Source organism: Eublepharis macularius, chromosome 3, assembly GCF_028583425.1.
Source record: "Eublepharis macularius isolate TG4126 chromosome 3, MPM_Emac_v1.0, whole genome shotgun sequence".
Lineage (NCBI taxonomy): Eukaryota > Metazoa > Chordata > Lepidosauria > Squamata > Eublepharidae > Eublepharis > Eublepharis macularius.
Genome location: NC_072792.1, coordinates 168,497,854 through 168,569,942, shown reverse-complemented (window position 1 = coordinate 168,569,942; position 72,089 = coordinate 168,497,854). Strand labels below are relative to the sequence as shown.

At 44.2% G+C, this 72,089-nt stretch overlaps 1 protein-coding gene and 1 pseudogene across 1 annotated transcript; one reads left to right on the top strand and one right to left on the bottom strand.

Annotated features, from left to right (window-relative positions):
• Window positions 1–33,093: 33,093 nt before the first annotated feature.
• Window positions 33,094–33,956, bottom strand: LOC129326546 (galectin-3-like; annotated as a pseudogene).
• Window positions 33,957–39,274: 5,318 nt separating this feature from the next.
• MTNR1B (melatonin receptor 1B) lies at window positions 39,275–63,683 on the top strand. Its single transcript, XM_054974174.1, has 2 exons — window positions 39,275–39,521; window positions 62,812–63,683. The coding sequence occupies exons 1-2, from the start codon at window positions 39,275–39,277 to the stop codon at window positions 63,681–63,683; spliced, it is 1,119 nt and encodes a 372-aa protein (XP_054830149.1).
• Window positions 63,684–72,089: the final 8,406 nt, after the last annotated feature.

Here is a 72,089-nt window from a genome sequence, read left to right as displayed (position 1 = left end):
AGCACGGGCCATTTCTCGTTTGGAGGCTAGATTTCCTTTCTCCAAAACTAAATCACTTTTCTCTAACTTAAACTATCATCCTTTTTACTCAATATCCACAACACATTTATCCTATCTCAGGTGTCATTTTAACATTCCAAATCAGAGTTTTACCAGAAAAATCAGTCCTAGACAACACAACAAATAAGCCTTTTGCCTGCATCCACTAGGTCTGAGTTCCCTTGCTGGGGGACCTAGCGAAAGAGGGGGCCAGGATGAATTCTTAGCAGAAGGACTGTTTCACCTATCCGCAATCAAATTCAACCTACAAATTCAACCACTAACACACCGAGCAACTTCCCCGGCCCCTGAACTAGTCAGAAGTTGAGAGTGGAGGGAGTAAATTGGACCATAACTCAAGTATGGTGTATGTCTCGCACACAGAACCCAGCCACATCTGCTCCTGCTGTTTCCCGGTACCAAGGGTTAACACCAGGTTACAGACTGTCCTGCGCTGTCTGCCAGACCACCACCCAGCCTGGAAATGCCCACAAAATACAATCCTCCTGAAGATGCTCAGAGTCCCTTGAGAAGCAAGGGGCCCTTCTTACACACAATTTGCACACCCACACATAAACAGGGGGAACAGATTGCAGCTGCTATCCCTGCCGGATGGCAAGAAGTCACTTCCTACCATTCCTCATGCACACAAATACAAGCTTCCTTACACAAAATTCTTTCTTTCTTTCTTTTACCTTTTGCACTAGATATTATAAAATCTAGGGTGTCTGAGTTTCTTCAAGGAATTCTACAATCCATTAGATGTTCAGCTCTAGAGGGGAAACTGTTTTCTTTCCAAGCTCAGCAGCGGAGTGGGGGGGGGTGTCTGCTGGCTGGCCAGGGATGCTTACTTTGAGGGCTGATCTGGGGAGGTTAGCATTTCTCCCGGCTTGGAAGAGCCTGTCTTCCTCATCCGAATTGGGTTTCTCCTTTCCACAAAAATCCTGGAAAGCATCTCTAGCTATTTGGACAGGATTCCCAAGGGTGTTTTCCTTTCTTTACCACCCACTTCTCCAAGTGGGGTACTCTGGTGTTAGTACGGTACATTTTTATTATTATTATTTTATTTTTATTTTTATTTTGCACACTGATGCAATGCCCATGGGGGGGGGGTCCTTTAAGCCAGTCCTCTCCAGGGGCTTTTACAAGTCCTCAAGGATTCTTAAAGGGGCATACACAGGATTACACCGTCCTCTCCAGGGACTTATTTTTTTCCAGAGCTCCTCTCCTCTTAGTCCTCAAGGACATTTAAAAGGGTTTCCAAAGGGGGTGAGGGTTTCCTTACTTTCAACTCCTATTCTCGTGTGGGCTCAGTTACAAGCCACGAGACCAGGAAAAAGGCGCTCCCAGGTTCTCTAAACCCAAGAACTCAAAAGATCCCCAGGCCTCCTGCCCAGAGACAGACTGTTAAAGCTGTCTCCAAGCCAAGACCAAAAGACCAAAGCGCGCACGGGGCGGCTGCTTGCCGCAAACAAAAGGGCTCTAGCTTATATACTTTCAAAGCACCCAGGGGCTGGCGCCCCTGTCAGTGGTTCTCACGACTTAAATCAAAGAAATTGAGCCCATCGGGACTGCCTTGATTGGACCATGTTTGAAGTCTGATTAATTTATAAATGACACCTTTGGGGAGAGGGGCTGGAAAGGAAGAAGGGGATCCGGGCCGTTTGCTCGTTCCCAGCGCACATCCTGGTGCCTTCAAGCCCGGAGTTCAAAGGTTGCTTTGATGTGCGCTTGTTGATTGCCCTGGCTGACTGATGATCAATCTCCATTCTGGCTAGGTGTTAAGAAATGCGGAGGAGAGTGGGATTCTCTTGCAGCGTACGTGATCTGCTCGTTTCTTCGCAATGGCTTCCCAAAGCAGGCTGTTCCCCTCGGCTTCTTGGCTGTTGGCTAGGGCTTACCAGCAGATTGTCTGGCAGTGAGGGCAGTCAGCCCAAGGGAGGCTCCCGGCAGGAGCTGGCCAGGGAGCGCCTGGCCACCCTCGCAGAAGGTTTCCCCTGGCTGGCATCTGGCTGCTGGCAGCGTAGCTGGAGCCCAGAGTGAGGCAAGCTCTCATGGCAGGCAAGGGAGCAGCGTTTAAGACACAGTCCATGGTTGGCAACAGGGCAGCATCACACAGGAGAGTCCAGATATAAGCTTGAGCAGGGCAGTGCCACGTAAGAGTTTTGAGAGCAATTGTCCAGGAACTGTCAGTCTGTTGCAGCATCAGATATGAAACTGACACGTGTATTAGAGGAACACAGGCACTGCAGTCTTTTAGTGTAGAACTCAGACCCAGTTCGTGGCTGGCCTCTGGAGGGAGGGGGGCTGCTTGGTAACAAAATTGGCCCACTGTGAGGCACACAGGCACTCTTGCACCTGTGTGATGACATTGTTCGGAAGTGACATCACAGGAAGTGATGTCATTGCATGGGCATGGGAGCACGCATGCATGAGGAACATCAAGAAGGTGAGTGCTGGATACTTGCCCTCCTGTTGGGAGGGTAAGGAGACCTGGTAAGTGGTAACCCTAAACAGAACTAGTGCCTGTGAAAAGCTCCAATACGGATCAGGACTTGGGTTTCTTACTCTGGGTTGGGAAATTCCTTGAGATTTGGGGGGCAGAACTGGGGATAATGGAGTTTGTGGGAAAGGAAGGAGCTTAGTAAGATTGTGATGCGAAAGTATCCACCCTCTGAACATGCCCGTGATGGACAACATGTTTTAAAGAAGCCTGGAAGGGCTGGTTACACACACATTTGCAGGGTTGTTAACTCCTCTTCAGAGTCTGAGAGATTTGAATGGCAGGTTACGCCAAAGCCATCTGATTGGTGGCCTGCGCTGAGAGGAGGGTTTTTTTCCCAGTCCTGGCAGACAGATTCTGTGAGGGGAATTGGAGTCCTCAGGGAGAGTAGGAGCCAAGCTACAAGTGAGGAATGACACTTGCCTGGCAAGTGAACAGACTCACATGTATTCCTCCCTGTTCACTTGCCATTCACTTGCACTTCATCAAGTGGAGAGCAAGTGAATGGCAAGTGAACAGGGAGGAATACACGTGAGTCTGTTCACTTGCCAGGCAAGTGTCATTCGTCATTTGTAGCTTGGCTCTAGTTTTCGGCATGGGCAGGAGAACTGAGAAACTTGGTAGGAGGTTTAGGTAGTAAGAGCAGACTCCCAAACAGTTCAAAAAGAAAGGGGTGGATCTTCTAAAGGAGAGGTGATTGTTCCTTCCCTGTTGAAACAGGGAGACAGCTCGAAAGAGAGGAGAAATCCTTGGTTGGGTGTAGTGGAGAACTGCCCAATGAGACTTACAGATTCAATTGAGGACTGAAAGAAAGCCCTGGTGTGTGCAGAGAGGGGGCCTGGGGTACTAAAAAGAAGGTACCGGCCTTCCTAACCACAGAAGAATACTAAAAAGAAAGTATACTCAAGTGTTTGGAGGAAGAAACAAGAGAAACAACAGAACCCTTAAGTAACAGTGAAGAGCCTAAAAACTGAATGGGCATGTTCTGACTGTTACCTCAGTGGTTTAGATGGATATATGTTGAATTTTACCTCAAAAAGCTTCACACGTCACCTAACTTTCCCCCTTTAAAGTAGATAAACTCCTTATTTATTTTTGAATTTAAAAACACGTCCGGTGCCGTTTCTGTGGTTTAAGGGTGAGGGAACGTCATCATGCCATTTCCTTCAGGGGATTTGATCTCTGTAGTCTGGAGATTATAATTCCAGGGGAACTCCAGGCCCAACCTGGAGGATGGCAACTCTAGGGCTTCCCCTCTTCTTCAGTTCCCCAAAGGAAACTGGGAGCAATCAGGGAAATCTCATGTGAGATAGTGCAAGGGATAAAACCTTCCCTTCCCTTGCACTACAACCTCTGATCCATCCATCATCTGTGGCCATTTTGAGAGCCAAATAACACATTTTATTCTCCAAAAATGTTGGTCTGCATTCTGAGCTGTCTACTTCCATGAATGTGCCCCAGAATCCTCGGCAACACACAGAGATTCCGTGGCAGATGTGCAGGAATTTTATGGCAGACCTTTTGGTGACAAAAGTAAAAAAGAAGAAAAATTTGAAACATTAATAAGCAAAAATATTAAATGTAGTTCTAACCAAGAGCAGTGGTATTTTCTCCATCAGATGCAAGTTTTCAGGCATCTTTACCTCAACAAGACACAGATTGAGCTTTTGATCCTATCACATGCAAGTCAGTGTGTCGTATATGTCTGTCTACATATCTGCCATGAGTATTTTTCTGTATTCTGTGCTCTGCACTGATCCTCTGAGAGTATATGAAGTTGCATATCAATGTCCTGTTTGACTGGGAGTTGCTTATCTTACAGGTGCCTAATGTGGTTTCTGCTTTCATTTTCGCAGCCACTTGAGAATGTGTCCTTAAGTGCCGGCTTGAGTCTGGGAACTAAAAATGACTTCATTTTTGCTTCTCTTCTCCAGTTCTTCCTTCCTCCTATCTCAAAACCCCTTCCCCCCTTTCCTGGCTCTTTCGCGCCAGAATCCTAACCGTCCATATCCTACAGGCAGGAACTTGCCCTATAACTAACCCCTCCAACCTTATACACATCACTTCTGCCAATACCCTTGTCTGTGTATGCTGATACTGATGGATCTCTAATAAAGTAACTTGAACTCATACACTGGCGTGTGTGTAGTGGAGTACTATGGGGATCTAACTGCCAGAACCTGACACAGTGGACTGAACAATCACTGCAAAATAGGTTTTTAGTGCAATCCGAAGCCCCAGCCTCAATTCGCTGCATCTCCAGTTAAAAGAATATGGCAGTAGGTGATGTGAAAGCCCTCTGCTTGATACCCTGGAGAGCCACTGCTGCTCTGAGTAGACAATATGGACCTTGAAATACCAATAGTCTGATTCAGTATAAGGCAGTTTCATGTGACCCCCTGTGAGCGATGGATACACGGCAACATCCTCCTGCTGAGTTTCAGAAGAAATTGTTTGCCTTTTAATTTTGCAGCACACGTCTTCCAGGAATCCGGTGGGAAAGCTTTTTGCTTTGATGTTCTTTGTGTTCAGAGTTCTATTGGAGGAGGATGCGGGAAAAGCACACCATGGGTGCCTCAAAGACTCCTGCTGGAGTTTCTTTTCAGCAATGCCTCCCACCATCATCGCAACCTTTCTCTTTGCATCCATAGACCAGTAATCCACATTTGGCTCTTTTCTGCCTTTCCTCGTGACCGTGTTTCACAGTTTCAAGGTTCTTTGTCAAACCGGCTTCCAACTGTTCTTGAGCACCTAAAAAAAGAGAGATTTTTTTAAGAAAAACTTATGACCAATTTTTTTTTTTAAAGGATTTTTTAAGGTTCTACAATGATTCTGGTTCTCTAAACTGGAAATTTCTTACTTGCTGTTGCAGAAGAATTTCATTGCTGGAAAGACACATGGCAAAAGGGATTGTTGGTATGTTTTGTTGAGACTAACATGCACAGAGAGTGAGGCAGCTAGCAGTGACTGATCAAAGTCATCAAGAGTTGCAAAGTGATGACAGGTAGCTATCACATGATAACAGCCAGGTGATGTGTTTCTCTCTATATGTCAAGGACATTTGGGCTGGCACAGTGAGTCAGCACTATGGCTGTGATAGGCTAGTAATCAATATATAAGAGAACAGAGTCCTTTACTTTTGGGGCTCCAGCTCTGCAAGTTGTCTGGTGAAGCACTTTGTCAGCCAGCATAATAAGTCTTGTATATGTATCCACCTGTAAATATTGTTTAGTACACTATTTGTACTAAAGCTTGGTGTGTCATGTCTTCTCTTGAACCTGCCACTGAGGCCAGTGCAACATAAGCAACCGTGACATGTTTTGCCTTGAGTCTGTTCCAAGCTATTGGCCTGACCACATGTGCTTTTCAGGAACAGTCCAGCTACTGCATACCAGCCTTAATTAGATAAGAGGCAGCAGGGTGTTCTATGCCGCTGTTGTTTGAAGCAAGATGTATGCCTAGTGCATGATCAACAAGCACTTTTAGGCTGTAACCAATCATAAGCTGCATGACACAATGTTTTAACCAATGAGAACCAGTTTGGTGTAGTGATTAAGAGCGCGGGACTCTAATCTGGAGAGCCGGGTTTGATTCCTCACTCCTCCACTTAAGCCAGCTGGGTGACTTTGGGTCAGTCACAGTTCTCTGGAGCTCTCTCAGAGCCCCGCCCACCACACAGGGTGTTTTGTTGTGGGGATAAAATGACATACTTTGTAAACCGCTCTGAGTGGGCATTAAGTTGTCTTGAAGAGCGGTATATAAATCAAATGTTATTATTATGTTATTACTAATTATAATAAAGTGTTCATCTATATAGTCTAATCATACCTGCAACTGTTTAGAATTTGCCAGCCACGCTTGCATACTTGTAGTTCTCCTGCAACTGTAGTTTAATAAACCAGTCTTTTCAGCCTACTTATCAGAGAGTGGAGTCATTTTTGCCACAACATCATCAAAGCTAGGGAAGCATATTATGATGTGGCATGTAGACGCAAATTCTACAGCAAATGAAACAAACCAAAAAAGAAATCCCCTCATCAAAAGCAGCATTCCATATTCTGTGAACAAGACTTTAATTCTGTGATTAAATGTACTTTATCCAGGGCTTTTTTTCTGGGAAAAGGGGTGGTGGAACTCAGTGGGTTGCCCTCGGAGAAAATGGTCACATGGCTGGTGGCCCCGCCCCCTGATCTCCAGACAGAGGGGAGTTGAGATTGCCCTCTGCACTGCAGGTGGAGGGCAATCTAAACTCCCTTCTGTCTGGAGATCAGGGGGTGGGGCCACCAGCCATGTGACCATTTTCAAGAGGTTCCGGAACTCCGTTCCACCGCAATCTAGCTGAAAAAAAGCCCTGACTTTAACAATCATTTATTATATAATTTAAGTCAGCCTGGCTATGGCAGTTCCTTTTTTATGAAGTGCAGAATGAAATGATGGTGCAGATAGCAGAAATGGCCACCTTGCATTTTTCCTCCTTAATTCCTGCAGTTGCTAGGGTTAGGCAATGAATTTGATGTTGTGATGCTATCACATTGAACATACCTAGTGGAGGTGGAGCAGGGCAAAATGTGTTGACATCATGACCAGAGGTGGCACAAACGTCATTGCACCAAACAGACCCCTTCTGACAGTCATGATTACTTCTGAGCCAAGCCTCGGATCTGCCACCTCACCTCCATCTGACACACTTGAAGCTGCCTTATATTGAATCAGACCTCTGGTCCCTCAAGGTCAGTCTACTCAGACTGACCGCTGCTCTACAGGGTCTGAGGTAAAAGATTTTCACATCACCTCTTACTTGGTTCTTTTTATCTGGAGATGCAGGGGATTGAACCTGGGTCCTTCTGCATGCCAAGCAGAGGCTCTTCCACTGAACCACAGCCCCTCTCCTGAGACAAGCATCTTTGCAGGCACTGAAATGGATTCTCCTCCCAGTGACATGGCTGGCCAAGTGAGGTCATCAAATAATGCTGGATGAATTAGGATCCCTATAAGGTTATACAAACGTGCACATGTGTTAATAACCTTGATAATGCAGAGTTAAACACCACTTTAAAAAAACTCACAGTGTTTATTTATACATGATTGATTTTAAGAAGATAGTTTCAGACGGGTAGCTGCGTAGGTAGAAGAGCAAGATTGGGGTCCAGCAGCACTTTAGAGACCAACTAGATTTGCAGGGTATGAACTTTCAAGTTCGATGTATTGTCGAAGGCTTTCACGGCCGGAGAACGATGGTTGTTGGGGGTTTTCCGGGCTGTATTGCCGTGGTCTTGGCATTGTAGTTCCTGACGTTTCGCCAGCAGCTGTGGCTGGCATCTTCAGAGGTGTAGCACCAAAAGACAGAGATCTCTGTCTTTTGGTGCTACACCTCTGAAGATGCCAGCCACAGCTGCTGGCGAAACGTCAGGAACTACAATGCCAAGACCACGGCAATACAGCCCGGAAAACCCCCAACAACCAACTTTCAAGTTCATTCCACTTAACCTGTGTCTGTGGTCTTTACCTTCTCCAGGTTGAGGATTTGTGTCAAACTGAATGCCTACAGGGGAGAGTCTGCCCGTTTGTTTGGTTTGTTCTCGATAAATGGCTCAAATATGCCCTGTTTTGGAAAGACAGGAAGCTTGAGTTTCCCAACCTTGAGCTCCTTTCTAAACTTTGGTCAGTGTCTTTGGGCTCGGTTGTAGATCTGAAACCATTCAGAATTGCTCCTGAAGTTCGAAGTCATAATTTATGTCTGAAACTCTGGGTTCATTAGAGTGCCTCACTGACTCTCTTTGCCTCCATCTGTATTCTGTCTCTGTGATACTTTCATAATCCCTTTGGGATGGTCTTTGAAGCAAATGTGGTTTGATTCTGCTCCCCAACACCTTCTTTTGTTTCAAAGGTCTTTATGGAGTCTGCTTGGGTGGTGTGAAGGGGGCAGTCCAGGGTGTTCTCATTCATTCCAATGGAGATTGTTTGTTCTGATGGATTTGACAGCCAAGAGCAGAATTGTAGCAGCAAACTTACCGCCGTTCCACATTAAAAGAAGCCTGCTGGGTGGATCTTCCCACAGAGGAAAGTCTAGTGGCTGTCACAGGTAGCTAAGATTTCTTAAGGAGACAAGATGCTGATGTTCCCAGAATTTTCCCTTTGAAATGAGTAGCCATTTGGGTCCCTGATCCAGCTCGGGAGAGAAAGTTTTAATCTTTCCATCCTTGTCATAGGGCTGGACCAGAACCACCTTGTGGAGCTTCTGTTTGTCCATTGAGGGAAATGTGCAGGTGCTTGTAAGTTTCCTCCAGTAGCGCTAGTAGCCGCTCTATGTGGCCCCCTTCTGGGCATGGCAAGAGAATGAGGAGGAAGGATCAAACCTGTTCTCCCTAGGTGTTATAGTCCTGTGCTGGACTAGAAACCCATACCACTGCTATTATTTTTTTAAAATAAAAGCCTGGTGTTTTGAACATGGACCTCTCAGCATCCACAATGTTATTTGTTGCATTGGGCAAGGACATTTTCCTGGTGCATCACTGAAGACCCACAGCATAGAGGAAACGTCAGCAGGGAAAAGTAAGAGCAGCCGATTTTTGTTTTAAAAAATCAGCCTGGCAGAGCCTGTATTTTTGGCTGTGTTAAGGTACAGAAAAAAGTAACCTTGTAAAAAGCCTTGGTGTCCTGCCCAGCTATTGAGATGACTCGCCGATATTATCATTTTCTTGGCTCCATCCCAACTACCAGGAATTCCCAATGCCCTTCAGTGTGCAAGAGAGCTGACGGTGATTTGAGTGCAAGGTAGGAAATCCTTATAATAGGATTAGCTTTCTGAGGAAGGGCCTGTCATTTAAAAAAATACATTTCATTTCGTTTTACTCTTGGAGATCTGGGCTGCAAAGACAGAGCGTTTTGTTCTGCAACCTTCTGACGATCCTCAGCAGATTTCTGAAAACGTCATTTGTGTGGATGCTCGCATGTTGCCCCTTTTGACACATTATGCATATGTGTTTTACAAGTGTTAGACAACATGTTGCAATCTATACTTCAACAGTTGTTCCATAGATATTCAACTGTGTATCCTATGCATTCCCTCTTCTCCAAAGAAATCTGGGAAACGGGCAAAGGAATTTGCCATTTGCAACATAAGCAACTTGCTACGTTTTAGGGAGAATTCTGGCTGGAATGAAATTCAGATGGATCCTTAACACCTACTTCATAACAAAGGCCAGCACACAATATGCGCAATCAAAGACAAAAAGGGATGTTGAACCCAAGAGTCCCTCCGACCTTTGGTGAGCCAAGGGTTTTCCGTCCAGGAATATTCATCTGTGTTTTTAGAATGCAAGCCGAGAAAGCAAAAAATACTAAGATGGACATAGCATCTCATGGCCATCTCTGTTCAATGCTAGGCATGAGAAGCGAACCTGTGAAAGAAAGGACGGACGCTGGGCTGCGCAGTCTGCAAAAACATCCCTAAAGGCAGGCTGCCAGGAGCTTTTTATAAAAATGGTGGACCGTATGTTCTTTTGGCTTGTAGACCATTGAAGAAGGACATGACACAGCATCAGATGTGCCAAAAAGGGAGAATGAAGGTCGTTGGTTTTGATCTTGTTCTTTTGCGGGACTTCTTTTCTTGATGTTCTAACCTACTCCAGCTGTCAAATCCCTAGAGCTCAACATAGGAAACAGTATGACTGAACAGAACCAAGGGGATGAACAAAACACAAAATATAGGGTTCAGTGCTGTGGCTCTGTTCCATTGACAATGGTGTTATATTCTGATTCAAAGAAGTTTTCCCTTTTGCATTAGGTTCTTTGTGCCAAAGTAAAACACCACTATTGCTCCAGAGGAATTAGCCATGTTAGTTTGTAGTTGCAAAATAGTAAAGAGTCCAGTAGCACCTTTAAGACTAACCAACTTTATTGTAGCGTAAGCTTTCGAGAACCACAGTTTTTATCAGATGCATGGAGGGTATGAAGAAACTGGCCAGAGATATATAGGTGGTGAGGGGAGTGGGGAGAGGGTGTAGGGAGAGAGGGCCTTATAAATGTAAATCAATTGCAAAAGTCATGAAAGAGGTGGAGTGCACAATCCAGGCAGGGTCTGACTCCCCCCTGCCCCATAGCTGAATCTGAATGGAATGCCTGAAGGCAGTTACTTCTGGTAATGAGATAACCGTCCAGAGTCTCTATTCAGTCCAAGTCTTACTGATATCCAGAAACCAGTAGGAGAACACTTCGATCTACCAGGACGTACCATTAAGGACTTAAAGTTCAACAGAAACATTTCAAAAACAGAATCCAACGGGAAACTACTGAATTGGAATTTATATGTAAATTTGACTCAGTCAGACTTGGAGTGAATAGAGACTCTGGATGGTTATCTTATTACTGAGCATTCATTCTGGTGGTTTTTTAAAAAAAATATTGGTTTTATGTATCAATTTGAACAGGATAATGCAGTCCCATGAAACAGACAGTATAGCTGCAAATCCCGAACCTAATCCTCAAATTGCAATCCGTTGTTGCACATGTAACCCCTGTGAGGTTAATTGGTTTAGCCCAGTGGGGTGGAGTCAGAAGCTAGAGGCAGGCTGCTGAGGAGGAGGCTGTTTGCTGGGGAGCTTAATAAATTATAAGCTCTTATCACCTTGAATAAGGGCTATAATTCCCAACAAGAAGCCTGAAGCCTGGGTACAGCTGCTTCAAATGGATGAGAGAGGACTCATCATCACTCCTTGGATGTGGAACTGTTTGCCTTTTCAAGGACATTGTTGACTTGGAGGGTTTTTTTGTATGGTTGCACTTAAGAGTTAATTTTTGTTAAAGTTGTATTTTATTAATTGTTAAAAAGTTTAAAAGGGAAAAAAGTTACTTCTTAAAATTTTGTGAAAGTTGCTTTCTAAGCCCCATAGAACCCATGAAAAGAGAAGTTACACACACACACACACACACACACACACACACACACACACACCAGCCTCAACACCACTCCAGATTAAAACGCCCAGCTTTCTCTCCCAATCAAACTGCAGCGCTGCTTCTTTTCTCACCCCTTCCACTGTACAGCTTGGTATCAGACTTCACCCCATGCAAGTGAACTGCTCATTCAGAAAAACATCGGTAGACTTTAAGAAAGATTAAACCTTTCTCAGCAGCTACCGGACTGCTCACTCACAGTGATAAAACCAGCCAATTTTTTTTTTAAAAAAACACCCTTAAAAAAATCTGAAAGTCGTCTGTTCTCTGCAAATGCAAGATGGCCACTTGCATTTAAACAAGAGGGGGTGAAAATTTTCAGAGACCCTTAAGACTTCGATAAACTGGTCACACTTGGCAAAAGAGGTACAATGTTCTCTTTGTGATACTTAAGAACAAAAGATATGGGGAAGCTGGGCCCACAGCATTCTGGGAGTGGAACTAGGGAAGTGGAAAACCTACAGGGTTTCCTATAAGCGCCATTCACCAGCTGGTGCTTGCTAGAACATATCTAATTGGGACCAAGGGAAAAATCAGGGCGTAATGTAACTAATCTCCTTGGTGACTTCTGCTCTGACGCTTACAGCAGAAGCTGGATACAGCAGATGGTCCTGGTAGATGCTCCCATAGATAGATATCCGTTACTGACATTATTCAGTGATTCATCTAAGATGGGAAGGGCATCTAATGTAACGTGTGTTGAGGCCTTATCCTTCTCACCTACTAAATAAAGCAATATCATTCAGTTCTAAGATGTCCATGAAAAGGGGCTGTGGGGAACCATATCAGAGGAAGAATCAAGGAAGATTTTTGCTAAACAACTGCATGGAAATAACAAAGCTATAAGTAGGGGCCTGTGAGAATCGCGGGGGGGGGGCGCTGCTGGGAACCATTCCAGGCTCCCCCCCTACATTTCTAAGGTGTGGCAATGGTGGGGCGGACGGAAGGAGGGGAGAAGAGGCACCCCATTCCCCGGGCTTCTCTTGCTCCCATCTCTCCCACCCCTTATTCTTACGCACTTCCTGCTGCCACCCTTTCTTTGTCCCTTTTAACTCTTCTTCCCCCATTCTGTCACTCTTCCTTCCCCTTTTTCCATATCTCGCTTCCCCCTTCTCCCCTGCCCCATTCACCGTCACTCTATTTCTGTCCCTGGTCTGTTATTTCCCATTACCTCACCCCTTATGTTTTTTCCCTCTCGCCAACTCACCTTGTCTTCCCCCCTGCTGATCTCTTTCTCCTCCCCCCCCCTTATCTTTCCCCTCTCCTAGCCCCCCCCAATCTGTCTTTCTGACCTTTGGCCAGTGATGCCTGATCCCAGTCCCCATATACTTTAGGTCATTGGGAGGTGGCAGGGACTCAACATGGTGCCATGGAGAGGTGAGGGCTGCTCTAGAGTTTGCCAGGGCTCCAGAATCTGCAGTCGCAGCAGCCTGCATTGGCATGGCATCAGGACTCGCTGCCTCTCCCAGCCTCAGGGGCTCTCACTCCAACCATGCACAGCCTTGGCACAAAGTGCTGTGGTAGCACCCAGGCCAGGCAAAGATGAGGGCCGGCAGCCTGGACGGTTATATCTGTGGTAAGTTACCTCCCCCCGCCCCACACACACACCTGCCCAAAAAAGTTCAGTGAATTTGCACAGTGAATTGTTCTTGTTTGGGGGGTGACCCCCCCCCCACACCCCCTTTTTCTACTTTCAGATTTTTCTGCCATCCTGGAGGTCTCTCTTGTATCTGTGGGTTTAAGTGCCCTGGCGGGGGGGGGCACTTTGCTACTAGTATAGGGATAGGCCCACCTGACTCCCCTGAACTGCTATTGGTTTTATTTTTTGTAATACTTTTTATTTTATTAATAAGATTAAAAGCCCAATAAAAAGGGCAGAGAAAGGAGAAATGAAAGAAAATGGAATAGAAAGAGAAAAAAGAACGAAAACTAAAGAAAAATAATACATATTCCGTTTTCCATTTTCCTCTAAAATAACTATCATATCTTTATACACATTATACCTGTAGTATACCTTTAAGTGAATTTGAACCCTTTACCCACATATTTTCCCACTGGTCCATTTGTCTATTATACCCAAAACATTTAGCCTATTTTACCAACGATCTTTCACCCATTCTTCTTCCATTTCAAATTTCAACAGAAGTTTGTACATTTTGGAAATGTGTTCAGCATTTGTACAAAGCTCTTTTCCAAACTCTGAGACATTTCACACTCGCTTTTTACAGCGTATCCGCACCTGACTCGCATCTCATGCTTGCAGACTTTTCACATTACAAGGGTAGTCATGGGACACCGTTCCGCAGCAGGTCCGTGTTTTCTCCGACGTTTCTTCCTGCGGAGATACCGCGATTTTATTTTGAATTCGCTGCCCACTCGGTGTTGATCCGAATAATGCCAGTGTGAAATGTTTTGTCCTCTTTTTGCCTCTCTCCCCCCCCCATTCTTGTCCTCTTGCGCTGATTGGTCTGTTCATCTAACCAGACCCACAGTCCTCGGCTCTCCTGTCCACTCTATCCGCCATTTTTTCCCCCGATTGTGAGCATGACATTTCAGCGATTTTCGTTTGAACCGTCTGCCGAAAGATCAGGTCCTCTGAATAAATAACCAGGATCATATTTAAACCTTGGTCGCTGTACTGTGATGTCTGTGTTCAGCATGCACTCACACACTTGTATTAGGCGCCTGCAACTCACGTATGAATCCCACCCATGCCCCAACTTAAACGAGCAACCGTGCACGGGGGACTCCTCTCAGCTATATTCCACCGCTGTATTAAAGGGGGGGGGGGTTAATGAGCTTTCTTTTGCAAGAGGGGCGCTAAGCTTAAGAAAGGCGCGCCTCAGAAGACAGCGGTTATGGCTGGGAAACCAGAATCAATCGTAGCCTAGGAAGAGAAGACTCAAACCCTTCTCTAGCTTGCCTGCTGACACTGCCAGGCTTTAAAAAAAAAAAAAACGGCCAAACGTTTCCACGCATGCGTGCTTTTTTTGTTTGTTTTGGCTTTTAATTGAGAGCCCGGAAATACCGCGGCTAAGACGGGGTATCTCGGATAATGTGAAAAAAATCTTGGGAGGCTGATTCGGGGATTCGTACAGGTGTGAAAGGACAGGGGGGAAATCCACCGCAACCTCCATCGGCGCAACCTCAACTTGACGGCGCGGTAAACACCGAGTGCAAAATGTCTCTCTGTCTTTTCGTAGTCAAAGCTCCGTAATTTTTATCTGATTTAAACCTTTCTAGTAAATGTGCTTTGAAGAACCTTCAACATTTATAACCTTTAGCTATTAGATCTTCCCTTGTTTTCAATTTACAGTTTCCCTGTGAGAACTCTAATAATTCTCCATAAGTCAACCATCTCTGTTTAGTTGTCATTTCATCTCTATAAAAGCTGCTGTTAGTTTTAGTGAGAAAAGGTTTCTGTCTTTAACTGGTTAAAATGGAAATGCAGGGAAGATAAAACATTCCTCTTGCATTCCATGATACCAACCCAAATTGAGTCTCCGATGGCTGCTCTTCAAGTTTCACTATATCTTGTGAAAGCTGTTTGTGGATCTCCCTCTTGACATGTAACCAAATGTTCAGTCTGGGTAGCAACATGGTAATTTTGGATTTTTCAATTTCTCTATTAAGATTAGGACTAGGGTTGCCAGCTTCAAGGTGGGAAATTCCTGGAAATCTGGGGGGTGAAACCTGGAGAAACCTGGAGAAAGTGGGGTTTGGAGAGGGAAAAGATCTTAGCATGGCATAATTTCATACAGTCCACCCCCCAAAGTAGCCATTTTCTCCAGGTGAACTGATCTCTGTGGCCTGGAGACCAGATGTAATTCTGGGAGCTCTCCAGCCGCTACCTGGAGGCTGGCAACCCCAATTAGGGCTTTTTTATGATGGTACACACCGGTAATGAGATCTGGCACTTTTGGGGGGCGTTCTCCCAAGTTCTGATCCTCACATGATGTCCCACCTGATTCAGTCACAGTAATAGAGAGTAGACCCTCATTGGATAACTGTAGAGGGAGAGGAGAATTAGTGGAAATCAGTACAACCTTATATATGAATACTGGCACTTTTTAAACTAAAAAGCTTGCTTTACACTATCGCTCTCTTAATGAACTCCTTCTGATCTATGCAAATACAGGCCTAAAGTACAGAATTTGGAATAAATTTGGGAAATGTACCAAATTTTATGTGATAATTTGGGAGTAGGCCCCCACCCCATGAATCTCTGAGCCTGTGATGCGGGAGTACCTGGCATCTCTAGTCTTGGTCCATTTTAATAAGCATTATGTTCAGAGCTATGAACGGATGCCTTCCTTCTTAGAAATATCACCACTTTCACTCTCCCCCTTTCATCCTTCTTCAGGTGTTAACATATTTCGCCTAAGCCAGAATTTCTCAAAGTTTAGGCATATTTCGGTGACAGCCCAGGGATACGTAGGTTTTCTTCTCCCCATACCATAGAGAAAATGTGGTGGTAATTCAGACATATGTGAATCTCTCCCCATACCATAGAGAAATTTCAAAAGTCTTTTTAGAATTAGATCTAAATGTTGAAATTCCTCAAATGTTCCCAGACGTTTCACTAATGAGTTAGAAATCATAGATTTCACTGTTATGTTGCCTTACATATTATCTGTTGCTTTAAATATGCACTCCTATATCCTACCTGTGCTTTATGTTGTTCAATGTAAGTCCTAGAATTGATTATGTTCTGTTTCAGCAATTCCTCAACCCCATACTGGATCCTTGCTAATACTATCTCTTTGTAAACTTAGATCCAGAGGAGTTAGCCGTGTTATAGAAAAGAGTCCAGTAGCACGTTAAAGACTAACCAACTTTACTGTAGCTTATGCTTTTGAGAACCACAGTTCTCTTTGTCAGATGCATCTGATGAAGAGAACTGTGGTTCTCGAAAACTTATGCTACAGTAAAGTTGGTTAGTCTTTAAGGTGCTACTGGACTCTTTTCTATTAAACTTATATTCTTTTACCCTATGACATTGTTTATGGAAATGTTCTTGATACTGTGTGGAAATGCCTGCCCTTGTCCTTTCCACTAATTGTACTAATCTCACACTATGTAATCCGCCTTGAGTCTCAGTGAAAAAGGTGGAATATAAATAATGTAAGTAAGTAAGTAAGTAAGTAAGTAAGTAAGTAAATAAATAAATAAATAAATAAATAGATAGATAAATAGATTGGAACTTGAATAGTTACTTTGAGTAACTTGTTTTCACAAATTTGGTGAGCAGAAGATCCTCCAGAGTTGGGGACGAACCAATAATAACACGGTTTCATCTGCCCGTCTTCTTTGTTCACACACATTGGTGTCAGGACCAGGGCTTTTTTTCAGCGGGAACATGGTGGAACGGAGTTCTGGAACCTCTTGAAAATGGTCACATGGCCGGTGGCCCCACCCTCTGATCTCCAGACAGAGAAGAGTTTAGATTGGCCTCCACGCTGCTCCAGTGGCACAGAGAGCAATCTAAACTCCCCTCTGTCTGGAGATCAGGGGGCGGGGCCACCAGCCATGTGACCATTTTCTCTGAGGGCAACCCACTGAGTTCCACCACCTCTTTTCCCAGAAAAAAAGCCCTGGTCAGGACTATTATGCAGATTAGGTGCAAAACAGGGACACTGAGATAGCTGTCATCTGAAGATCATTTTACAACAGCCCACAAAATTCATGCAAACTTTATTTCAACTTTACATGATTATACTGAAGCTAAACACTTCCCAGCAATTTTGCTCTGGCCCTGACATAGAACGGATCTCATCTACTCAAACTGCCCCAAGTTGCTTTTTGGGATCATGAACGTTTTAGTTAATATCTATGCCTTGAAAAAGTAAACACTTTAATATGATGTTTATGAATATTAAAAGCTCTAGTAGTTTGCAAAAAAAAAAGCTATTTGAAGGTCTCCTTACACCCCCCTGTTAAAAGCTTCAAGGTTATAATCCCTATGAAAAGTACAAATTACTTTTTCCATCAAGTTGAAACAGCTTGGCAAGTGCAAAGTGAGAGATTTCTCACACACCCCTACTGTTCCTCATAGATGATCTATTAAAGTGTACTAGGTGTTGCTCAGCGTTAGGAATAGGTTAACCCTAACCATAAGAGCCCTATGTGGTAGTGGTAATAATGGTTAGAGTGCCCAAGTAGGATCTGGGAGACCCAAGTTTGAATCCCCCCTCTGCCATGGACAGTTGCTGCATGACCTTGGGTCAATCACAGACTTTCACCCTAACCTACCTCACAGGGTTGCTATTTTGCAGATAAAATGGAGGAGAAGACAACAATTTAGCTGCTTTGGGTCCCTATTGGAGAGGAGGTGGGGTAAAAATGAAGTCAATAAATAAAAATAAATCAGATTCATCTAGCCACTTGTTTCCCATAGTCAGCCCCGGCGCCAGGGTTTCTGGCGCTGGAGGCCAGTCTCGTGCGCGCGCTCTGTGCGCGCGCCCCGGACTGCATAATGATGTCATCACATGATGAAATCCTCATGCAGTACCGCTGGTGGGTGGCTGGGGCGGAGCGAGGAGTCCGCCTGTGCACGGCACGCCGCCCTGGGCACCTGCCATCCCTGGCCCGTGGCTGCTGCGCCTGCCCGGGGGCGGGCAGTGGCAGTGGTGCGGGGCTGGCCGGTGGCGGTGCGGGGCTTGCTGGTGGTGGCACGGGACACGCGCCTCCGCCCCCGGCACCCCCTCTGGCACCCCCTCCAGCCCCGCGGTGCCCGCAGCCCCGCCTCACCGCCTCAACGGTGGCACCAGCCCTGCCCATAGCGGCCAACCTGATGCCCCCAGAAATCCTCCAAACATAACACAAAGGTCCAAACCTCCTCAGTTGCTGTATTGAAAAGCTTACTGGTTCTGAACATGGAAGATTCATGTTACCACCATGGCTAATGGTCATTGGTGGACACCTCCATCAATGAATTTGCCTTACTTTTTAAAAAAGCCACCTGAAATAGCACATGTCCTGACCTGGATAGCCCAGGTGAGCCTGATCTCATCAGATCTCAGAAGCTAAGCAGGGTTGGCCTTGGTGAGTAACTGGATGGGAGACCTCTAACAAAGACCAGGGTTGCAGAGGCAGGCAATAGCAAAGCACCTCTGTTAGTCTCTTGCCATGAAAACCCCACCAGGGGTCGCCACAAGTCAGGTATGACTTGAGGGCTCTCTCCAACACCAAAACAGCACATAGAATTAAATCCTGTAGCGATGATTGCCTCCGGTCACTTGTCTCCCAGAGCAGTTCACTTCGATCCAGAGCCACGGGATCAGTCAGGTTGCCGAGTTCACCCCGTCCTCCAGGATTCTTGGGCCATTATTTGTGCCTCCTTTGTGCCGTTAGCTACAGGCACTCAGAGCCACAAGTGGAAAGAAGCTAGTATAGGGCACTGTCATGCAGAGATTTGGGTTCAGATACAGGAGGCTCGGGTCTTACCTGGCGTTGTTCCCTACCTTTACTCTAAACCAGCAATAACTGCCTTTTTTACAAGAGGAATATAAATGCAATCCAGAGTGTGGGATAATGACATGCCAAGGGACACCTTCTGCAGTGCCATCCTAAGCTACTTTGTACCCTTCAAAGTCCATTGACTTCAATGACTACTACAACACTGGAAGTTAAGAGGGCAGAGCTATGACTACCATAACATCAGCAATAGCGAGAGCCGACTGAATCTGGTATCCTGGATGACCCTAAATAGCTTTCAAGGAGGAGGGACTTATTTTATAGTATGTAAATTCTAATCAGAGATATTCCCTGTGCCTCTTCCTCAGTTAATACAGTCAACAGATTGAACTCAGTACAGTCCAAGGCATATTTGTCAAACAAAATCCTCCTTCTTTGCAATTGGGAGCAAGCCTCCATTAAGCAGAGGAACTAATACTCAATTAGTCACAACCTGCCGAAGCTAAATTCTGAAAAACCAGCTAGGATTTTTAAGAATCATCCAGTTCCTTATAGAAGACGAGCAGCTCCCAAAAACTGAAAATGCATTTGAGACTGCAGTATTATTTGACGGCGGCAAGAGTGGTAATGGCAGGTAAATGGAAAGTAGAAGAATGCCCAACCAGGGAAATTTGGAAGGACAAAATGTCACAATATTCAGTGATGGCAAAACTGATGACTTACATAAATAGAAGGCCAATTAAAGAATATGAAGAGAAATGAGGAAAATATTTTGCCTATAACAGATAAAATATATAAGACGTCTTACAGTGCAATCCTATGGAGAGTTACTCCAGTCTAACGCCATTGACTTCAATGGGCTTAGACTGGAGTAACTCTGCATAGGATTGCACTGTTAGTCCTGCAGATTTGAAAATGATTGCATATTGATATATTTGGACAATCTGATGGTAAGATAATTAGTTCTATAAAGATAATAGATTGTATAATATTGAAATATTGGCAAAAAGTCAGCATTGTTACTGTTAAGTAAAGTATAAATAATAAGTATTGAAGATAAGGAGTAGAAATAGGTTAGAATTCTTAATAGTACTTTATTTTAAGGCTCTTAAAGGTTATGATAATCAGTTATATTAAGTAATAAGCAGTGTTAGTGTTAATAATTTTTTTCTTTCTTTATTATTACTAAAATAATAAGTAGAAATAGGTTTGAATTTTGCACGTTGTTTATTTTGGAAAAATATTTTAATCTCTATTTTAATATCTATAAAGGTCATGACTTTGGTACTTTGTATTTTAATAATCGTTGTAGTACATAGTTTTATATCTGCTTTTCTTGTCCCCTTTTTCTCCCCTTCTTTTCTGAACTCCATTTTCGCTTTAATAAAATTAGATAGATAGATAGATAGATAGATAGATAGATAGATAGATAGATAGATAGATAGATAGATAGATAGATAGATAGGTAGATAGATAGATAGGTAGGTAGGTAGGTAGGTAGGTAGGTAGGTAGGTAGGTAGGTAGGTAGGTAGAGGAGAGTGCAGTATTATTTAAACTGTGATGTGGAACATTCCTCCCAGTCTAGTGCTCTTACATTGGAAGCCAGGATATAGGTGGAGGCAAAGGATCTGAGATGGTCCGCATATCCTTTGGAGGGGGGGGGATAAAATGAAAGTGAAGAGACAGAAGTCCTTTTCAGATGTTTTGTCCACACATACCTGGAGCCTTCCAATTGCACACAGATCCTCCTCATGTGCATGGCCACCATGTTGTCTAAACAGAGGCAATCTGTGTCCGGCTTCTGAATGTGTAAGCTGACCTCTTGATTTTTCAGGTTTCTGATTTGCACATATCCCAATAATATGTACATGCAAAAGGCATGTGTTGCATAATACTCCCATAATACTAGAACCCCCAATGAAATTGTTGGGAAATAGTCTTCAGTAGCAGTTTAGGAGCAGGAAGCAAAAAAAGAGTTCACTCCAAGTTCTTGTGCAGTAAATGACTTTTCCAAGCATACAGGAGTAATCTGTTCCTAGGAAGTATATTCACCACAATGCTTATGGACATGAAAAATTTGGAGATGCATTTTAGCAGGTATATATTTCTTATGCACACATCTGATCTGTTCTCCCCTATTTTCACTTGGGCTTTGAAATTCTGGAGCAGGCTATATGTGGAAGCGACTATATGAATCACTTGTCACAGACTATTGTGGACTGGCTGACAGCTCCAGAGAGGAAAACTGCTACTCATTAGACCAGACACTTAAATCTTCGGATTCGAATTGCAATCTAATTAGAACACTGTTGGCCCCTCAGTGAACACGCTGGTATATTGTTCTGTCACAGTTACTCAACATTGGTACAAGGCAACCTTACACACAGTAATGGACAGCTATAATTGTAACTGGGTGGCTTACACTTTAAAAGATATATCTGACATGATGCTAATGTATCAGCATATTGAATTCTCTACACGGCCCCGTCTGTGGATACTGAAATCCAGAGAATGGAGCAAATCCAGGAACTAGAGCCATGAACAGACAAGATAGATCTTTCTATGGATTTGAGAAAAGTTCTACGTTGGCAGAAAAATGTGACATCTTAAAAAAATATAAATTAGTGTGTTAACCCCCTGCAATAGAAGAAGCACCTCTACCTTTAAGAAATGGATGCCCTTTGAGATCTCAGTGGCCATTGTTGGGATTGCTAGGCAACCTCAACAATATTGCCAACCTTCAAGATTTGGTTTCTGTCAGTAAGGCAGGGGCAGGGGCAGGGCCCTCCTAAGGGTATTTTGGTCTCCCAGTGGAAGATGGAGTCAACTGGGCTACACTCAGCAGCAACTAAGGGGCAACTTCATACAGTGCAATTTGTACAACTCATCCAGGTGCAGTGATGGCTATGACTTGTTGACACATAACTTGCTTGCACCAAGAGGCAGCCTCCCCATCTTACCAACTAATGTGAGAAAAGAAAAAGGAGTCCTTTTCCATTATATGGTGACAGCAGCAAGGGTATTATTTGCAGGTAGATGGGAAAATGATGCCTGTTCTGGTCTCTCAGAGTGGAGAGATAAGATTTAAGAATATGCTTCAATGACCAAACTGACTACCTACTTACAAAATAGACCGATAACCAAGTTCTGGAAAAAATGGAAGAATTTCTTCGATTACTTAGGCTAAACTAATTGACACAGAAGTTTAAAAGGGAGGGAGGGAGAAGGAGAAATGTTATGTTGTTAGGTTTAAAGAAACTTGAATGTATTGCTTGTTTTACTCCCAAAGCTATTATACCTATACTAGCAACAAAGCCCCTTGTGGGAAAAATACAACAGGCTCAAGAAAGGGGAGGGAGGGCAGTCAGACATTCACTGCTCCTCCATCACTGATTCCAGCTGGTGAAGGAGGGGGGTGGGCATTGTCATCTGCTCCACACCTGATCTGCCTGATCTCGGCCATGTGTAGGGGTGGTGGACTTTGCTACCTGCTCCATGCCTGATACATGCCAGGTAAAGGGGGGGCACTGCCTCCTGTTCTGCATCTGATTACGGCTGGATGAAGGGGGGCAGGCATTGCCGCCTACTCCGAGCCTGATCCCAGCTGGGTGAAGGGGGGGTGGGCATTGCCACCTTCTCCCCACTGGGTGAAGGGAGGAATAGGCATTGCCACCTGCTCCGCGCCTGATCCTGACAGGTGAAGGTGGGTGGTGGGCTTTATTACCTGCTCTGCTCCTGATCCCAGCTGGGTGAAGGGGTGCAGGCATTGCCACCTGATCTGCTCATGATTCTGGCAGGTTGATTGGGGAGAAGGCATTGCTTCATGCTTGGCTCCTGACTCTGGCAGGGTGAAGATAGGGAGGGCACTGCTGGCTGCTCACTGGCTTATTCCAGTAGGTTGAAGAGGGTGGGCATTGCCACCTGTTTTGCTCCTTATCCCAGCTGGGTGAAGAGAAGAAGAGCATAGCCTCCCACTCTGCGCCTGATCCCAGCCAGGTGAAGGCGTGAGGTGGGCATTGCCACCTGCTGCACTCCTGATCCCAAATGGGTGATGGCAGGGGGTGGGCATTGCCACCTTCTCCACCACTAATACCAGCTGGGTTAAGGTTGGGGGTGGCATTGCCACCTGCTCTGCTCCTAATAACAGCTGTGTTAAGGTGGGAGGGGAAATTCCACCTCTGCTCTTCTGCTCTGCTCCTAATACCAGCTGGGTTAAGGCAGGAGGTGGGCATTGCCACCTGCTCTGCTCCTTATACCAGCTGGGTGGATGGGTGGGCATTGCCACCTGCTCTGCCACTAATACCAGCTGAGTTAAGGCAGGGGGAGACATTGCCTCCTGCTCCACTCCTAATACCAGCTGGATTAAGGTTGGGGATGGGCATTACCACCTGCTCTGCTCCTAATACCAGCTGGGTTAAGGCGGGGGAAGTCATTGCCACCTGCTCCACTCTTCATCCCAGCTGGCTGAAGGGGGGTGGGCATTGCCATCTGCTCTGCTCCTATTACCAGTTGGTTAAGGCAATGGGTAGGCATTGCCAACAGCTCTGCTTCTGATCCAAACTGGTACAAAGGGAGTGGGTGGGTGGGTATTGCCACCTGCTCAGCTGCTGATACCAGCTGGGTTAAGGCAGGGGGTGGGAATTGCCATCTGCTCCGCTCATAATACCAACTGGGTTAAGGTGGAGGTCAGCATTGCCACCTTCTCCGCTCCTAATACCAACTGGGTTAAGGCAGGGGGTGGACATTGCCACCTCTTCCGCTCCTAATACCAGCTGGGTTAAGTTGGGGGTAGGCATTGCCACCTGCTCCATTCCTAATACCAGCTGGGTGAAGACAGGAGGTGGTCATTGCCACCTGCTCCCATCCTGCTCCCATCCTGCTCCCATCCTGGGCTTCCCACCATGGTACATTTTCTGGAGGGACATAGTACCTTGCCTAGGTTTCCCTCCATGGCAGCGCCCTCTGGTGGTGCACCAGGGTATAAAGTGAGTTGTCTGGAATATGCTTACATAATTATATAGTAGAATTGTTTATATGCTTATTGGTTATATAAGATTGTATAACTTTCAATTTACTGCCTAATTTAGAATCTGTATAACTTTTATATTATGCACTTTCTTTACTTCAATTTCTTTGCTTTAATAAAATTCTTTTTTTTAAAAAAAGAGGCAGCCTCCCCTACTTGCACAACACAGCCAGGTCTGGCAACTCAAGCAACTCAGCTAAGTAGGGTTGCCAGTCCCCTAGCAAGGGTGGGTCATTCCCTGCCCCCCACCTCTTATTTCCTGATGCTGCTCTGAGCAACAGTGGGACAATAAAAATTAATGGCTGTCGAACTGACGGTGTGATGCCACTTCTAGGAAAAACCAAGTTTGGCAATCCTACGCCTGAATGACTTACTACTGAGTGAGTTATTCAGCTTAGCCAGACTTTTCCCAGGGAGAGGCTGCTGGGGGAGGGAAGGAGGGAAAGCTGATAGCCACTGAGCTGAAGTGGTTAGAGTATCAGACTAGGGCTTGGGAGACCCGGGTTCGAATCCCCGCTCTGCTATGGAAGCTTGCTGGGTGACCTTCAGCCAGCCACACCTTCTCAGCCTAAACTACCTCACAGGGTTGTTGGGAGGATAAAATGGAGAACAGGAGAATGTTGTAAACTGCTAGGGGGGAAAGCAGTAAATAAATAATAAAGCTGAAGACTGAACACCCAGATAAAAAAAGGTTGGTTGGTGAGTGGGAAGGAGATATGGAAGCAGTCTGACCTGACACCTGAACAGTGTGCTTTCAGTAGACATTTATTTATGAAATTTTAATATCCTGTCTCTCTAGAGACCCACTCGAGGCAGGTTACAAAGTAAAACAATATATCAGCAGCACAAAAAGCAGCATAAATCAAGCAACATAAAAATCTGTAAATCAACAAGCTATAAAAACAACACAAAGCATTTTGCAGATGAAAATGATTTTTGTAAAATCATCCTCATGCTAGAAGCAGACTGTAAAAACAATTTTGAAAAATCAAATCCCTCCGTTAAAAATCTGGACAAAAAGAAAAGTTTTGACCTGGTGGCTAAACGAGAGTAGGGTACACACCATGAGAGCCTGAAGGGAAGGTAAAGGGTCACCAGTAGAAAAGCTCTGTCTCTGGCTGCTACCCTCTGCAGGTGGGCACGGAGAGCAGGGCTATAGGAAGAGGTATGCCGAAAACCTGAACAGGTGAATTTAAACTTGCTCAGACTCCCTCCAGCACCCTGACAAGGAGAGGTCATGCTTGTCCTATGTAATAACTTTCTTTATATGAGCTTTCCTTTTTTAAATTTCATTGCTTTGACAGCATCTCGAGGGTCTGACGCTAGATGACATGGTTGCATTATGAAAGAAGAAAACGAAGAAAATGTCAATAGATTTTTATCTGGTTTCAGACGCCACCTCTCCGATGAAGTGGACTGAAAATATCCCCAAGGGAAATGTCTGGTGAGTCATTTTGATGGCCTTTGAAACGTTTAACCAAAGGGGTGCTCCAGTTCTCAAGAATGATGCATCTCTTCCCCCCCCCCACCCCCCATACTAACCTTTCCTCTTAAAGATCTGCACACACTTAAGCACAAAGGCTCAGAGACAAATGCACCAGGACAGCGAGCTTCCATGGAACAGCGCACATTCCTTGAGCTGCTGGAAAATTTCATGAACACTTTAAGACATGGGTCACAGGAGAACATCAGTCCTCCTATCTTTCGCATCTTAGATGTGATACAGAGTATTTATCCACTGTGTTTCTGGATGAACAGATTGGTTCTTCTTTGCGACATTAAGCTCCAATGATTATTTTGCTCATAAAAACAAGGAAGCCATTATTCCTGTCAGTCTATGGAAATCCGGATACTCTGATTTCGTCTCCCACCCCTTGCAGCAAGAAATCCAAGGTCTCTTGAGTCAAAGGTTCTTTACTGAGAGATTATATATTCAGAAAGTACAAGTGTCCATAGGTTATCCAAAGGCTAAAGCAAGCTTCTGGCTGTACATAGATCTCTTGTTGAGAATGACGTAGTAAGGGCTTGCTACAGTATATCGAACCCTCTAAACCATCCCCCACCCTCGGTGTCTACCCAGCTTGCTACAGAAGGTGGGAAAGTGAAAGGAGCTGTCCCAAGGCCGCTGTGGTGAGCCATCTCAGATAAGGCTGTCTCGGGAACCAAGCTGCTCCTGCTAACACACAGGAAATATTACTGGGAAAGTACAGCAAGCAAAAACAATATGGAAGGACTGTGGGCAGCAGACCTGACAATTCCTTTTGTTCCAAGTACTGAGCAGATTGGCCGGGGGGGCAGGGGGGCAAGGAGGAGGCCGTGGGACACATGGAATGAGATAACTTTGTGCAGCTAGGAATTTTGGTGCGCTTGCTGGCAACGTGTACACCTAACAAAATGAACCTTGCTGGGTTTAGGATTGGCAAAAGGGGTTGTGGTCCTTGGCGCAATCTCCATGTTTTATAGAGCCCACCAAGGTGACATTTGGGAACTGCCACAAACTCAATGGGCTTAAGGGAAAACATTCATTGTGTTTCATTTTCAACGTGAAAGCAAAAGCCCTCTGTCTCTTCCTCTTCTCTTCCCTATAATATCTAGAGCAAGATTCGGGCAAGAACAACTAGATTTCCAAAGTATGAGCTTTCATGAGTTACAGTGGAATCCTATGCTGTGTTACTCCAGTCTAAACCCATTGATTTCAATAGGCTTAGACTGGAGTAACTCTGCACAGGATTGCACTGTTAGAGTTCCGTTCATCAGATACAAGGAGTCCTTGTATCTCCTCATATCTGATGAAGAGAACTCTGATTCTCGAAAGCTGATACTCTGGAAATCTAGTTGGTCTTTACGGTGCTACTGGACCCAAATCGTGCTCTTCTACTACGGACCAACACGGCTGTCTGCCTAAAACTATAATATCTAGTATTTGAAAACTGTTCCTCTTCTTTTGTTTTCATTTTTGGAAATGGAGAAAGTTATGGTGCAATTGTGTCATGGTATGAATTTTAGATTGCTAGATGATGGGGCGGGTCAGAAAAGCAGAAGGCGTTCGATCACATGGAGAGGTTCCTGCACCCCTTTGCCATTGCATGGCTTTTGATGACATCCTGTAACATCTTGTGTTAGCCTCCTAGAGGAAGCTACTGGCTCAGCCATGTGAAACAATGGTTGAATAAAACTAACCATGGTTATCATGATGGCAGGCCACTCCTTTAACTACAGTTAGTTATAGTGCGTCAAACCAGTAAGCATGGTTTGAAGTTGCTTTATTAACCAGCAATGCTATTTTCTTACAATGGGCAGTCATGGACACCCTGGCTTCATCCTGCCATGTTTCCCAATGCCACCCTCATCACATTGCAGTCCGGGACACAAGTTGGGTCACCAGCATGGCAACCAGCAAAGGTAGTGAAAGCAGCTTCCAAAATCAGAGATCTGACATGTTCACAGTGGCACAGTCATAGACAATAAACCAGGGTTTGTTAACCCAAGCCAGAATTTGAATAAACCAGATCTTGGTTTCACAAACTAGCCATAGTTAAAATAAAGCCTGGTTTCATGTTCTGAGTGAATCAGGACAGTATGCAAATAAGGGTATACACTCCTCTGATTAACAATAGCAGCCCAGGTGTCATTAGGTGTGATCATGTAGCCTTTTTAAAGGAATTTCGTTAGTGATTTTTGGAAATTAAATGCTGCATTCAGTGGTCCTGTCGTCTGATCCAGCAGCGCTCTTATGTAGTTGCATGCTTTCAGCTGCTTCAAATGTTAGGCAACCAGCCACAAAATCAACTGAGATCCCATTATTCACACCAATGCCTTAACATGGGCATTATATACACATCATGGTAGTTGGAACAGGGCCTGCCCAACCATTCCAATTGCGGCAGCAGCATGAATCTTTCAAGTGTCAGGCTGAGATCCGGTAGACCCAGGTGCGTAAGCACTCAGGCTAACCTATCTAGGGTTGCCAGCCTACAGGTAGTGGCTGGAGATCTCCCGGAATTACAACTTGTCTCCAGGCCACAGAGATCAGTTCTCCTGGAGAAAATGGCTACTTTGGGGGGTGGACTCTATGGAATTATGCCATGCCAAGGTCCTTTCCCTCCCCAAACCCCACTTTCTCCAGGTTTCTCCAGGTTTCACTCCCCAGATCTCCAGGAATTTCCCAACTTGGAGCTGGCAACCCTAGGGCTGTTGGGGGGGAATGAAGAAGGGGAGAATGTAATAAGCCACTTCAGGTCCCCCTTGGGGACAAAAGTGGGTATAAATTAATTAAATAACTAAATAGTCTTAATGGTGTGGCTGCCCCATTTTTTTTCTTCCCCCCCATAAGTTTTATTGAGAATTATCAAATATAATAACAATAAAACAGTTAAATACAAAATACAATAGATACGCAGTCTCAAGTAGAAAGAACAGTTTACAGAACGGTTTCTTAATTTTTGTAACAATAACAACAACATAACAATTCCTTCATTCCAGTAATTACAACAGTAACGTGTAAAAATGGGTGGAGGTAGGATATAAGCTATTGTTCTCAATATATTCATAAAATGGGAGCTATTTCTCCCAGGAGCCTGTGTCCTGAGGATAGTGATCCATCTGAAAATGCCCTTCTTTTTTGACAAATGGTGTCTCATAAGAGCATTGTCAAGCCAAGAGAATCCCCACTCGCTCCTCACACTGATAGAAAGCATGGAGGAAGTAATAGCCCCGTGTTTGCAATAGATCAGGTTCCTTGTTTTTGCTTGCCATTGCAAAATAGTATTCTCTAAAGGAACTCATAGATGAAGAATGTGCGTCAAGTTGCCACTGACTCACAATGGCCCCATCCATGTGTGTTCCAGGCAAGGGATCAGCACATGTGGTTCACCATTGCCCATAACTCTAGTCTTCCTCCTCATAGCAACTCTGGTCTTTCTTGTTGGTCTCCCATCCAAGTACAGACTGTGCTTAGCTTCTAAACTCTGATGAGGTCAGGCTAAGCTGGGCTATTTGGGATTTATAGAAGAAATCAATATATACTTAGATGTTTTATGAGTTAACCAACAAACCAGAATAAGGAAATCTCTGGAATCACGCTTTGCACATTATGGAAAAATTAAGTGGTCACATTTCTTGGGAACAGCCATAGATTGCACACGTCTGATTTTCCCAGCTGCTGCAGGAAAACGTGCTGATTTAAGAGCTGCATAGTTGTCCAAATGAGTCAGTCAATAATAAATCTTTTCAGAATCCATGAATGTAGTAATTTCATTAAAGAGGAGAGAGAGAAATATCTTTCTCTGGGATGCTTATATAAAGGTTAATGTAAAATGTAAAGGATTAAATCCTCAACTGCCCCTGTAGATATTTATTTGTGTATTTATTTGTTTCATGTATACCCTACATTTCTCTCCAAAGGGGACCCAAGGTGGCTTACATCATTCCCTTTGCTTCCATTTTATCCTTACAACAACCCAGTGAGGTAGGTTAGGCTGAGAGCGTGTGACCGGCCCAAAGACACCTGGTGAGCTTCCATGGCGCAGTGGGTCTTTCAGTACTGCACTACTGGCTCACAATATTTGTCTACCAGGATTCTGTCCTGCATGCTTGCCAAATACACTGTTGATATGGCTTGAAAATGCAGTTGAACGAAGGCTTTGCCTCATGGGCAGCACGGGGGTTCTGGACAAAGGATGTGTTGAAGAGGAGCCTTTTCTGAAAAGGTAAGAAAAATTTGGGGAAATATATCCAAAAATACATAAAGAAGGATATATTGTGTTAAAGTCCAAAGCAGAATGCAAGACGCAGGCATCCGTGCTGTCTCTCCCCACTTCTCAAACTGGATTTTGCATTGTAAATCTTTTCCTTGGCTTCTATAGCATATGCTTTCACATGCTTTTCTGCTCTGAGTAGCACAACAGAGGAGTTACAGGCAATTTTCCCAGGCATATTAAAGGCCTCACAAGGCTTTAAACATCACACCTTCAGTTATCTTTTCCCAACACCTGCCGCTCCTTTTTCAAAGAAACCGGTCAACTTCGTAAACACATGCCCATACTCTCAAGTCCATACTTTCCCCCCCTCCGTCCTCCCCCCACAGAATCTTGAAACACCTACATTAGATCATCCAAATATGATTGAGGGAAACATCATGCAACATTAGCTGTTTGCGTCCACTGGCTTTTACCCAACCACTCCACTCTGTAATGTTTGATGCCTCCCTTTGTCCTAAGGAGTCTTTCTTCAATGGAAACGGCTCTTTGACTGGAGGAAGGGTTCACACTTTCCTGAGAGTAATGGTAGGATAAAGCCACTGAAGAACATCTTTCCTGTTCCCCCCCACTCAGGTCCATGGAACAACTGCAACATCAATAAAAACCCACAAACATTTTTAAAAACTATGGCAGCAGCGAAAGGAAAGCAAAATCCTGTGTTCACATCTAAGCAGCGAGTGGAACAAATCTCAGAATACTCGCTAATTGATCATTGCAATGGCGCTTGAATTTTGAAATGTTCTCTCAATCAATCAGTAACTTCCTGCCAGCCTCCACCCACCATTTGACACAAGTTTAGAAGTCTTCCCAAACAGGGTCGTGCATTTGGGCTTTCAAACACATTATACGGACAGATCCTCCTTTTAAAAGAAAACTAATTGGAATGGGCACTTGGCCTGTTATGCACAGGAAGATGGTTTCAGGTGAGTAGCTGTATTGGTTTGTAGGAGAAGAGCAAAATTCAGGTCCAGTAGCACCTTACAGGCTGTGACCTGGATAGCCCAGGTGAGCCTGATCTTGTCAGATCTCAGAAGCTAAGCAGGGTTGGCCTTGGTTAATGATTGGAAGGGTTCCTCTAATGAAGACCAGGGCTGCAGAGGCTATTCAATGGCAAGCCACCTCTGTTAGTCGCTTGCCATGAAAACCCCAATGGGGTTGCCTTAAGTCAGCTGTGACTTGAGGGCAATCTCCACCACCAGCAGCACCTTAAAGACCAACTAGATTTCCAGCGTATTAGCTTTTGAGAGTCAGCGCTCCTGTCATCTGCTCTGACTCTCAAAAGCTCGTACCCTGGAAATCTGGGTCTTTAAGGGTGCCGCTGGACTCAAATCTTGCTCTTTGCACTGGAAGTGCTTTTTAAAATCCCCCAGCATTTTTCTTCATTTGGCTGGACCCTTGAGGACAAGAATGGAGCAGTCATCATGAGCATAATAAAGCCAACTACCGGTTCATTTACGCTACAATCCCGTGCAGAATTACTCCAGTCTAAGTCCATTGAAGTCACTGGGTTGGGGTCCCACAGGGCATTTCCTCTCACGTAAGAACTCCATTATAAGCAGAAACACCAGAAAATCATTGCAAGTAGCCCTTGCATGAAATCAACTTGACCCTATTCTGTCTCCAACCCAGCGACAATAACTGTGCTTATATTCTGCTCTTCTAGACAGATTAGTGCCCCCCCAGAGCAGTGAACAAGTTAGTGTTATTATTATCCCCACAATACAGCTGGGGAGCTGGGGCTGAGAGGAGGGGCTTACCCAAGGCCACCTGCTGAGCTCATGGCAGTAGAGGGATTCGAACCAGTAGAGTGCTGATTCGCAGCCAAACCACTTAACCATTGTGCTACAGCAAGTCTAAGCCAATGGGTTTAGAAGGGTGTTGAGTCTGAATAGGACTGTTCTAGTAGCCTATTACTGTCCGCTTAAGGTGGTAGTCACTCTCCAAGATCTCAGCCAGAGATGTGTCTTTGCCCTGCTGCTACCTGAGATCCTTGAACTGGAGATATCTGAACTGGGACACTTTCACAAACTGAGGGCCAAGCTACAAGTGACGAATGACACTTGAACTGCAAGTGGATTGAGTGGAGGGCAAGTGAACAGGGAGAAATACACTTGCTGTTCAAGTGTCATTTGTCACTTGTAGCTTGGTCCTGAGATTCTGAATTCCAAAACCTGGTTTAAAATTCTGGTTTGCAGGCAAGCCCAACCCCCCACTGCTGTGATTTACTAAAGGGGGGCAATTTGGATGTTACAAAAAACTGCAGTGAAACTGAAAACTTCCTAAATTAGAAAGTCTATTATCTTGGCTCACAAGCCCAAGGGTAAACCAGCTTGCCAACCAAACCTGAGTGTATGACATCTAAATTCAGTCTTAATACAAACATCTCAGTTAACTCGAAAATAATATGGAAATAGAAAGCTCCTAAGGTGCTTCTGAAAGCATGCATGACATGAATCTATCTAGATATTCCTCACTAAAGAGAAGTGTAAAGAGGATAGCATCACACCTAGAGGGGCTTCTTTCTTTCTTCTTAAAAACATGTACTCTGCTATTGAGTTCTTGGCCTTCTAAGCAAGGAAAAGAAAAATGGAAAGCAGAACAGACTTGCTCGAATGGGAGCAAAAAAAGAAGGACTGGGAGGAATTCTACTGCATTTTAAAAACATGGAAAAGGTAGTAAGCTTTATGGCATTGTTCATTTTACAGTGGTTATTGGAGATGTGTGGTGGAACAGCATTGAAGAGTTTAGCTAAAGGTCTTAACCCTTACAATCAAGTTTTATCTCTAGAAGCAACTAAACTACAGTCTGGCAAACTCTGCAGGTCCTCCTCTTAATGATCTTGAAAGTAAAAAAAGAATGTGTCCTCTCTGAAAAGAAGAAGACATTTATGGTGAGTTGCTGAACACTTTTAACATCAAAATGAAAAACAAGGCACATTCCCTTCTCTCAAAGGTCCGTCTACTGGTCCATCTTAGTCCGTAGTTATCCAAGATCTCAAGGTCTTAGAATCATAGAATCATAGAATCATAGAGTTGGAAGGGGCCATACAGACCATCTAGTCCAACCCCCTGCCCAGTGCAGTCTTCCCCAACAGCTGCTCCCTAACATTCTTGAACTGGAGATGCCCAAGAATTTAACTCGGTTCCTTCTACCTGGGCTGTCCCCCAGATCCATAGACCCTTGATTCATGGGTGCTGGCTGCTAGGAATGTAAAACGCTAGGCGGCCCCAACAAAGTGTGGCTCAAGTATCTGTTCGCTTAGTAGAACATCTATATTCTTTGGCTTGTACGTTTTATTTACGATTTTTGCCTACAAACTTAATATCGCTGGTATATTGCATAAGAATTCTGCTTTAACATGTAAATGATGCATAGAGTTGGCGGGAGCCAGAAGTTAAACCATGGCAGGGGTGACGCTGGTGAGGCTGATGCACAGCTTGGTGATTTGATTTGGCTCTTTAATACTGCGGTTGTACCTGCATCAGGTGGGCGTCATTGACAGCTACCTTGAAATGATCTGCTTCACACAAGACCTGGATCTTGAAAGGTTTCCCAGCCTCAAAAGGGAAGCGGGGCGCTGTCCCCTCTTCCCTCCCCCCAGTTGTTCTGAAGCATCATGTTGCACACAATGACCCTCTTGTTGTTCTCGTTGAAGCGGGGGTTAAAGTGAAAGGCGATATCATTCCCTTTCTTGAAGTCAAACGTGAAGCTCTTTGTGTTGGGATTCACGGCCCCCACGATTGTTATTAACAAGCGAGGCACACATCCGGAGTGCAGGGGGAGGTCGAAGGGAACTTTCATTGGAACAGAAGGTGCCCTCGGCGGTGCGTTTGGTTGTGCTCCTCCACTGCCACCTGAGGGCTGTCCAGGAGCAGGATACATTCCTGATGTGTCTGAAGGAAAGGTCCCTGACGTGTCCGTAGATAAGCGTGGTGCTGGTGGCCCTCCAAAGTATGTGTTAGGTGCTGCTGGCCATCCAGGTGCTCCAGGGTACATGCCAGGTATGCTGGGTTATGTGCCAGGTGCACCAGGGTATGTGCCAGGTGCTGGTGCTCCAGGATATGCACCAAGTGCGCCAGGGTATGTGCCAGATGCCGGTGCTCCGGGATATGCACCAGGTGCAGCAGGGTATGCGCCAGGTGCTCCGAGGTATGCAGGGAATACCCCAGGCTGGTTTCCCCAAGGAGTAGGCTGTGCATTTGGGTTTGGGTTGATGGACCCAGAGAAGGCATCGGAAAGCGAAAAACCATCAGACATTTTCCTGGGCAGGTCTCTCCAGAGCCAGGGATGCAGAAGCAGCAGCAAAGACTGGGGCCGAACATCTATATTCTGGATGGCCAAGCTATTTTCCAGCTTCTGGTTGCCAAAAGCATGTCTAGTTGGCTTCCAGGGCTGTTGGTATATTCCTTCACTTGCCACATTCAGGAAAGAGTGTAAGATAGTTTTATTCCAGAGAGCATTTGGTGGAGAGTAAACTGTTCTGGCAGATTTGGCTGTGCTTTAAATGTGTGCATCTTGGGCTTTAACCAGTTTCTAGATGCTTTTGCTGGTTTCTTAGCGGCCTGTAGTCTAAGGAGACAAGGTGGGCTATAAACACTTGAAATAAATGAAAAATCTTGGGCTGTTACACTGATACTGTCTTGAAGTATCCACTGGCTACTTCCCTCCCACTGCACAAATCAATCAATCAATCAATCAATCAATCAATCAATCAATCAATCAATCAATCAATCAATCAATCAATCAATCAATCAATCTGAGGAATATGGATTTGAAGAAAGAGATTTTATATACCACTTCTGTGCCTTTCAGTATTATATGCACTTTTTCTATGCCCAGGAGCTATTGTAGTATTTGTAATGCAACCTGCAAGAATATGACACTTGAAACAAAGGACTAAAGAAGAATGTTTGTTAAACATGTTAAACTCTGCAAGAACTGAGAACTAAACAGTATCAATCAGTCAATCGATCATGTATTGCTTTTTGCCCTTGACCAGACACTACCCAAATCCTGATCTGCGAAGACTTGTTTCCCCAGTGCTCATTCTGTCGATGAGGCCCATAGCATGGTTATTTACTGACACGGTTCTTCCTCCTCTTTGGCAGATACAGGCACTCTCCCCCTCCTGTTCCAATCTACTTTTACCAGCAGGAAAAAAACACCCTGTGTATTTTATCACTCGGAGCATTCGATGAACCTCCTTCCTTGGAACAACTCCTGTTACCTAGCTGAGGCTGGTTACTAGATATTAACAGAGGATTCCAGGCAGGTGACAAATTGGGCAATATCCATGTGTCATGAATTGCTGTGTCTGATGTCCTTGAAGAGGGATAACGGAATGAAAAATAAATCTGTAACGATTGAGATGCACAGCGTTCCATGGGATTAATAGCTGTGGGGTGAATATCCTCCTGCATTAGCAACACCCCCCCAGATGTTCCATGCCTGCCTCTACCATCTTCACTGCTCACATGGATATGCAATCACATCAGCTTTCCTAAGGTTAAATCCTACTTCTGGATCAGCAGAAGCATGGTGCAGTTTCTGCATACGTGACAAAACATTTGCCTCTAGACATATAAAGCTGCCTTGTATGGAATCAGTCCACCAGTCCATCAAGGTCAATATTGTCTATTGAGACCGGTGGCAGCTCTCCAAGGTCTCAGGCAGAAGACATTCACATCATCTCTGCCACCTGATCCCTTTATTATATTAGGAACATTAACAATTTGAGATATGCCAATGACACCACATTACTAGCAGAAAATAGTGAAGAATTGAAACGACTACTGATGAAGGCTATAGGAGAAAGCGCCAAAGCAGGATTATAGCTGAACATCAAGAAGACAAAAGTACCGAGGAACTAAACAATTTTAAAGTTGACAAGGAGGAAATTGAAGTTGTTCAAGATTTTCTATTCCTTGGCTCAATCATCAACCAACAGGGAGACTGCAACGAAGAAATCAGAAGAAGATTGAGACTTGGAAGAGCAGCTGTGAAGGAGCTAGATAAGATCCTTAAAGATAAAGATGTCTCTCTGGGAACCAAGATCAAGATAATCCAAACTATGGTATTTTCCATTGCCATGTATGAATGTGAAAGTTGGACAGTGAAGAAAGCTGACAGGAAGAAAACTGATTCATTTGAAATGCGGTGCTGGAGGAGAGTTTTGCGGATACCATGGACAACCAAAAAGACAAATAAGTGGGTACTAGATCAAATCAAGCTGAATTCTCCTTAGAAGCTAAAATGACAAGACTAAGGCTGTCATACTTTGGTCGCATCACGAGAAGACAAGATTCTCTGGAAAAGTCAATAATGCTAGGAAAAGTGAAAGGCAGCAGGAAAAGAGGAAGACCTAAAACAAGATGGCTGGACTCAATAAAGGAAGCCACGACCTCCAGTTTGCAGGATCTGAGCAAGTCTGTTAAAGATAGGACGTTTTGGAGGTATTTCATTCATAGGGTTGCCATAGGTTGGAAATGACTTGATGGTACATAGCACACACACACCTGATCCTTTTAACTGAGATTGAACCTGGGATTTTCTGCATGCCATGCAGGTGCCCTGGTCACCAATTGAACCCTGGTCACCAATTTCATAGCTCAATGTGTTCACAATATTCTGTTATGGGGCTGTGCCCCTGTGTGCTCCAATGGGCTAGCCCTGAATGTGACATTTGGCCATATTTTTTCACCTATAATAATAAGTACTTTCAATCAATTTTGTTTGACAAGGAATAACTATTACACCAAAAAAATCAATAAGAACTCCTGAATTTAAAAGACATTCCACATTTTATTGTAATTAATTTTGTTATGAGATTTAAAGAAATATGATATATTTTTGGTATCTATTATAGTACTATTAACTAATCACAAGAGATTCTCTTAGATCCAGAGGAGATAGCCGTGTTAGTCTGTAGTTGCAAAATAGTAAAGAATCCAGTAGCACCTTTAAGATCCATCAAATGTATTATAGCATAAGCTTTCAAGAACCACAGCTCTCTTTGTCAGATGCATCTGACGAAGAGAGCAGAGGCTCTCAACAGCTTATGCTACAATAAAATTGGTTAGTCATAAAGGTGCTACTGAACTCTTTACTGAGAGATTCTCTGAGACTCAGTGCGGTATAGTGGTTCGAGTGCTGGATCAGGTGCTGAGAGAACTAGGTTCGAATCCCCACTCTGCCATGTAAGCTCACTGTGTGATCTTGGGCCAATCACATATTCAGAGCCTAACCTACTGCGCAAGGTTGTTGTGAGGATAAATGAAGGAGAGGAGAATTATGTAAGTCCCCTTGAGTCCCCCTTGGGGAGAGTTAGAGTATAAATAAAGTAGGTAATAAATAATGTATTCAGATTATCTAACAGTTTATCTTCTAACAATTCAGTTTATCCAACAATTTTACATCTTCATATGTATGGTAAAGAATTGTAACAACACATAATTAAATTATAAATATTAACAAATAATTAATTATTAATATAAAAGAGAAGAATGCTAATCTATGGTGGTAAGGCTTCCTTATATACTACACTGATAGTCCTACTATGAGGAGCTAAAATAAATAGTAATTCTTCTTTCTCCTACTCTTGAATATCCTATGTAGAGTTGGCTGTGTACAAAGCAAAAGTTGCAGATTAAGTCTTTTTAATGATTGCCCCTGAGATTCATTGATGCTCAATGAAAAACTTAATTAATTGGGAAACTGAAGTCTCTTAAAGTGAAATTGAAAGTCTGTAGGTATTACAGGCATTCTTTGAATAAATACAACCTGGCCTGCTTCATGACCTGTCATTATTGTCACTTTCATAATGTAACTAAAAAGCTTTACTGGCTGTCTATTTCTATTGCATCATCTTGGATTTAGATTTCATAAACATATAAAGTGTGCCTATGTTGAGCTTCAGCATATGTTGTGGTAATCCCAGTGCTTCAAAGGGGTTCAGTAACTCAGCTGGATAGTCGACAGTTTGGTCAGCATCCACCAGCTTGCATTCTTTTATGATTTCTGGTATTTTTGTCAAGCTTTCTATTAATCACATCTACAGCATTATTTCTAGACCCTTTGACATAACCATTTTCATATCAGGGAGTATAACATTTGGAAAAACTGAGTTCTGTTGAGCTTCCAAGTTCTTTCCAATATTCCTAGTGTTTTTCACGGATATACCTCCTTGTCTATCAGATTTTGTGGCACCTTTATTTAATTGCAAGAGATTCTCTGCAAATTCACAAACTGTAGCATAACCAGCAAGTTATCAAAATCATCATACATTTAGGCTGCAATCCTAAGGTCACTTTCCTGGAAGTAAGCACTGCTGAATAACATTGGGCGTACTTCTGAGTAGACCTACTTAGGCTTGTGTGGAATGTGAGTTGAGTTTTAGCTGTATCTGAAGAAGTGAACTGTGTCTCATGAAAGCTCATACCCTATCATAAATAAATTTTGTTACTTATAGGTGCTACTTAACTCTTACTCTTGTCTACTGCTACAGACAGACGAACATGGCTACCAAATGATCTAAATTCATGGAGAGTAGGTCTATCAACTACTGTTAGCCATGAGAGCTTAATGGAACATCCAGTTTCAGAGGCAGTGTACCTCTGAATACCAATTGCTGAAGGGCGAACAGTATGGGAGCCTTCATGGCTGCTTATGGAAACAAGATGCTGAATTAAACTGTGGTTGGTTGGCTGGCTGGCTGGCTGGCTGGCTGGCTGGTTGGTTGGTTGGTTGGTTTCCTCACATGAGCGTCCTTCCAAGCAAGGACTGCTGCAGGATGTGTTCCCAGGTGCGCTCCGCCTCTGCATTTTTCCGCGCCTCTTTCTCCAAGGCTGGTGCAGCGAAATGGTAGTTTGCTTATCAAATGAATCAAGTTGCTTGGGGAGACCAGGCCAGAAGGAGGAACGGTGCCCAGGGAGGGGCGGAGCTTTGTGCATCCAGTCCTTTCTTGAAAATAGTTTCAAGTAGGTAGCCCAGTTACTCTGCAGTAGAACCGCAGGACTGGAGTCCAGTGGCACCTTACAGAACAAGATTTTCAGGGTATAACTTTTTGAGAGTCCAAGCTCCCTTCTTCAGATACAGGGAACTCCTAGTTCCTGTATTTAAATCTAGTTGGTCTTGAAGGTGCTACTGGATCGGAATCCCACCTGAAACTCCCCTTTCCCAGGATGCGAGTCCAGCGACACCTTAGAGACCAACAAGACGTTCAGGGCACGAGTTTCCGAGAGTCCAAGCTCCCTTCTTCAAATGTGATCTTGTTGGTCTCAAAGGTGCCACGGGACTCCAGTCCTGCAGTCCTTTCTTTCCCTTATAGGAAAAGGAAGGAGATTGACACGGGTTGCCGCGCCCACACGTGCCCCGAAGCCCGCCTCCTTTGGCTTGCACGCTTCCCGCAGCACCCCCGTTAGAGGCGGTCCACGGAGCGGGCAGCAGCGGGTTAAAACTCTTCCCGCTCTCCGGCGCCGGCCAGTCAGCGGAGGCTGCGGGCGAGCGCGGGGCCGGCTGCTCCCTTCCAATGCTGGCGGAGAGGCGGGCGGGCGAGCGGGGAGGCGCAGCCGTCCGGGATGCTGGAGAATGGCTCGCTGAGGGGCTGCTGCGGGCGAGCGGGCTTCGGCTTGGCCCCGAGAGGGGAGCCGGAGGAGGAGGCGGCGGCGGCGGAGGCAGCCGCGACGGCCGGGGCGGCGGAGGCGCGGCCGGGCTGGGTGGTCCCGGCGCTGTCCAGCGTGCTGATCTTCACGACCGTGGTGGACATCGTGGGCAACTTGCTGGTGGTCATCTCGGTGTCCAAGAACCGCAAGCTCAGGAACTCAGGTGCGTGGGGCAGCGGGCTCTCGCGGGTGGGCTCGGAAGGAAAGCCCCGTTTGAGCCGATGGGGTTACTCCTAGGAAAGTAGAAAAGAGCAAGAGTCCAGTAGCACCCAGACCTGTGGTAAGGTAGGACCTTTCGTGAGTCACAGCTCACTCCTTCAGATACAGCTAGGATGACTTTTGCTCTTTTCTGCTGCTACAGGCAGACTAACAGGGCTTCCCATCTTGATCTGTCTCCATGGAATGGAAATCCATCAACCTTGTGAAGAAACTTGCACAGGTAGATATAAGGACAGATGAACTCACGTTCTAGGTGTATCTGAAGAAGTGAGCTGTGTCTCACGAAAGCTCATATCCTACCACTAATTTTGTTAGTCTTATAAGTGCTACTGGATTCTTGATCTTATACTCCTACAGACAGACTAACAAGGCTACTCATCTTGATCTATCTCCTAGGAAAGTGTTTTTCCTTCCTTCCTTCCTTCCTTCCTTCCTTCCTTCGGACTAGAGCCTCTGTACGTGTGCAGGCATGTTTCTTGCATTGCTTTGTGTATAGTTATGATTCAAGTCCAGTTGTACCTTACAGACCAAAAGGATTTTCAGGTGATGAGCTTTCGAGAGTCAACGCTTCCCTGGAAGGACACTTTGACTCTCGAAAGCTCATGCCCTGGAAATCCTTTTGGTCTGTAAGGTACAACTGGACTTGAATCTTGCTTTTCTATTGCAGACCAGCAGGGCTACCCACTGAAACTTTGTTGATGCTTTCAGGATGGTAGCTGTGCTGGTCAGTAGTAGAAGAGTAAGATTTGGGTCCAGTTGCACCTTAAAGACTAACTAGATTTCCAGGGTATGGGGGTAACTGTGCACACCTGCCATGATCTTGCTCGACTTTATGGTAACCCCCAGCATGCTTGTGATTTGTGGTTGGGAAAATGGGGCTGAGTCCCAAGATCACGAACCTACCAGTATGGGAATTTTCATTCTCCACTGCTGCCAAAGACCTTTCAATTTGGACTCATGTGGTGGTAAAAATGGCACGTGCAATGGGACAGTGGCATTTTAGGGACCAGCAAGATTTTCAGGCCCCCAAGAGTTGTATCAGATGAAGGGAACTTTGACTCTCAAAAGCAATGGGAAGATCTCAAAAAAGGATGCTTTGAAAAGCCTTCTGGGCTACTTAGCCACAAACATTGCTCCACTTCACGTCTCTGCTTAAAACCATCCCATTACTGAATGACAACGTATGCTGCGCCCTGGGTGTGTAAGTTCTAAAGTGCAAGTGTCTCAGATTTAATCATGTTTGGGAGTCATAACTTCTGCCCCGGGAGACACTAATCTTCATTCAAGATGTCTGAGATTTCAGCTCTTTGGGGCAGATTGAATTCACTCTGTACAGGCTCAATGACGTCTCCTGCTTTAGTATTCCTTCCTCTATTCAGGACTCAATTGAAAACATGTTTCAAAGCTGAGACCTGGGAAGCTCTGCCAAGCCCCTCAACCCCCAAATCCTAAACACTGAACACAGATTCTTCCAAATACGCTAAGCATCTCCATTCAACCTCGAAATTATCCCTAACTCACAATGGAAATAATCATTCTATCCTTCACAATCACAGCCAAATTATTTTCCTATTTGCTGAATATATGTTTTTATCACTTAGTAGTAAATGCATTCCCTTCCCCCCCCCCATCTGCATCTTAACTTTCAAACTGTTTCAGACTTGGATACCAGCCAGTGTAGTCAGTCCTAAAACTGCCAAAGCATTCTATGGACTCTATGATTCTGGCAGACACCAAATTTTAACGCTCCAGCTGGAAGGCATGAAAATTGATCCATTTAAAATCAATCAGTTAACATATCAACACATCAGTTGACTTTCACACCTGTAGCATTCATTATGAAGATGGACCCTCCTTCCTTGCTCCATTGCTTAGTCCAAATCCATCTTTGTAGAAGAGGCAATCAGGTGTATGTTGTTGTCTCCCTTAATACACCACCTAGATCTCAGCTCATTCTTTTGGGGGATGGGAGATTAGAAAGACACAGATTTACAGAAATACAGATTGATGTACACAGAAACAGTTACAATGGGTTTACTCAGAAATAAATTGCACTGAGTTAAATAGGACTTACTCCTAGGTAAGTCTGCATAGGATTGTGGTTTTAATTATACATGTATTTTCACTGTAATTAATAAAATTTGTTTTCTATTGTGTGGCGGTGAGTTAGAATTACAAGAAGTGTTCCCATCTCATTCTTTCTACAACTTCCTAAGATGATTTTGAGAACCGTTTGTCCAGGAGTATGTTGCACAAATTTCCTGAGCTCTTTTCTTCCAGGCCAGCGATTGCAGCTTACCTCTGCTTATATCAAGGATTGTCACCAGTGTTCATAAAATGCTTTCTCTTAGGTATTGCAAGCTTTTTCTGTCTTTGATCAATGTATGGAAATCCTGATCAGGGAAACAGCACAACATGATCCAGCTGATGTTATGATGAGTTGAACATGTGCAGCTGCTTTGTTCTAAGTCATCTTCTGGGCATGGGGCAGAGGTCACTGGGGTGCATGGGGGGGGGAGGTAGTTGTGAATTTCCTAAATTGTGCAGGGGTTGGACTAGATGATCCTGGAGGTCCCTTCCAACTCTATGATTCTAAGTCATGCCATTTGTCTATTAAGGTCAGTGCTGTCTAGTTTGACTGGCAAGGGCTTTCCAGGATGTCAGAGGGAGGACTTTCACATTACTGATCACCTGATCATTTTAACTAGAGATATTGGGATTGTAACTTGGCACTTTCTGCATGCAAAGCAGATGTTCTGTTGCTAAGCCATGGCCCCTCCCTGAGGTCAAAGGGAGACACTTAAGTATGTGTTTCATGCACCAGTTAAACCATTGTGTCTGCAAAGCATTTGTTTGGCTGCATCATAAGTGGGACAAAATTTCCTAACTTTCATGCTGATGGTGTCTGAGCAAAAGGGGAAAGATCTTGAGGATATAGCGGGCTGCTCAATGAAAAGTTTACATCAACATATGACAGCAAGCCAATGAAATTGATGGCCAATAGAGTCAGGATTGACAAAAGGAAGTATTTCACCTAGTGAGTAATTAGATTGTGTAAATTGTTGCCAGTGGGTGTAGTGTGGGCCATGAATGTAGTTGCTTTACAAAGGGGATTAGAGAGGTTCATGGAAGAGAAGTCAATCAATGGCTAATAGCCAAGGTGACTAAAGAGCAAGTGTAGTCAGAAGCAGCAAATCTCTGAATACCAGTGCTAGGAAGCAACATCAGAGGAAGGCCTCAGCTTCTATACCTTGTATTTTGGCCCTCCAGGGCAACTGGTTGGCCAACATGTGAAACAGGATGTTGGACTAATGGGACCACTGGACTGATCCACCTATTGCATTTCTACCTTGCTCAACATAGATTTTAAAACTATGATTAAGTTTGCTGATTGAGCCTAAGTTGCAGGAGTTCCAACATGCCCTAGAGTTCAAGCAGACTGGTGGCTTTCAGCGTTCTCCCAGTAGGCAAAAGAACTGCACTGACAATGTTTGAACTTCTGATTTTGGCTTCTTAGAGTAGTATATTTCCAAAACGACAGTCATCTTGTCCATGGTGGGGTTCAGTGAGAGTCCTCTTTAGTTTTTTTAAAAAAACTGCCTGAAACTGCCATCAATTCATTTATAGTCGTTGTTTGCAAAAGAATACATGCATTTCAGCACCTGGAAGGTGGACAGCTCCAGCAAGGCCAGTTTTTCAGGTCTTCTTCAGTAGGATTATTTCAGTCCAGTGGCACCTTAGAAAACAAGATTTTTACAATGCAATCCTAAGCAGAATTTCTTCAGTCCCAGACCATTGAAATAAATGGTTTTAGACTGGAGTAACTCTTCTTAGGATTGTACTGTTAGTGTATAAGCTTTTGAGTCAAAGCTCTATTCTTAAACTTTGACTCTCGAAAGATTATACTCTAAATATCTTGTTGCCAGTGGACTCAAATCCTGCTGTCTTACTGCAGACCAACAGGGCTAGCTACCTGAAACTTTTCAGGTCTTGAATCCAGAGTGACAGCTGCAGGCAGGGATTCTCTCCAGTTGCATGACTTTGAGAAGTGGATGAGCTTGGCTCTTTTAAAAAAAAGATCTGAAGGCCCTAAACAGAAAAGTGTTTTGTTTTTCCCATCATCTTGTATCAGTTTTCCTCTGTGAATGCTGACTTGGTGCGTAGGAAGAGGGACTTGGCACAGAGGGTGTTCAAAACTGGTATCTGATGAAGTTCAGTGATATGGGGTGGAATAAATAGTGGTGGTGGAGGAGAGGGACCACAAGTCAAAGCTGACTTATGGTGACCCCTGACAAAGTTTTTGAAGCAAGAGACTAACAGAGGAGGTTTGCCATTGTCTACCTCTGCAACCCTGGTCTTCGTTGGAGGTCTCCCTTGGTTACTAACCAAGGCTGACCCTGCTTAGCTACTGAGATTTGACAAGATCAGGCTCACCGGGGCTATCCAGGGCAGGGCAGAATAAACAGTACATAAAGGAAAATTTGTAATCAGGAGTTAATTTGAGAGCCGGTATCCCAAGAATTTGGCTACAAGCTCAATTTTCAGTCCGCAGAAGTAGTACAATTAGGTTAGTGCCCCAGGACAGAAGCAGAATGCATTTTTCTCTCCTCTGAATCACTAAAGAGAACCACAACATTAGAGAAAAAACTTCTATATTAGCAGTGATCATCCTGAGCCCTTGGATTATTCCCCCCCTGCCCAACCTCAAGCATTGCATGTCACTACCATGCAAAGAAGAAAGCTTATTACCTTGTTTCTTTTTATTTTATGCCAAACGTTTCTCCTTGATGGGACTCAAAGTGGCCTATAACATCATTCCCCTCTCCTCTGTTTTAATCTCATAATGGACACCGCATGAGGCAAGCTAGGCTGAGCAAAAGTGACATGCCCAAGGTCACCTTGTAAGATTCTGCAGTAAGGCGGGATTCAAATGTGGGTCTTCCAGATCCTAGTCTGACACCAACTACTGCACCACCTTGGTGTTGCTCTTGAAAGTGTCTCAGAGTGTGTATAAATTTTCACCTTTTTAAAGTAGACAGATATATAATAACATTATAACATTCAATTTATATACTGCCCTTCAGGACAACTTAATGCTCACCCAGAGTGCTTTACAAAGTGTGTTATTATTATCCCCACAACAATCACCCGGTGAGGTGGGTGGGGCTGAGATTGCTCTGAGAAGCTGTGACTGACCCAAGGTCACCTGGCTGGCTTCAAGTGGAGGAGTGGGGAATCAAACCTGGTTCTCCAGATTAGAGTCCTGCACTCTTAACTACTATACCAAACTGGCTTAAAGAATGTAGAAGGCTCCAAAGGAAAGCAGTGGAAGGGGAAATAACAGTGACTGCCTGCATGGTAAGATCAAAACTTGGGGATGGAAAAAAAGTTTTGTTTCTGTGCCATTTAATTAAGGAAACATTAAGTGGTGTTAAAAGAATTCTGCTTGTAATCATATTATCTTGGCAGTATGACATAGTTCTTGAAGAGGGTTGGACTAGAATCTCAAAAATCCAGGTTCCAATCTCTACTCTGCCATGGAAGCTTGCTGGGTGACCTGGGGCCAATCACTCAGTCGCAGCCTAACATGCCTCACAGGGTTGTTGTGTGGATAAAATAGAGTGGAGAACAATGCATCCTGAGCTCCTGGGAGGAAGGGTGGGATAAAAAAAAGTACTGAAGAAGAAGAATGTGCCTTTGAATTGCAACCAACTCATGACCATTCCATGCAAGAGACAAGCAGAGGTGGTTTTACATTGCCTTCCTCTGCATAGCAACCCGTCTTTCTTGGTGGTCTCCCATCCAAAGTACTGGCCGTGGCTGACCCTACTAGGCTTCTAAGCTCTGATTAGCTCAGGCTAACCTGGGCGATTTTTTCTGACAAGCTTGGGATAAACTGGGCTATTTAGGCTGCTGAGCTGTTATTAAATACACACATCACTTTGGGGGTGGGGGGAATGAGTACTCCAACCTTCTCATCTGTGTCAGTTACCTTAGCAATAGTTGCTCATATTATAGGAATGGATTTCTCTCTGATCTTACCATGCTGATAAAGTGTTGCTCAGTTGAAGTTACATCACTAAGATTGCATGTGCATGGTCAAGTCACAATTGGTGACCTTCGCGAAGGGATATCAAGGCAAGTGAGACGCAGAGGTGGTTTGACATTGACTTCCTCTGCAGAGTCTTCCTTGGTGATCACTCATCCAAGTACTCACCCTGCTTAGCTTCCAGGAGCTAATGAGATCTGGCTAAACCATACTGCCTTCCCTTCCTATCCCTAATAATGGACTAAGTCAAGCATTCAACTTGATAGTGGACTAAGTTCAACGCTTCTACAAAAAACTCATTCTTGAACATAAGTTTGTTTGTGAAGAGTGCATACTCCATTGTCCCAATGTCCTATTATTTGCTACTAGAGATGGGCACGAACCAGAAAAAAAACAAACCGTGTGGTTCATGGTTTATCACATTTCATGAACCACGAACTTTCACAAACCTGCCCCAGTTCGCAAACCAGTTCATTTGGTTCGTGAAAATGTCACATCTGGGCCAGCAAATTGTCACATATGGGTCAGCAGAAGGTCACTGCTGGGCCAGCAGAAGGTCTGCAGGAAGTCCATCCCGTTACCTAGGAAACTGATTGATCGGCGCCAGGCTGTCTGCAGTGATGAACCAAAAAACGAACCAAACGAACTAGTCTAAAGTTTGTGGTGGTTCATCAGAAATGGGCTCTGACGAACTGCTGGTTTGCAAACCACGAACCAACCCGGTTCGTGCCAAACTTTGGTTCGTATTTCAGTTCATTGCATGACCATCTCTATTTGCTATGACTGGATAGATCCAGTTACATGAATCATTTGGCATGTGTTAAAGTCTTGATCAAGGAGATGTTAACAGTTAGTAGGCCAGAACCAGAGAAAACCTCCTGCAGAAATACATGTGTTTTCTTTCAACTATCTTAAAGGCATCATGACTGGCTACAACTAACCAAAAGATGTATTATAGCCAGTAGATAGTTACTTGGCATGCCTTTGCTGAAGAAGATCTGCATCATCTGTCCTTTCTAGTCCTTGTTTGACATTCTACAAAGCTGGATGCTGCCAATCTCAGGAGAAGGACAAAAGAAAGCAGAGAGAATGAGGAAAACAGACAAAAAGACTCTCTGTGGGGACAATGTGTGAAAGGAGGAAGAACGATAATTATTATTCATCGTGGCACTGTTTTGATTTAGGAAATGAATTGGATGGTGGTTTGTTAAATCATCAGTTGCTTAATAACTTAGGTCTTTTGTTTCAGAAAGCAGGAATGAGGAAGTAGTGGGGTGCAGTTGGATTAAGCAGTTTAAGACAGGGGAGGGGGAGTTACCTTTGTTTCCCTGTCTGTGAGATTCCCTGAATATTCATGGCTGCCGTTGGATAGAGGATGAGGGATGCGAAGTCCTTGTGTCTGATCCCACAGGAGTCTCCTTGAGTTTTTATGTTTAATATGCATTGTGGTTGCAAGTCTCCCTGTGGCATATGTAAAACAATCCTCCACCTCTACTTCCTTGCTCTCCTCAAGAGTACCCCAGAAGCAGTGGGGAAGCTTGTATGTATCAGAGAGGGCTTACTCCCACTTTCCCTCTTCCTTCCTGCTGAACGGGAAAGCGTGCTACCACTCTCAAATTCTGCTCTCTCTCTCTCTCTCTCTCTCTCTCTCTCTCTCTCTCTCTCTCTCTCTCTCTCTCTGTGTGTGTGTGTGTGTGTGTGTGTGTGTGTGTTTGTGTGCTGCTTCACATATCCTCCACCCTGGCCACCTAACTGACTTTATTCTATCAGGAGTTTCCGGCCTATTCATGGGCAATCGAGCCGGCACCCTGAGTGAGATCTTTGAATACAGTCTGAGATCTTTAGAAGGGAAAAGATCTTTCCTAAAATACATTCTTGGAGACACGATATCAAAACACTACAGGGTGTTACAGAATTAAGAAAATAGACAAAATATGATGCTAAGTAAGCTGTAAGTCACTGGTGTTATCCTGGCATTTCCTCCAGTGGAATGGACACAAGCCTGCTGGAACTTTGAAACTGAGGCTGCTCAAAGCTATCTTCATTCCATTTCCCCTGCTATTCCCTGATTCCTGACTTGTGGCTTTCTTACCCCTTACCCCTTCCTTTCCCAGCTGGGAGGGCTTCATTTTGACCTATCCTGAAATTGAATTTGAGACCCAATGTTTGCATTCTTGCAGTGGTCTCCTGTCATATCAAGGTGTGCATCCCTAAACTTTTATGGCCCAGTTCAGGATATCCAAATAGCCATCTTATCTTGCCTGTTCCTGGCAGGTGGGCAAATGGTCATCTCCATGTTATTTGTCTCCATAAAGGAAAATTCATCTCCTCTCATCCTGAAATCCGGAGTATTTATTGTTTTGTTCTCAGGAAAGAATGTTTTCTTTGAAATCAGGGACTCCCAGAGTGTTAATCAAGTTATTTTGCATTCCCTCATCACAACGGCATATAGTTAAGAGCGCAGGGCGTTTAGGTTGCTGAAAGCTTTCCCTCACCATTGCATTTTTGAATTGGCATGAATCAGCCACATTTTGCGGGTTACATAAATGTATCGAATCAGCCACATTTTGCGGGTTACATAAATGTATCTACGCTCTTTTGTAAGATGTGGAAGTGATCTTTAGAAAAAGTTTGGTTTGGGGAGGAACTGGTGCTTTCATCACATCTAATTTTGGAGAAGAAATAATTTTGCCCAAGCTAGAGCGCAATTAAAACTTCAGTCAAGGGGATAGAGAAACACATGGGTGTTTCCAATCTTTCTTTTCTTGTGAGATGGGGCATGAAAGGTGGACAGAAATTGCTCATGAAAGCATTTCATGGTTATAATGACGTTTTGCGCCAACAATTCATAACATAACACAATAAATCCTATTGAATGGCTTCCCTGGAAACATCTTCTGACCTCAACCATTAGCAGACTGAATTCTCAGATGGGTGAGTTATTTTTGACGTACCTTCGTTTTGAAGAGACATGTGACTCAACTTAAGTATTGCTCTTACATTAAATTTTTCAGAGTACTGTCATGGCTTCAAAACATTCCAAACCCGATTGCATTTGGCTGTTTATTGGCTGTCTTAGCCATATGTAATCCACCTTGAGTCTCAGTGAGAAAGGTAGACAATAAATCACATAGACAGACAGACACATCATCTTTAGAACCATTCCTTCTTCAAAGCTTTTTTAAAAGACCTGAAGAAAAATGTTGGTAGCTATGATTTTCCAGAGATTAGATATGCTTGTCAGAAATAGCCCAAAACAGAAGAGGCAGCAACCTTACTGGAATTGTTTTAAAATAGCAACATAGTCTACTACTTAAAACAGCCGATATAGCACTCCTTCTCAGCTTTATTAAAGTTTGCTGACTTGAGAGTCTACAGGCTGAAAGTTTGGGTTTTTTAAAAGCTGTGTATTAATTACTTGAAAACTTTGATTAAATTCATTAATAGCTGCTACTCAAATAGCCTTTGAAGGAAAGGAAACAGGAGAAGAAAAAATTCTCTTGAGATATCTTTAAGCTTGATTGAAAGTGATCTATGCAGAGAATCCATCTAGCTCCTTTGGCATAGACGTCGTTACTAGAGATGGGCACAAACTGAAATATGAACCAAAGTTTGTCACAAACCAGGCCGGTTCATGGTTCTGAACCAGCGGTTCATCAGAGCCCATTTCTGACGAACCGCCACAAACTTTAGGGTGGTTCGTCTGGTTCGTTTTTTGGTTCATCATTGCAGACAGCCTGGTGACAATCAATCAGTTTCCTAGGCAATGTGGGTTGGGCTTTCTACAGACCTTATGCTGACCCAGAAGTAACCTTCTACTGACCCAGAAGTGGTGATTTTTTTGGTCCAGAAGTGACATTTTCATGACCGAAAATGAATTGGTTTGCGAAGCGGGGCAGGTTCGTGAAAGTTTGTGGTTCGTGGTGAAAAGTGACAAACCACGAACCACATGGTTCAATTTTTTTCGGTTCGTGTCCATTTCTAGTTGTTACTCCCGCAATGGCTAGATCAAGAAAACGAAACCAAAAAAATCCAGCTTCCCGCTGAAGAAGAGCCATTGGTGAGGGACTGTAGACCAGTGGAAGAGCCTCTGCTTTGCTTGCAGAATTTCCCAGGTTCAATCCCCAGCATCTCCAGTTTAGATAATGAGGCAGTAGATGACGTGAAAGACCTCTACCGAAGACCCTGGAGAGATGCTGCCATCTGAGTAGACAATACTGTCCTTGATGGATCGAGGGGGTCTGATTCCATAAAAGCAGCTTCATGTTTCCATGTTTCCATTGTCTATCTCATTACAGCAAGGAAGAATTCTGTAACTTGCTCCCAGGAATTCTGAAGTGCAAGACATTCCAAGGAGAGCACTGACTTGATTTGGTTCCCTTTGGAGGAGAGTGCACTGGCTATTGGTGGTGTTTTTGTAGTTTTTCTTGATTTACAAATGCACAGCTAGAACACAAGGGGAATCACACCGGCACTCCTAGAGGGCTTCAGATCAACAGAGGAAGAGACCTTGCACAAACACCCAAGATGCTTCAGGCAGCTCACAGCAGTTTCTGTCTTCTTCACTCTCTGTCCTTTCCACTGTCCTGGAGATAGATTAAGATGGGTAAGCTGTGTTAGTCTCTCTGTAGCAGTAGAAAAGAGCAAAACTAACAGAGTTTTGTTAGTCTTATAGGTGCTACTGGACTCTGGCTCTTTTCTACTTTCCACTGTCTAAAAACTGTTTCTGTGGGAACATGTATGTGAGCTCACATGCACACACATGTACCTTCTGTCATCTGGGAGGGGGCTCAGTTCTTCCAAAAGGTACTTGGACACAGCCATTTTCAAACACTTAAGGCCCTTAAGATACCTATAATCTTTCAGAAACATTACCATTCCTTTGGTCATAAGTTCTGTCTCCCTTTAGCCATGTCGCAAGGCCATGCTGTTACCAGAAGTGGTCTCCTTGCAATAAATAATTTGTGGGGGGAATTAGCAAGCAAGGAGAATGGCTAAATAAGAGGGGTAACAAGAGGGAAATCTCCACCAATTTCTACCAGGTCCCTTCCCAAAGTAGCAAACAAGGCCGGTTCTTGAAGTCAAACAATAACTTTTATTGAACACAAGAACTTCATGTACACAAATTACTGGGGAAAATAATTACACAGAGAGAGAGAGTCCTAGGAAATGTAGCCAGAAATTGGGAATAGAGAGAGGGAGTAAATATATCTACGTATCCTGGAGAAGGGGTCCAGTCCATGGAGGAAGAGAGTAGCTTCGAACGCCAGTATCATCAGCCAAGAGAGCAAGAGGCTTAGGGAAGTGACCCTAAAGGAGAAGCCAGAAAGCTTGCATGATTTGGATGGGGTCAGAGCTCTACCTTTATATGTAAAATGTGCTCTGAGGTGGAAGAGCCCACCTAGCTGCTGGAACAAAGGCTCCAATGGCTAGTTCCTGGGTTTAACAAAGGACTTGATTGCCTTGATAGGATAGCTGCCGGGGTGTGTGAATGCAGATGCAAAACTAGTCCTAGCGCTGCACAAAAAGGACAGTTTTCTGATGAAGTCCACCGGAGCTAGGTTAAGTTCTTTTAGGGAGGGAACGCATTGTGCCAGGAACGACTGTCTATACTTATGAATGTCATTCGATTAGCTTCTCAGTCATAGACAGGAGATCTCATCAAGGAAGGAGGGGAAGGAATGTGCTAAGTGGGGATGACTCTGTGAGGCCTTTGTTGCACTGGATCCTTCCGGGGCTGGGATGGCAGTAAATCCAATCAAGCCGCAATCACTCCGCATTCCAGGGCAGCCTTCCTTGCATGCCTCCTCCTCCCGGGCGGGATGTAGCAACAGCAGAGGCCCTCTAGTGGCTATATGGTAGCCATTTTAAACTCCAGAGGCTTGTACACTTTTAATATTACATGCAGCTATATGAAAACACTGTACAACTGGCGAAGGCCAGGCTGACTGCTTACAATGCCCGTAGGAGAGCCTTATTTACAATAACCAATTCTCCCAAGCTTGAACACATGAATGCATCAATATCCATCAATGTCAGTACTGTCCAGTCAGACTGGAAGCAGCTCTCCCACATCTTAGGCAAAGGTCTTTCACATCACCTACAACCTGATCCTTCTAGCTGGAGATGCCGGGAATTGAACCTGGGACCTTCTGCATGCCAAGTGCAGATGCTTTTCCACTGAGCCACAGCCTTAATCCAGTGCTTAAATAGGCCTTTTTAAAAAGTGAATCAAATTTGATTCTAACTGTTGTCATTATTTCTTCAATATTTGTATCCTGTTTTTCTCCCCAAAGGGGAGACCAGCAAAACTACAATATAAGTAATCAAGAAGCTATTGGGCTGTTTCATGTTACAATAGCTGGCTCATCCAAAGATGATGATGATAACAACAACAACAACATTCTATTTATATACCGCCCTTCAGGACAATGCTACAGTCAGAACAGTTCACAAAGCGTGTTATTATTATCCTCATGACAATCACCCTGCGAGGTGGGTGGGGCTGAGAGAGCTCTGAGAGAGCTGTGGGTCTGACTGACCCAAGGTCACCCAACTGGCTTCAAATGGAGGAGTGGGGAATCAAACCCGGTTCTCCAGATTAGAGTCCCACGGTCTTAACCACTACACCAAACTGGCTGTGAGTCATGGGCTAAGAGCTGGAGGATCTACAGTCCTTTGTCTCACATCTCTGAACACACCCAAATCTTATCCCTGCCACATTAGGAAGATATTACAAATTGCCAAGATGTACATTCTACTCTGCTCATTGGTATTCATCATGTCAGGTCTGGGGCCTGGTTGATGCATTTATTTATTTATTTATTTATTTATTTATTTATTCATTCATTCATTTATTTATTTATTTATTTATTTATTTATTTATTATTCATTTACAAAATTGATATCCCACCTTTCTGTCCAGTCAGGGCCACCAAATCAGCTAACAATTAAAGGCAGAGCATTATATTTATTTATTGTTTATTTTATTTACATTAAACATCAACCAAAAGGGAGACTGAAACCAAGAAATCAGAAGAAGTCTGAGACTTGGAAGAGCAGCTGCTAGGGAACTAGAAAAGATCCTTAAGAATAAGGATTACTTTCTGGGGACCAAGATCATGATAATGCAAACTATAGTATTCCCCGTTATTATGTATGAAGGTGAAAGTTGGACATTGAAGAAAGCTGACAGGAAGAAAATTAACGTTTGAAATGTGGTGTCAGAGGAGGGTTTTGCTGGTACCGTGGATGGCCAGAAAGACAAGTAAGTAGGTTCTAAATCAAATCAAGCCAGAATTGACTTGAAGCTAAAATGACAAAACTGAGGCTATTGTACTTTGGTCACATCAAGAGAAGGAAAGACTGTCTGGAAAAATCAATAAGGTTAGGGAAAGTAGAAAGCAATGGGAAAAGAGGAAGAAACAAAACGAGATGGCTTCACTCAATAAAAGAAGTCACATCCTCCAGTTTGCAAGATCTGAGCAATTCTATTAACGATAGGACATTTTGGAGGTCTTTCATTCATAGGATGGAGGTGACTTGACAGCACACCATACACACAGTTATAGTCCACCTTTCTTCTGGGATTCAAGGCAGATTGCACAGAATAAGTCAATGCAATCAACAGAATGGGACATCCAGTAGACATTGCAATTGGATTTGCCTTTTAGAAATCTGGAACCAACCAGGCATCAGAAAAAGTGGTGAAGCAAAGCATGAAGTATTAACAGGATACACTAAATGATGCAAAAATTGCATGGCAGGGACCTACTTAAAGCAACAGATTGTATGAACCAGGGCTTTTTTTCTGGGAAAAGAGCTTGTGGAACTCAGTGGGTTGCCCTCGGAGAAAATGGTCACATGGCCGGTGGCTCCACCCCCTGATCTCCAGACAGAGGGGAGTTTAGATTGCCCTCCGTGCCACAGTCATGGAGGGCAATCTAAACTCCCCTTTGTCTGGAGATCAGGGGGCGGGGCCACCGGCCATGTGACCATTTTCAAGAGATTCCGGAACTCCATTCCACCATGTTCCAGCTGAAAAAAAGCCCTGCGATGAACTATATACGCCGGTATAATCAACAGTCCCTAATTGGCTTGCACACATTTTTATGGCAAACTTTTCCAATCTCTCCTTTTCAAGTTATTATTTGATTAACTAATGAATTAATTTGTTTTCCCCAGGGAAAGCTGTTTCACAGAGGAGATGGGTAGGAAAGAAAAACTTATCCTCGTCTTTTCTCATTTGCTTAGCTTAATTGCTCTTTCCTTTCCAATTTCCTAGTGTTTAAAACATTGTTTTGTCTTTAATGGGAAGCATAAATAATCACAGGGAGCAATTCAAATAACCGGCACTTGATGAATTTCTGGTAACTGTGCGGCTGCTTTGGAGTTGTGGGGCACTGTTTCAGCTATTGGTGCAACACTATTTTTCCCACCTTCCCCCATCCCATGCTGCCCTGTCAAGTGGCAGCAGGCAGGGAAGAGAGAGACCAAGCTAGAATTAAATGATCTAGTGCAAATGAAAATTAGTTTTTTTTTAATATTTTTTATTTTTCAATGTGCAAATGAAAATTAGTTAATGGTTTGAACCTTTTAGTTTTTTTCAGGTTATTGCTTTAATTGTTGGAAGGAACTGAGAAACAGCACATGGTGATAAGTAGAGGTGGGCATGAACAGCAATATGAACAAAAAAAAAGCCACGAACAGCCCAATCTGCTGTTCGAGAACAAGCTGTTTGTGAGGCCCCATCCTAAATAAACAGGTGGTCGTTGCAAGCCTCATCCATTGCTGTTCGTCAAGCCAGACAGTCTGGAATCTGCAACCAATTCCCTTGGCAACTTAGGCAGGGATTGTTTGAACTCTGTCTGAACTCCTGCTTTTGCCCTGGAAATCCCAATCTAAGCCCAATTTAGCTTGATAGGCAAGTCTTTCTTCCAAGTGTGGTGCTCCAAATTTGGTACAAGAGAGCAAAGACCAGGGGGGGGGGGAGGGCTCCCAGCTCTGGCTTTCAGTCTTTGCAGACAGTGGAGAGGAAGAGACAGCTGCTGTTGGCATTTTGATAGAGAGACAGGGAGAGTGCATTGGAGCTTGAATTTTCTTTGTGTGTGGTGGGATAGGGATCTACCCCTTCAGGTTCCAGGGCTGCTGCCAGGCTCTGGGGCCAAGCTATTATTTATTATTGGTTCCTTTCCTGGTGCCTGCTCAGGTCAGGTTTCTGGGACTACTGCAGTAGGGATCGTGACCAAACTTGGATGATGGCTGGAGGAGAGCCTGCTGGCCCCCATGAACATCCAACCACAAATATGTTCGTGAACAGGTCATGTTCATAAATGTTCGTGAGTCCCTGTTCGTGGATGGATGGCAACGAAAAACGAACAGATTCATTTTTCTTCTGTTCATGCCCATCTCTAGTGATAAGTAGTGTTAATTTTTTCCCCAGGGTTCATTCACCAACACAGAGCCAAGCTACATGGCAAGTGAACAGACTCAAGTGTATTCAAGTGGAGCGCAAGTGAATGGCAACAGGGAGGAATACACGTGAGTCTGTTCACTTGCCATGCAAGTGTAATTCGTCACTTGTAGCTTGGCTCATATAGAATAGCTATCATTACATGCAGAACTAACTCACCTGTCAGTTTGTCCCTTAATCTGCAGGAAGATGATTATTTTCGCAGAGGGAAACAATACTACAGAATTTTAGATACACCCCAAACTGAGTCCAGAGCAAATTACATTCACCCCATGGAGCTAGGGTTGCCAGCTCCAGGTTGGGAAATTCTTGGAGATTTGGGACTGGAGCCCGGGGAGGGCAGGGTTTGGGAGGAAGGAACTTCAGAGTCCACCCTCCAAAGCAGCTATTTTCTCTAGGGGAGCTGATCTCTGTAGCCTGGAGATCAGTTGTAATTGCGGGAGATCTGTAGCTACACAGAGCCCTACCCATTACCACGTCTGTTTTCCAAACCTATCTAGATGTAATGACAGAGAGGTCTTGTGGGAATACCTCGGCCAAGCATCCAAATCTGGAACCATGGGAAATGTAGTTGCCATGGCTCTCATTTGTAGCAACATCTCGGGGTGATGAGAGACACAGGAAGTGCATTTTCTCATGGTTTTTGGAAGCTCTGGACACTGCTGTGCATGCTTTGCAGTAGTATCTAAGACTTTTTAACTGTTCTCAAGAACAACATCCACACAAACATGTGAAAGTGCTTTATTCTGAGCCAGGCTATTGGTTTGCCAAGGCCAGCATCATCTACTCTGACAAGGAGTCTTTCTGATCATGGACTACCTGATTCTTTTCATTGGACATGATGAGGATCGAACCTGGGACCTCCTGTATGCCAAGCAGATGCTGTATCACTGAGCCACATTTCCTCATGGTGAGAATGAACAACATTAGTCCTAGCTATTTGACTTAATATTGGCTGTGCTCCTCTGGGATTAGTGCCTACTCAGAGCAGTGAACAAATCAGATTACCCCCACAATACAGCGCGGGAACTGGGGCTGAGAGGAGGGGCTTACCCAAGGCCACCTGCAGAGCTCACAGCAGTAGCGGGATTCGAACCAGCAGAGTGCTGTATCACAGATCAATTACTTATCCGCTATGCTGCATCAATTTTTCTAATCAGGTACGCAGTGTGCCAACAGTTAATCAAAAGGCTTAGTTAATGACTTTGCTATGGAGATTTGTATCCTATGGAGTAAAAGATCATTCCAAATATGCCCCCCAACACAACCCTGGAGTCCCAAATGGGTTAAGAAACCATCCCTCAAATTTCAGCCACTTGAGTCTCTTACAATGCTGAGCCAAAATTAAAACTAATTTCAAATCCCATATTTACATATTTAGATAGCTAATCAGTAGGCCACTTAATCCTCTTTTGCAGTTCTTGTGCAATGCCTGCAAGAAAGGGAAAATCTCTGCCTTAATTTTATTGTTGAAATTAATCACACATTTGAACTGATAGCTGTGACAGATATTTAGGCTGATCTGAGGATGTGTCTGCTTTATTTTCATTTTTTAAATATCTAGCTTAATACTAGCCTGTAAACTACTTACCAGCTTGTGAAAGGCAGGCAGAAAAACTTTTAAACAAAACAGATTTAGTCAGTCTATATTGATGGACTTTATGACAAGATGCTTGAAAGGCAGGGTTATACAGGGGTTAGTTCCTTTGGACTTGGCTTTTGTCCTGCCAGGTCACTGGATGCCGTGACCTTCCACAACTCATTTTCTCAGATGACAAACAAGCTTGTCTCGCAAGACTGAGATCTGAGCTTCAAGGAAGAATGTGATTCCCAAAAAATAAATGTATGTCATTTAAAGAGCAATCCTAAGTAGATCTATACAGCTAATCAGCACTATTGAGAGCTGCTGTAGTACAGTGGTTAAGTGGTCCGGCTGTGGATCAGCATTCAGCACTCTACTGGTTCGAATCCCACTACTGCCATGGGCTCAGTAGGTGGCCTTGGGTAAGCCACTCCTCTCAGCCTCACCGTTCTGGGTGAGGCATTAATCTGTCTAGAAGAGTGGTATATATGCACAGCTATTTTTATTCCATGGGGCTTTCTCCCAAGAAAATGTTCTTAGGATTGTGCTGTTCATTCTCATTAGTGATATCTTGAAGTTTAGTTGGGATTGCACGCGAGGCAGTTTTTCCCAAAGAAAACCCTTTTGCACCTTGCAAAGATTTCTGAAAGGTATTCCAATGTTCAAGGGAGCCTTGCCATTTTCAAGTGTGAACACAGGATGCACTTAGAGTCTGTTCCACTATGTTTGTGTAGCCTCCTCTAATAAGCTCGGGTCCAATATTTAATATTTTCTTGTATTGGATAAAGAATCTATTACATGGGATGAGGGGAAACTTGGAATATTAAAAAGTCTGTTTCCAGACAAGTGGTAAGGGTGCACTTAGTGAAAATGTCATGAGTCACTCGTGACACCACGCTTTCTGATGGCCTTTGTGGCCAACACTGTTGTGAAAATACCCTAAATGAAGGACTATAGGTAAAAAGAAAGCATGGAGCCTCGTATAGCTTTAAGATCTGATCTCAGGAAGTTCAGAGCTGCTTCTATACAGTGACAATTCTCCAAACTCATTTATAGCAGAAAAGGAGCATCCACAGAGTTGCACCCCCTAAGCTTCCTGTACCTCAGCCCCCATGGCTGCTTTTACTGCTGTACCTCTAGAAGACTTCGGGGAGGATTTTTTAAAAATCAGTAATTGACATGTGATACGTCAATTGTGGTGGAGAGTGCCCTCAATTCATAGCTGACTTATGGCGACCCCTGGTAGGGTTTTCATGGCAAGAGATTAACAGAGGTGGTTTGCCATTGCCTGCCTCTGCAACCCTGGTCTTCCTTGGATGTCTCCCATCCAATTACTAACCAAGGCCAACCCTGCTTAGCTTCTGAGATCTGACGAGATCAGGCTCACCTGGGCTATCCAGGTCAGGGTGAGACATTGATTGCTAATGTTTGAAAAGTTCCCCCGTGGTGATGGGGAGGCAGAAAACTGAGGTGAGGCACTAGTCTGTCTTCACTAGGCTTGGGCTTGTGGATGTGGGCCTAAAACAGCTGTGACAGGACAGTGATGAAAGGTCTGGTAGAACCTAATCAGACATAGCACTGTTGAGAGACAAACCCATAGAGCTATTTGGGATCAAGCATCCATTGGAGGCCGGGCCTTATTTTTCATGAGACATCTGTTAGAGGGGACTTTACCAAACCAAATCCCTGTTTGAGCCTTAGTGTCAATGTTTGACTGTACCCATTCATCCATGCCAATATGAATTCTTATGTTATGAATGCAATATTAATGCTTATATGCTTAGGTGCCAGTTAATGCCAGTTGTAACTCAATTATGTTCTACTGCCAGTTATTGTAATCATAAGCCTGGTGTAACTCAATTTCTTGTTGCTAGTATTATAGTGGATTCTCAAATGTTCACAGGTGGCTGTCTGTTTACAACTTTGAACTTTTCCTCTGGACTATGAGATGTCTTCCCTCTTTGTGGTGTGATAGCACAAATATGCAAAATGTTCTCACACAGAAAAGAACAACAATGAATTGTTTGGGCATTGGGAGGGGGAAGGAAAGTTGGGTAGAAAAGAGATGTGTTTTCCCCATGTTGCCATTCTTGTCAAACTTCTCCTAGAATTACTGAGTTGCTTGCCTTACTCCTAAGTAGACCTTTGGTCCGGAATATGGAAAAGATCTGATTTCTGAATAAAAGTCATTTAACCAAGGGCCTGTGTCTTGCTATAATGAACCAGGGATCTGTCTGCTGTATTCTGCCATCTAGAACCTGGCACTTAGTTTGGCTTAACTCCTCACTCGTACAGAGCATTGATTTGAAGTGAATCAATGTATGAGTAAGACCCCTAGTCCTCTGGGGGAACTGAACCTGGGGACCGTGGAAGCCCCCAGAATCATAATGGGCTTGGGGTATACCTGCTATGCAATCCATTTACTAACATCTCATGCAGAAGAGGTTTCCAAGTTTCACAAAATGTGAAATCTCTTCCTGAAATGATGACGCTTTAAAGGCAAGTTTCTAAATGAGTGAGTCCCGACTCACAAAAGTTCACATTGGAATAAAATTTGGCTGTCTTAAAGGTGTCAATGGGCTTCTGTTCACTGCGTCCCCAGAGCGCAACTTGGTGTGGGCATTTCAGCAAACCAAGGCTATGAAATGCAGATGAAACGGACAAGCTTGGGAGGTGCCCCACGGCGCAATGAATTCTCGCAGTGTGTTGCAGCTATAAATATAGCCGCTGCGTGTAACTGTGCAGTTGATCGCTGTGTTGAGAAAATGTTAACATGAGGCTTCGACGGTTTTCAAAGTCTTTTAGAGCTCACCCTGGTGTGGGGATTTACAGGCCATTTAATAAGCTGCGATGAAGATCGCTCACTCAGAATGCTTCCTGGTCTTCAGGACTGGCTTGTGCCCATTAAGGAGGCTGTTAATTTTTTTCTTGTGGGCACGGCAGCCATGTGCTCGCCAAGCCTGGGGCTTGGGTCATGCTGTGAGCGGTAGCGGAATTCAATATTGGCCTGTCAATCCATATTGCGAAATGTTCCTCGTTAGCTTCAAAAGGGCTTTTGGCATAATGTGCCATGTGATTGTTTCCAGTCTCCTAGACACCTACGGTCCCATCCGTATGACAAGCTGGGCTCAGCCTAAGGGGACATCACTCAGCTCGATGCTGGGCTCAGCTGGGTTAAGTAACAATACTCAGCATCCATGTGGAAATCTGGCTGGGTTCAAAGCGCTTCATCTCTGTAATGCTTCCATTTCATTTCATTCAGATATTCAACGCGGACTCCACTTTTCTCCCCTGTGGGCACCCAAAGCAACTTACCATGTCGTAAGCTTCCTTCCTTCCTCTGTTTTATTCTCACAACAACAGACAAGGTAGGTTAGACTGAGTGTGACTGGCCCAAAGACACCCAGCCAGTTTTCACGCCGGAGTGAGGATTCGAACCTGGGTCTCCCAGAGCCTCATCCAGCACTCTAATCACTACACCACACTAGCTGTCTTGTGTTTAGATGTGACTTTTCCAGAACTGTGGAGATGCACTTTCAATGCCACAATAACAGTTTGTTTTTTCCATCGGAAAGCATGCCCTTATCTCTTTGTTTGATCCTACTTTGGTTTCAGTACAATTTATTCTGTCCCGTTTAACTGAGTCACAAGAGTTCTTCTAATTACCTTTATTAAAGCCAAATGAAATCATGATGGGAGTCAATAACAGAGAAAATCTATGCAAGCAATTTTTAAAATAATAAAGGAATTAACGTGATGTTCCTGTCTGTGGTAGTGAGGAGAATTTGCACACATGTAAAAGGATTCATCAGACCCAAGCTCCATCTGGTCCAGCCTCCTGGTTCCCATAGTAACCAAAAAGGGCCCCTGGAAAGCTTACAAGCCAGTCATGAAGGCAACAGACTTCCCTTGTTGCTTCCTTTTCAGCACCTGGCTCTCGGGGGTACACTGCCTCTGAGCATGGAGGCTTCATTTGGCTTTCATAGCAAAGAGCCATCGATCGCTCTGTCATCCATGGATTTACATAATCCCCTTTTATAAACTATCTGAATTAGAGGTTATCACATCTTGTAGCAGTGAGTTCCACAAGTTAAACATGCATTGTGCGAAGAAGTACTTTGTTTTGCACAGATGTGATTCATTAGTCCATAGGGAGGACAAACAAGAAGCAGAACATTAGAGAAAAGATGAGTGTGTAGTCTGTGTGCACCAAAATTCCAGGTGGGCCTTGTGCAAATCCATACTATTTGTGGGGAGGGGAGGCATATAGAGTATATATATGGTATCTTTAAGTAATTGATTCTGCTTTCAAGATCCAGAATGTGAGGTGTAGTTACTAGTTAATAACAACAACATTCCATTTATATTCTGCCCTTCAGGACAACAATACCCACTCAGAGCGGTTTACAACGTATGTCATTATTATCCTCACAACAAACACCCTGTGAGGTGAGTGGGGCTGAGAGAGCTCTGGAGAAGCTATGACTGACTCAAGGTCACTCAGCTAGCTTCAAGAGGAGGACTGAGGAATCAAACCCAGTTCTCTAGATTAGAGTCCCAGCACTCTTAACCACTACAACAAACTGGCTCTCAGTGCTTTAGCATAGGACTAGAGAGATCTGAGTTCACACCATATACTGAGTAACCTACATCACAGGGTTGTTTTCACAGTAACATTAGAAGGGAGGACAATATATTGCACTTTGAGGTCCTTGAGGAAGGATGAGCCCGAGTGAAACCTGTGTAGTTACAGACGAAGCCCAGCAGAAACTGGTGACTCATAGATGCAGCTTTGTCTATTTTAAGTATCTGTGATAAAAGTAGAGAAACACTCTGTGTAAACCCTCCATCTTGTCCACTCCGGTGTTCTTCAACCCATAGCTGTCTTTTGGAAGGATTTGTTTCTAGTGTGTATAAATAGAAAGCAGAAGTACCTTGTCTCCTGCCTCTTCTGTACATGTCCTGAAAGAAGAGTGAGATGAGGACACTCGGAAGAGTTTCCTCTATGGCTCTGACCCTTGGCTTGTTCCCCAGTACGGTAACCTCCTAAAGCTCCTGTCCCTTGCTCCTTTAGTCCACTGCCCATAGTCCTGACCTTGGCACTAATGAGGTCATATTTCTGGCTTCTCCTCTTCCTGTAACATGACTCTGATGTCATCAAGACTTCCTGTCACATGCTTGCAGGTCAATGAGTCACTAAACTAGTCTGAAAAGACTGAAGACCACAGATCTAGTTCGACTGGGGGTCGCTCTCCAGAATCTCTGGTTGAGAAAAGTCTTTCCCAACACCTGCTACCCATGATCTTTTAAAAGCAGAGATGCCATGCACGCATAGTTGAAATCCTACCACCACCTTCCCGGGAGCAAGCCTCATTGAATAACATGGGATTTCTGAGTAGACCTGCTTAGGATAGCTCTCTTTATCAATGAGCCCCAGCCTTCCCCTGTTTATGCTTCCCAAATGTCAGAAAACTAATCTTAGGAAGTTTGATATATCTACTTTCAGGATACTGCTAAGGATACTTCAAAGGTGCTGGAAGAAATGTTTTGGTGAGAAACACTCTCAAGTATCAATTTTAGTCTCTTGTGGTTCAGAAAAGAAATACTTTATACATGTAGAGGGAAGTGATAAGCAGAACACAGTTTAAAGATATGCAACAAGTTTTCAATTGAATGGGGAGATGGAATTGTTTCAAGGAATTTAGAGACTTCTGAGCATTAGAAAACTTTTGTTTCTGTTCATTGTATTCACACCCCATTGCTGTAGACAGTCCTGACTTTGGTGGACCAATGGTTTGATCCGGTATAAGGCAGTTTTGTTTGTGTTTGTCTATGAGAAAAAGACACAAGGTCTCCCGCCGCCTACACCAATCCACTCTTTTCTGCAATTACAGCTATTTTTTTAAAATAACCTCTTCAGTGTTTGTGGCACCCGATTTGTTTACAATTGATTTGCAAAATGTTATACCGCTTTCCTGCTGAAAGGTCTCAAAGCAATTAGCAAGGGGGAAAAAATCAAAGCATTAAAATAACAAAATAACATTATAAACCAAGTGACATTTGAAGGCAATTGTTAGCTTTCCATTACTCTCATATCAATCAATAATATCCCTCTTTCTTTTCTTTCCTAGGCAATGCGTTTGTGGTTAGCCTGGCATTGGCAGACTTAGCGGTGGCCTTGTACCCTTATCCCTTAGTGCTTGTCGCTATTTTCCGCAACGGCTGGTCCTTGGGGGAGATGCACTGTAAAGTCAGTGGCTTTGTGATGGGACTAAGCGTCATCGGCTCCATCTTCAACATCACTGCCATTGCAATTAACAGGTACTGCTACATCTGCCACAGCTTTGCCTACGACAAAGTTTACAGCTGTTGGAACACAATGTTGTACATCTGCCTGATCTGGTTATTGACAGTGGTTGCGACGGTGCCAAATTTTTTTGTGGGTTCCCTGGAGTATGATCCTCGTGTTTACTCATGCACATTCACCCAGACAGCTAGCTCGTATTACACCATTGCTGTCGTTGTCATCCATTTTATTGCGCCGATCACCATCGTGAGCTTCTGCTACTTTCGGATCTGGATCCTCGTACTCCAGGTGAGGAGAAGAGTCAACTCGGAAGTCAAGCTGAGGCTGAAGCCGAGCGACTTCCGAAATTTTCTCACCATGTTTGTTGTTTTTGTGCTCTTCGCCTTTTGCTGGGCGCCACTGAACTTCATTGGCCTCGCCGTTGCCAGTAATCCCTCAGAAATCGCACCCAAAGTTCCAGAGTGGTTGTTTGTCGTGAGTTATTTCATGGCCTACTTCAACAGTTGCCTTAATGCGATAATATACGGACTTCTGAACCAAAATTTTCGGAAGGAATACAAACGAATCTTAATGTCGCTGTGGCTGCCGAGACTGTTTCTTCAGGACACATCCAGAGGAGGAACAGAGGGTCCTCAGAAGAGCAAGCCTTCTCCCATTTTAAATAACAATGACCAAATAAAAACAGATACTTTGTAAACAAAAATAGTGAATGCAAAAGGGGCCCATTTTGTGAACTGAAAATTTAAGATTGTACAACTCATTTTTGCTTACCTTTTCCTGTGCTTTCCATTTGAACAGCATAACGTAACTATTCTTATCGCCTAGATGAAGCACATTTCCTTTTACACATTAATAATCAGTAGGAAAGTAGCAATAAATCGGCTTCAGGATTCACAAGGGAGAAAAAGTAATCAAACCAACGGGAGAGGGCTACCCTTCCCTGTTTGGCCACCTAGGCCTCCACGAAACATATCAGCTCAGCTTCCTCATCAAGTATTAAATCCTAAAAATGCTACTACCAAAACCAGGTCAGCTTACAGTAAAGATGCTTTAGTATAAACTAACCTGCCATTGAGCAGCATCACTTATAAGTGGTCAACAAGAGTACATGGGCCCTTTTGGTTGATGGAAGGAGCGGGAAAAGGAACGGTGACCCTTCTTCCCTTCCCCTGATTCTAAAACTGTGGAGAATTTTGTGCATTTTTAAGGAAATCGGTATCTCGGTTTTACAGGGTTTTAAAGATTTTATACCGGTATTTGAAATATTGATATTTTAATATATCAGAGAACTGAAGTTTAACATTCATGTATAAAATATTTTAGAGAATGTAACACTTCAGGGATAGAGAACGTCTGCTTTAGGGAAAGACTGTGGTGCCCGTTGGAACATTTTAATTCTCTCTTAAGGGACTTTCCCCTCTAAAGTGGCTGTATTTATTTATTTATTTCCAATAAATATCATTTACTGTACATGCAACTTGTGCAACTTACCAGTTATACCTCTGTAAATACTAAAAGTACCAACTGAACCCCAAGATACTGTGATTTGCCTGCCTCTAAATGGTTCCTCAGAGCTGCAGGTAATCGGACGTCCCTGATGTGTACGCAAGGATTTCTCATTCGCCTTGGTTGTGGTTTAGAAACTCTTGTGTTTTCAGAGAGAGAGTCCATCTATTGAATTAAATAAGATAACTATCAAGCAGAAGTTTCACGTATATCAGGGCACACGTGGAGCTCGAAAGCAGGAACTGAAGCTGCTCTAAGCAAAAACCAGGGCAGAGAGTTGAAAACCAGAATCTGGGGCTGAAATGTAAAAGGGATTACAAAACAGATAGCTCACAGAAGTAGGCCTCTCTCTTGCTTTAAAGAGTTGGCTTTTACTTTAAAGTACTGCATGAAACATTAGATACCCTCATAATTGTACCGCTTAAGGGATCTAACACCTTCCTGTAGACTGGGCACAAAGCTTTCATCTCCAGTCCAGGAGTTCAAGAGACACCTCCGATTTCCCACCAGGGCATCCTGCCCAATAAAGCCTCTGGTTGCATATAAAAATGTTCATGGAACACTCCTGGGCACAGGTCAAATGGATGCAACAGGGAATGAAATGACCTCTGCTTGCTGTGGGCACCATGAGTGTATTGCAATGTACAGGGCTCAGCGAGGCAAAACTGCATAAGGGCTGCCTAGGATGTGGGAACTGTTGAAGTTCTGTGGGTCACCCCTCCACAGCTTGTACACGTCAGCGGAGGGATCGTGTCCTGTTTCATTGGGTTTTCATTTTGATTTCGAAAGCCCCATGCCAAGGATTTATGAGCATTATTTAGCCAAGGTCTTAGTTTCATGGGAGAACAGAAGCTTCAAGTGCCCTTTGATGAACCATCTCTATTAGAAAGCCAGCTCTCAACATTCGGTCACAGTTTGGTGTAGAGGTTAAGAGTGGCAGGAGTCTAATCTGGAGAGCCAGGTTTGATTCCCCACTCCTCCACTTGAAGCCAACTGAGTGACCTTGGGTCAGGCACAGCTCTCTCAGAGCCCTCTCAGCCCCACCCACCTCACAGGGTGATTGTCATGGGGATAATAACATACTTTGTAAACCACTCTGAGTGGGCATTAAGTTGTCCTGAAGGGCAGTATATTGTTGTTGTTCCTGTGGTGGTGGTGGTGTGACCAACCCTGTCCTAGATAGCCTAGACAAGCCCAATCTCATCAGATCTCAGACGTTAAGCAGGGTCGGCCTTGGTTAGTGATTAGATGGGAGACCTCCAAAGAAGACCAGGGGTGCTATGCAGAGGCAGGCAATGGCAAACCACCTCTGTTAGTCTCTGTTAAGGGTAACCATAGTCAGATATAACTTGAAGGCACTCTCTTCCATCACTACCTCCATTGTGTAACCAAGAAATAGAGTCTAAGGGCCAAACTACAAGTGATGAATGACACTTGAACGGCAAGTGTATTCCTCCCTGTTCACTTGTCCTCTACTTGCTCTCCACTCAATCCACTTGCCATTTAAGTGTCGTTCGCCACTTGTAGCTTGGCCCTAAGATGGGGCTATGGAGATCAAGGGAATTGTTTGATTATTAATAGGGTCACTAAGGGTAAGGGTAAACCCTTCCATTTCATTTGTGGTCCCCCCATCACTGCTTTATTCTGATGGGCAGTGGCTCTCCAGGATCTCAAGTTAAAGGTCTTTCACATCGCCTTCCGCATACAAAGCAGATTCTCTAGCACTAAGCCATGATTCCTTCCCATTTTGTGAAGCTGCCTTATATTGAGTCAGACCACTGGTCCATCAAGGTAAGTATTGTCTGCTCGGGCTCTCCAGGGTCTTTGGCAGAGGTCCTTCTCATCAACTGCTACCTGATCCTTTTAACAGGAGATGCCAGGAATTGAACCTGGCATCTTTTTCATGCAAAGCCGATGGTCTACCGCCGAGCCATGCGTCTCCTCCACATGCACCCAATAGTTTAAGGATACATTTGAAACTAAAGCTATCACATTTTTCCCTGCTTCCATTTTTTAATTGAGGTGAAGGATTTCAAAGAGGTTTCTCTATACAGAAATAAAAGCATCCTATAAATATTTATAAGTCTTACAGATTGTTTAAAAAATTTATCCAGCGGAACTATTCTTCTTTCTGATCTGTTTATTTCACTGCTGGGAATTACATACTCTTTCATGGAGAAATCCAGAGATTGCCTCAAACTTGACCAAGCGTGTAAGGAACTAAGTATCAGTGTCAGTTCATATAATGGACCTCATTGATCCCAATTCATTTCTTGTTAGCTATGGGAGGGAATGGATAAACCACAGCCCTAGGTTATAAAAGATGTTTGCAAATATTTCGTAAGTGCAATGGGTTTGAGCTAACTTGAGAGCAAGTGCTATTTTTAATTACACTGTAAAGGAAATGCCAATATACAGCCAACATTGTTTAGCTCAGAAGCAACTGAGCTGATCTTTTAAGACTTTGGAATATGAAATGCTCTTGTTTCTAAGGGGCGGTGAAGACTGCTGGTGAATTTTCTTGTGCTGGTAAAACTCCTATGGCAAATTAAAGAGTTATAAATAATGATGTGAGCTGCTCTGAGCCCATTCGTGGGGAGAGCGGGATATAAGTCAAATAAAATAAATAAACAAAGATTTTAGAAAAGGCCAGAACAGGAAGGAGAGGTATAGGCTGAGGAGTCCAATCTCCAGCTCAGCATAGAAAATCCAAAGCTAGAAAATTCCTGACAGATGGCCCTCTATTTGAAGACATCTAGTGAGGGGTAGCTCACACCCTTGCCATTAGGTAAGTGGTTCCATGGTTGAAATAGAAGTGTCTCCTAACATTTCAGAAAAAATCCTTTATTTAAGCCAATTTGCCCTAGCCTTCCCTTCTGGGGCAGCAGAGAACAAATCTTTGCCCTCTTCCATCTGAACAGCCCTTCAGCTGTTTGAAGAGTATGATCCTTCCTTCTCTTTAGGCTAAATATACCCAGTTCCTTCAACTTTTCCTCACAGGGCTTGTTAACCAGATGCCACAACCAGTTTCGTTGCCCTCCTCTGAACCCGTTCCAATTAGTCTGCATCTTTCTCCAAGTATAGTGCCTGGAACCAAACTCAGGACTCCAGACGACCTGGCACAGAGTAGAATGGATCTGTTACTCCTCTTGACTTGGCTCCTATACCTCTATTAATGTGACCTAAAAATCACATTTGCCCTTTTTGCAGCTGCATCACAACGCTGACTCATGTTCAGCTTCTAATCAGCAGCAACTCCACAGTCCTTTTTCACAGATACTACTGCCCAGACAGTTACTATTGCACAGCGTTCTAGGTGATGTTCTACACTGCAATGCCACTTCCCACGGGGTGCAAACTGGGGCTGTTGATTTCATCCTTCCCACTTGGTAACTGGCAGAGCATTTTGGAATCCGCTCATCAAACTCTTTAGCAACCAAACAAGCAGGGGAAGGTCAATAGAGGGGCGTGTTCCATGTATCCAATGAAATCAGTCCTCCATTCCTGATTTTCTCATTGATGAACCCCTGATAAACTTCTAAAGAACCCATGGAATACAGTCTGAAAGAAACACAACCCCGACCCAATATATTTCCCCTCCCATTTCTTCCCAGGCATAAAATCCTAGTTCTTGATAAGACACTGTATCCCTGTAGGCTAGGGATGCCAGGCTAAGCCTGGCTACTAGTGAGAAGGTTGGGGCAGGGACATGAGGAGACAGCACGGTAGAGTTGCAAACCCCCAGGTGGTGGCTGGAGATATCCCAGAATTACAACTTATCTCCAAGCCAAAGCGAGCAGTTCCACTGGAGGAAATGGATGCTTTGGTGGATGGACTGTAGGGCATTATACCCTGCAGAGTTCCCTTGCTTCCCTGTGCCCCACCTTCTCCTTCACTCCTCAAATCTCCAGAAATTTCCTAACCTGGAACTGGCAACCGTAAGCACAGGCGTGACAATGTCATTTCTAGGGAAAACCCAGGAGTGACAGCAGGTAGCTCTATGGCACTACTACAGACAATACAAAGGAGCTCACATGAGTGAGTAAAAAATAAGCCCTGCTTGGAAAACTAAATATCATAGGGAGAATGCACCCTTCTCCCTGAAAATGAGTTTTCTAGGTTCAGGGAATTTTTGTATGGAGAAGAATTGAGGGTTCTTGCTGAAGCATAGTGGTTAAGCGGTTGGGCACTCTGCTGGTTTGAAGCCCACCACGCCATGAGTTCAGCAGGTGGCCTTGGGTAAGCCACTCCTCTCAGCTTCAGCTCCCCAGCTGTACTGTGGGGATAATAAAGCACTTGTACTCTGGGCGTGCTGATTTCAGTACACATGGTGGTATATAGAGAGAGCTTTTGTTGTCTGAAATTATGAGCTATTTTCTTTGCCTCGGAACTGTGAGAACCAGAAATCTGACGATGAAGAAGAAAAGCCCAGCATGGGAAAAGTTCTTAAACACTGTCCTGGTTTAGGTGGCCATATAACACGGAAGGCTCAATTTCAAGTACCAAAGACATTTGCTTATTATAAGCAGAGCTGCATTCAAAGTGGATGTTGCACACTTTGGAAGATTTTGTACAGCAGGCAGCTTCAAACCCTTGAAAAATGGTACTCAAGAGTAAGACCAGAGAACTGGGGGATTCTGTGCCAGCGGAGGCAGCTGCTGTGATCAGCTTTCTTTTGACAATGATCGGGCAGACTGACAGGCAGCTGTAACACTCTTTACTGCTATACAACATCAACAGACATGGCTCTGAAGGCAGCCACATCATACCACCTCATTCCTTTCCATGCTCTCTCCAGCTCAATCCAGATCAGTGTGTTTTTTCCCCTAAAAAAAGAGGTGCCAATATTCAAGATATTTGCCACCTTAGGGGCCAAAGCCCACCAACCGAAAGATGTGCTGGTACTACAGAAAGAGGTGCCAGTACTATCTATCAGTGTGTACCACCGGGGGAAAAAAACCCTGGTACAGACATAATACAAAACCGTGATTTGCTTTAACCAGTGCTTTTTTCTTTAACAAGAGGTGCCAATGCTCTCCATTCTCAGCCAAAGTCCCAATTGCCCACAAGGTGCCAGTACTCCATAAAAAGGGGATCTCCTGAAAAAAGCCCTGGTTTTAACAATGCTTCAGCTCCCAAACAATTGTTCAAACCCAGGTTTGTCTGGGCAAAAGTTGCTTTCATCACTTTCCCCACCTCCTCCACAGAGACTCAGCCAGTCAGCCAGGATGTTGCATTTACACACCACCAGGGCTTTTTTTCTGGGAAAAGAGGTGGTGGAACTCAGGACCGCACAATGACGTCACTTTGGGTCAGCTGGAACAAGGGGGGAGTTTTTTAAAGTTTAAATCGCCTTTGGCGAAAATGGTCACATAGTCGGTGGCCCCACCCCCTGATCTCCAGAGAGAGGGGAGTTTAGATTGCCCTCCATGCCGCTCAGCACTGAGTGGCGCAGAGGGCAATCTAAACTCCCCTCTCTCTGGAGATCAGGGGGCGGGGCCACCGGCCATGTGACCATTTTCAAGAGGTGCCGGAATGCCGTTCCACCGTGTTCCAGCCAAAAAAAAGTCCTGCACACTACACAAAACCATAGTTAAGACTGCTTCCACACAATGAAGATTCTCCATGTAGCTTGAATTGCCGCTGTGAGTGCACTGGCATTTGTATCAGCAACTCATGATTCACAGAACTGTTTTCCATGTACAGTTTTCCCTTTCTCAGTCCCTCCAACTCCCGGCTGCCATTTCTCCCTAACAAGAAGCCAGAAATCCCAGAAGAACTGCTGGTTTCTACTGACACGGTGGCCTCTGTCTTGCCATTCCTCTCCTGCCTAAAGAGTCTTCCTCTAACTTCAGTGGTACTTCCCTTGAAGGAAGAAGAAGGACATTCGAATGGGTAAACTGGAAGATTGTGGACTGGACTATAGGATAGTTCGGTGAAGGGAAATGGTTAGAGGACCGCACCCAAAGAGTGGTGGTCAATGGTGTTTCATCAGATTGGAGGGAGGTGTCCAGTGGGGGGCAACAGGGCTCGGTTTTGGGCGTGGTGCTTTTCAATATTTTTATCAATGATCTGGATGAAGGGGTAAATTGGCTCATTAAATTTGCTAATGATACCAAATTGGGAGAGTTAAAATTCAACAAGACCTGAATACTCTGGACAAGTGGGCGGTTGTGAACAGGATGCAATTCAACATAGATAAGTGCACAGTGTTACATCTGGGCCACAAAAATGGGCAGCACAAATACAGGATGGGGGATACACTTCTGAGTAGTAGTGTATGCGAAAGGGATCTTGGGGTAAGAGTGGACTGTAAACTAAATATGAGCAGTCAGTGTGATGCGGTGGCAAAAAAGGCAAACTCAGGCTTGGGTTGTATCAAAAGGGCCATTGCATTGAAATTGCAGGAGGTCATAGTCCCTCTCTATACTGCCTTGGTCAGGCCACACCTGGAGTATTGTGTGCAGTTCTGGAGGCCTCACTTCAAAAAGGATGTGGACAATATTGAGAGGGTGCAGAAGAGAGCGATGAGAATGATCAGGGGTCTGGAGACTGAGCCCTATGAGGAAAGGCTGAGGGCCTTGGGAATGTTTAGTTTGGAGAAGAGGAGACTGAGGGGGGACATGATTGCTCTCTTTAAATATTTGAAAGGCTGTCATTTGGAGGAGGGCAGGGGGCTGTTCTAGTTGGCAGCAGAGGACAGGACCCAAAGCAACGGGCTTAAATTACATGCAGAAAGGTACCAGCTGGATATTAGGAAAAGCTTTTTCATGGTCAGAGTAGTTCAAAGGTGGAATCAGCTGCCTAGGGAGGTGGTGAGCTCCCCCTCACTGGCAGTTTTCAAGAAGAGGCTGGATGGATATTTGTCAGAGATGCTTTAGGCTCATCCTGCATTGGGTAGGGAGTTGGACTAGAAGGTCTGTATGGCCCCTTCCAATGCTGTGAATTCTGTGAATTCTGTGAAGGTGGAGGAAGGCTCCCACAGCTGGAGGAACTTCAACCTAGTATGCAACCCGTGGTGGTGGAAAGTGCCCTCAAGTCATAACTGATTTATGGCAACTTATGCTGGGGTTTTCAAAGCAAGAGACTAGCAGGGTGGTTTGTCATTGCCTGCCTCGGCATAGCAACCCTGGTCTTCCTTGGAGGTCTCTCATCCTATTACTAACCAAGGCTGACCCTGCTTAGCTTCTGAGATCTGATGAGATCAGGCTTGCCTGGGCAAGGCTCTATACAACCTAGTACATTTCAAGTGTACCGACTTCCAGTCTTGCCTATCTTCAGCCAAGACTATTGTTTGAAAAGGACATACAGAGTGGATTAGCTTTCTTCATGAAAGCATCGCTCTTTGTGCAGTCAAGAGCCAGTTCTGGTACATAATGACCACTTTCCTATCACAACAACCATACCATGATGGCAGGAACTGAGGAACTGGAAAACCACCAGGGCTTTGGGGTTTGAAGAATGGAGCGAACCACGGACAACTTCTAACATTTGCCTTTCAAAGTCCTTCTAATTACATTGGCATTTACAGTTTGAAGGGCAAGTTTATTAGGAAGTTACCCCAATAGGGAATTTAAATTCAAGTCTCTTCTCCAG

Coding starts and splice junctions, on each gene's coding strand:
- MTNR1B (XM_054974174.1), top strand. CDS start 39,275: ATGCTGGAGAATGGCTCGCTGAGGGGCTGCTGCGGGCGAGCGGGCTTC. Junction 39,522..62,811: donor CCGCAAGCTCAGGAACTCAG/GTGCGTGGGGCA, acceptor TTTCTTTCCTAG/GCAATGCGTTTGTGGTTAGC.